The sequence below is a fragment of the Triticum aestivum genome, chromosome 1D, assembly GCF_018294505.1.
Source record: "Triticum aestivum cultivar Chinese Spring chromosome 1D, IWGSC CS RefSeq v2.1, whole genome shotgun sequence".
Classification (NCBI taxonomy): Eukaryota; Viridiplantae; Streptophyta; class Magnoliopsida; order Poales; family Poaceae; genus Triticum; species Triticum aestivum.
In genome coordinates this window covers 464937611-465009699 of record NC_057796.1, presented here as the reverse complement: position 1 = coordinate 465009699, position 72089 = coordinate 464937611, and the positions used below count along the sequence as shown (strand labels likewise).

The following is a 72089-nucleotide window of genomic DNA, read 5'->3' as shown; positions in this document are numbered from 1 at the left end:
AAAAAAGAGATGCAACAAGTGTACAACCTCTTTGGCGAAGCCATGTCGATCTCAGCGTGATTGGGTTGGCCGGTGAGGATGCTCTGGCTGACTTGGCTGTCGGAGGAGGGGAAGAAGATCTTAGGCGTCTGGAGATGGAGCCCGAGGTACTGCTCCGCTGTGATGGAGGGTTTCGTCGTTGGAGCAGCTCCGGTGAGTTGTACGACGCCGAGGCTGAAGCAGGACAAGAGAGACAACGAACAATGTTAACCTGAGTGGAATTCTAATAGCATCTCCAATACATGACGTAAAATACATAACCACAAAGTGCTAGATGTAAAATACATCAGCCGCTCATCTCTGAACTTAACTGTCGAAACTGAATTTAACTGTCAAAACTGAACTTAACTGTCAAAATTGAACTTAACTGTCGAAACTGAATTTTGCTGTCGAAACTGAATTTTGCTGTCGAAACTGAATTTTGCTGTAAAAAATGAACGCACTAGCAAGGTGAGGCTACACGTCGGTCGATTGACTTTTTCATCTCTGGTCAGTCGATTTTGCAGCCGTTGGATATGAAATCAAGGGCCTGCGGTTCATCTTCAACCTCCACCCCCCTGAGCCGCCAGCCACCACCGGCCAAACAGCAGCCCCCCGCCGCCCCGCCCGCCCTGAATACACTCCCCACCGCCGGTCCGCCGCCGCCCCGGCCATCCCTCTAGGCCCCCCCGTGCCGAGCTTTTTCTCCGGCGATCCCCACGCCACCGCCCCCCCAACGCCGGCGACCACCGCCCCTATACTGAACCCTAAGATAGATAGTGGGGTACCTCTCCGGCGAGGCCCCCTCCCACTGCGGCTGGTTCTTCCTTCACCCCGGCGAGCCCCCCACCCCCTGAAAATCGACTGACCCAAAAGTTGACTCAGTCGACTGAAGTGTAGCTCAATCGGAGCAGCATCGCAAGAAAGAGCAAGAGCGAGAGCAGCAGCGCGAGCAAGAGCAATAGCAAGAGCAAACCAGGCAGGGGACCGAGAGCAAGAGCAGAGCAGCAGCGCGAGCGAGAGCTAAAGCAGCAGTAGCTCCTACTGATGTGGACGTCGCCGCCGAGGGAGCGACGCCGTGGAGGAAGTGGCCGGCGACGCCGCCGTGGATGGAGCCGTGCCGTGTCGGCTCGGGACCGAGCGCTGGCAGCACCATGAGATCGAATCAAGAAGAAAATGCGGCGATTAGTGTACAAGCTCTTTGGTGGCGCCGATTAGGCCACAGCTTCATCCGAGGAAACGGTGATGATGATGCTCTTCCGGTGGTGCAGGTGAAGACGGCGGTGTGGGAATGGAGGTGGAGCGAAAGACGAGGGAAACGTCGGGGCAGCTCCTTGGAGGTGGAGGACGGGGTGGCTGAACCGGCGGGATGATGAGATCGACGACGGATCCTCATCCGGTACAGTGGATGAGGGACGTCGAGGTGTTGCTGTGGACGACGTCGTCGGGGAAGAGCCTCCGGCTGGGTGGCGGACGGAGCAGGGTGTGGGGTTTCATAGCGGGTTTTTGCGGCCTCGGTGTACGAATGGGTGGGCGGATGGGATGGCAGTGGGGAACCATGGCTTAGAGACGCGCTTGTCCGAAATGTGGGGTAAGTTATGAAAGTACCCCCACCAATTTGAGGCGGTTCTTTCGGTTCAGGGGTACCACGGGCATTTCGCGTGTCGGGATTTCACAGGAGGTGGGAGTTTTCGCGCGCGTTGTAATTTCGGAATAGCAAGGCGCGGGTTGAGATGGAGGGAGTTGTCGGAGCACAACGAGACAAAGATATATATTAAATATTTCGGGCTAACAAGGCGCGGGTTGAAGAGGCGGGAGTTTCGCAGCACGATAGAAAAAGACGCTAGCTTGAATTTTCGGCATAACAAGGCGCGGCTTGGTATTTCGAAAGAACAAGCTTAACGTGTACCAAAAAAGACAATTTGCACCTCAACACGCACAACACACACACACAAACACCATTTAGACTAGAGTAAGGTACACGTGCTGCGAAACCAGTCTCAAATTCAAATCAGTCTGACCTTGTTCAATGTGTATACATTACAACATGCTCGTTTCCAAACCACACCGCGCAGATCTCCGTTATATTCATGCATGCATGGGTTTCAAACATCAGGATCTCTTATTCAAATATTTGAATTCAACTTTACATTGATTATGACCTCACCTATTCTTTTACACCCACACAATAGTCTTCTCTTTATAATTGTACCACTAACTTTCTCTCGTGCATGCATGCAGACACACTACCAGTCGGCATTATCCATCGCACGCATGCAATCTTTTTCTTCAGATCGGTCTCCCATGAAGGCACACACCCACACACATCCCCCTCTCCATCATATCGGGCATTCTTTATCTCTCACGCGTGCATGTGCAACGATCGATGTTCCTCTATGTATGTGTGTATATAGCTAGGTCTTTCATAGTTTTCCACACAAACCGATCAATCGATATATCTAGTGAGGTCTCACCCTCTTTCCCACGTCCACATCGATCAATCTATACCTCTCTATATAGGATTAACATATATAGCTAATACACCCACATTAATTATATATCCAACGTCCCCCTCTCATCATCCATGCCTTCCGCTTCATCTCTCAAACGCGTGCACAATGGCGAAGACAGGGAGCAGTAAGGGCCCTGCCCCCTCCCCCCTAACATCACTATATATCGAGGCTAATATGAATGTGATCATTAGAAAATTGCTGCTAGAAATGGTTTAAGTTCATGAATTGACCCTCCTCGTAAAGGATTAGCAAAGCTTGGCCCCCTAGCTCATTTATTTTTCATGGCTCCGCCACTGCGCGCAACAGCGCACGTGTTCGCCCCCTCTCTCTAAATATCGATCTCGCACTTGTGCATTCCTTCATAGTCTCCCTCCACTCGGCCCCTCGCACCATCTTCTAGCCCCCCACCGGATTTTGCCACATGTACAATCTAGCAGACTCCATGGTTGAACTTAAGCATAATGCACAAACCTCAAAACAACAGTGGTTCTCTTTTGTTCTAGAATCTTCCGTATCATAACTGCCCAAACTTTTTTTCTAGTTGAATTGCCATTATTTGTTTTTACTTTATGCTTTACAACACACAATTCCATGAATCATAAAATAGATTAAGGGCTTCTTTGATTCAAAGGATTCTCAAATGAATTTTGGAAGATTCTAATCATTAGGAATTTTTCTTATCTTGGTTGTTTGATTCGTAGGATTGTAGACCATAGGAATTTTTCCATATGATTCATTTGCACTAGATTTCATAGGAAACATCGCATCCACTCAAACCTCTTTGAAAGAACTCTGCGTTTTTTCTATGCACAATCAAACACTCGTACAATCCTGTAGGATTCAAGACGACATTCCACTATAATCCCATGTTTTTCCTATTCCCGCGTTCTTAGCTTTTTTATAAAAACTAATTGATTTTGAATGAGATGAACTATAAGAATTAAACGAAGGGCTACATCAGGCATATATGACTCAGAGCTTACATGCTATAGTGTGGTATTTATTCATAATTTGGTTGCAAAATCTGATGCGTGCAATGCACGTGTACCTTACTAGTACTTCGAGTATGTGCAAAACATGTAAATTAGAATACCAATGGCACGCTACACAGTGTCTCTCTTACAGTTCACGAAGCCACGTGGCACATGTGGAGGTGTTGTCGCGACCTCCTTGCGTGGATTGATCACAGTGACGTGCTGCTGGTTCCAGAAGAATGTACTCGTCCTCCCTGAGCCATACTGGCGGTACATGCACGAAGCGAAGATGTGCACACACGCCACGCACGCACTCATTCCCTCGCACGCACACGCGGGTACACGGGCGAACGCAATTTTGTACCAAGATCCACCCCATATGATAATTTGACGCGTGTAAAGTCGTTCACTTCATTGATGGTCAATTAATACAGTGCAAATTGAGTGGACGTGAGGGCGGAAGAAAGACATTATTACTCCACTGCGCGCATCCGAGTAGTTAAATCGTGGGTTGCTAGTAGTACTTCCATTGGTCTCCTTCGTATTTTGTGCCAATTTTTGACAGTAACATAATATTTACGCATTTGAGCAGTGTAGTACTTGAAACTCATCGGGAGCCGTTTCGGGCCTCGAAACCAAAACCATCAAATAATCTTTACCTTGTTCCCATCACATTCGAAAGCCTGCTCACACCTACTAGTACGTACCAAACCTGAACGTGTTCCCGCTATGCAGGTATCAGTACTAGTGCTAGTACTTAGGTTATAAAAAGGGGAACTACCTAACCAAAAATTACTCTACCTTTCCTCCTCATAAGTGCTTCTTCTTCGTCCGTCGTTGCCATGGCCGGTGAGCAGAGCTCTAGGTCGAGAACTACTCGTAACAAGGGAGCGGCAGCCCAGGCTGCGGAAAAAAAAGAGAGGGCTCGCCGCCACGCAGAGACCTCGAAAGATCTCTCACGGGCAGGAGATGGCTCCCAGGAGCGCCCTAGCCGCAGAGGCGAACATGCCGAGCCAGTGGAGCTGGAGTCGTTATCCCTCGACGGCATGCCCGATCAGCTCAATAAGCAGAAAGAGTTCATCCAAGGCTCGATGGAGTTGCTGAAGGAGAGCCTCGACGACATGCCCGCTGAGCTCAATCAGCAGGGGGAGTTGACCGCCGGCCTGGTGATGCTGCTGAAGAAGAGCATTGCCTCAGAGAGGAAGGCGACCGGCGAAATCCTGCGACTTCAGGAGGACAAAGGGAAGCTCTGCCACGAGATCAACTTGTTGAAGGAGAAGAACGCCGGATGGAAGAAGCTGCATGAGAATAGTAGTTCCTCGATGAAGATGCTGCAGGCCCTCGTCATGGAACAGAAGGAGGAGTTGGCGAAGCTCCGCATCGAGCACCCGGCTGCTGTCAAGGTACGTAATGCGGCCGTGGAACAGATGATGAAGGCTCGCGTCGAGAAATCCCGCGTCATGGACAGAATGAAGAATATGGCGGAGGAGACGCACAAGGAGATGGAGGTCGTGGAGGCGATGAAGAAGCAGTTACGACTCCGCGGCGAATTAGATCATTTGGGGTGATAATCTTCCTTCTTCTTTTGCTCCTGTGTTTCATCTTTTGCTTCGGGTGTTTCGCCGCACGTGTCACGTTCTCTGCGAGGCATGAATAGAACAATGTTTTTTTTGAGGGAATGAATAGAACAATGCTAACAATGAGATGACTAGCAAATTAGATCATTTTTATCGCCATATGGCACTGGGCTGCCGTGTTTCATGCTCCTCCATCGCAGTACTACTCCAGTGGAAAACTTGAGTATACCGCACGGTTCTTTGCTCCTCCTCGATCAGGTCATCGGCGCATTTATACGAGCAGTCAAATCACAAGGCCCCGCCTTCTAGCAGTAATGAGCCGTCAAATCACAAAGGCCCTCGCCTGTCATGAAACCGACCAAGCTAGACTGCCCCGCCCTCTAGCCTTTTAAAAAAATGTATACTTTTGTACAGCAGTAGTATCGATGGATTGCGCCATGGAGCAAAACTTGAAATTAAAAAAAGGTGGTACATATAGAGAGCGCTCGTCGCCAAATTATGCATATAGTACTATTAAAAAGGCTAGTCACAATAATGGTGTCCAGCACAACCCACCCCTCAAATAAAACTAAGAGGGTGCTTGGATACATTTTAGTTCCATGACTAAAAGTAGTGGGACTAAAACATGCTAGCCTCACCCATGCTTGGATCCAAATACTAAAAAGGCTAAAATCAAGTTAATGAGCATTTATTATCCTCCAAACCCTCCAATCCAGAACTCGCCTGTGTTAAAGGAGAGGAGTTAAATGCGTAGAGAGAGGACTAATCGTTCTTATATTATGGGACACAGGGAGTACTAGTATTTATTGCATTTGCCAAGGAGTGACCTCTTCCAATGAAATGGTGTTGCTAAGTTTGCTTCATTTAATTAGCTATAGACTCAAAATTGTCTTTTCACCTAGGTACACGCGCTTAGCACCGTTTCTTCCTTGGGTCACCAAACTAGTCTCTCTCTTCTTGATTAACTTGCCACATCAGACTTTATGCCTATGTGGCAAGCTTAAGCACCTGTAGGAGCAAGTAAAAGTAAGTACAATAGTGCGCTTTCCATGGCATTTTTGCATATGTGGAGGAAAGAGAGGCAAGGAAAAAGTGGAGAAGTGGGCTCTCATGCAAGAGCCAGCCTCTACTACATGGTGGAGCATTGGGAGAGGCACCTGTATGGAGGTGGTCAGGAATCGGGAGACTCACGCCGGTCGTAGCGCCGCAGTTAAAATGATAATGGCAAGTCAAATCACGGGGCCCCACCTGTCCAGCAGTAACTCGCTATCAAATCACACAGCCCTACGTTTGCAGCAGCCTACTCCCTCGTCTTCTCGCGTCTCTGTTGAACCGACTAGGCGGAACTGCCCCGCCGCCTACCGCGCAGGAAAAGCCCCGCCCTCGACTTTTAAATAGTATACAGTATACTAATTTTGTATCCATGGATTGCGCCCGCGCCATGGAGCAAAGCGTCTAGAAAACGGCGGTACACATGTACGGAGTATACAGCACGCCCGTCGCGTTCGCGTCGCACCCCAGACGGTCGGTCGGTCGGTCGGTCTGGCACGCTGCTCTCTGAATGGAACGCGCGTCATATTGCGTTTGCACACACATGTGGGACGGCAATTGAGAACCGACCATAGGCACACTCCCCGGCCCCGCAAGTCGGGTGACTTAATAGAAGAGGGAGACGAGCGATAGTACTAGAGAAGTGTTGTACTACGTTGGTGCCTGGACGATCCCTGCAAGACACGGAAGATCAGTTCGTCCATGCATGTGACCAGACTCCAGCAGACATGCCTGGATTGGCTATCGTGTACATATCGTGCAGGCTATGTTGTACATGGCTGTAGTTGTGGTGAGAAATCTAAAAAAAGGTTTCTTGTCATCTCGCAAAATTAGGTGTCATGTGCTTCGGATCACTACGAGGGTTAAACAGCGACAACTGAGTTGGGCTAGTCATTGGGGGCACATGCACGAACAGTGACTACTCGGCTGCCATCTAGGTCAAGCCGGCTATGTTAATTAGGACATCTATCGTCGGACCCCTTTTCTACGAGTTTATCTTTAATTTGAGCTTTGTTCCTCGTCTAGTTTGTCCGTCGGGATTCATGTTGTCTACTTTGGGCAGTGAGGTTATGATTTCTTGTCATGTGGCATTTTTTCGTGTTATATGTTATAATCCGGCGCTTCAGATCAAAATGACGACAACTGCGCCTCCGGGCCACATGCATGAAGACTTCTTGACAGTCATTGACGAGGTCAAGCCGGCTCCGGTAGACAAAAGAAAACTAGTACTACTCCACTATATAGGCAGGAGCCTCCGCGCTTGCTTGCTAGTGTTGCTCTCTTCACAATGTCTCGGCCTCTCCAGATCTAAACACGACAGCGGTGGCCACACTCTCTCTCTCTCTTTCTGCTCGCTGGTCACAGATCCAGTCGGATCTCTCTGCCGGGGAAGGTGAGAAGGTGCAACGTTCACGCGGTCGTCCTTCGCGACGGCTCTTACCCACTGCTGGGCACGTCCAGATCAGCCTGCCTTGCCGTTCTCTCCCAAGCACCGCTGGCGAGGGAGGGCCTCCAACCCCTTCTTCCTCGCTGCCATAGTGTGGGCAGATCCGGCCTCCCGCCGCCCACCTAGCGACATCCCAGCGACCATCAGGTATAACTTCCTTCGAAACCGGCCTTGCTCTACTTCCCGAGCTCCTGGCGTCGCTGCATTTGTATCTTTTACTATTTCTCAGGGCCCCTCGTAGATAGGATCGATCGGCTGTTCGAAAACCACCTAATTTTTTTACATTTAAGAGGTAAAACTAGTTCATGCACTCGAATCTAGTACTACTTGGTTCAAACAAGGAAGAAAGGGGGTGGGGGTGGGGGAGGATTTGTTACCTGAATCTAGGACTTGGTCGAAAGAGGAAATAATGGGGGCGAAAAGTAGCAGAGACTGGCTATCCAACTGGTCTCTAGGTCTAATAGGGAAATAAAGGGAAACGCAGTACAAACTCAATATAAACCCGATCTATTGGTTGAAAAAGGAAAGAAAGTGGGGACTGGGGGACAAGTCAACAGAGTAAGTCCAGCACTAGATTTGCTAGCCTCACACAGTATAAGGTGGCTATACCGAACAAAAATGGGACCAACCCAGATATCCTGTTCTGATGTTTGTTGCCCCGAGCCACTCTTATGTAATGCCACTGGTAAAATGTAGTAGTCGCACTGTTAAAAGTAAGGACACGTTAAACCAATGTTGTTTTCAATGTAATGCCTCCAGTAATATGAATCAATGGCACTTCTTTACATGTCCTGCTAAAATTTCCCATTAAGATAAGTTGGTTCTTTTCGTTAGAAATGCAACTGTCCTGGTCCGCCTACTCTCCCGTGCCCAATGTAATGTCGTATTTAACGGTTGTCATAGTTAATCCTAATGCCCACACTAATATCTAGCAATGCCAGTGCTTCAGAAATTGCTACTGTCCTTGTAGGATTGCCATTCAGATAAGGAACATACTTCTTTTCATTTGATGCATGTTTCATCACTTGTTAGTCACCCTCCTTTCCACCATTTTTGTGCAAACAGATATATACATTTCACGCTCGATCTTAGTTGAACTGCACAAATGATATCCAAATTATAGTTGAGCATTCCAGGAGCTTCACAACCAACCTTGATGTTGCTCAATTTTATTGCAACTAAGAAGAAGCTCTGTGGGTTTCGTTTTTTGATGGAAATGGAACCGGGGCTGGAGCCCTTTTCTTAAAAAAAATTGAAGAAGAAGCTGCTAGCTCACGGGACATTGCTTCATTTTAGGTGAACTGCACCAAAAGGTCCCATGAATTGAATCATCCATGTTGGTGACTGAAAGAGCCAGCTTTAGCATCCCAGTCTAAGCACCCCCGGCCTCCATCCTTGCGACGCATGGTACACCTCGTTTTCCACCTGCTCGATCCTAGTGTCACTGATAAAATGAAGTAATAATACAGTTAAAATAGAGCGAGTGTCATCTCTATCATTTCATTTCCAATGTAGATAAAGAAAGTGCTTCTCTTTGTTAATGTATGTTTCATCAACTAGTCCCATTGTTAATGTTTAAGCGTTTTTGCAAACTGGGGTGCTTAATTTTAGTTGATATGTACAAAAATAGAGATTTGAATGTCTCAAGGTGCCTCCTTGTACTACCGCTGTACACTGATGTTCATCACTGGCAGAAGGTGTATCTGGGAGACTTGGGACGATGTCCAGTATGAGGCGTACTGTATGACGCGTCGCAGGGCCCATCTCGCCCTCGCAGCATGGCATACTATGATACTATCGCAATATTTTCTTCTATTTATTTTGTGTGTTTTAACAACTAGTGCCACTATAATGTAATCACGCTTTTTCATTATCTGTGCAAACAGGGTTATTCAGCTGCATTTTGGTGGAACTGCACAAATGTGCGTATGGAACCGGCATATATGCAGAGTGCGAGGTGTGCCAAGTAAAAATTACCGACACCAACCATGCTGCATGCACGCATTGGCATCCACCACCACCAGTGAGATGTGTGGCGCTCTCTGTGGACGGATCTTTCTCGGCAGCAGATCATCTAACCAAATACTAGTAGCTTATATTGGCAGTTTTCTAGGGAGTACTCTTTTCTGAAAGAAGCACCAATCTATTTTTCTTTATTTGTACATTGTGTCACAACTTTGACCCAAAGGTCCAGAGCTATTTTAGGGTGATTGGCGTAGTACTCGGAGACTGATTGTAAGCATGATTTTCATTAGCTATCACACTGATTGTAAGCATGAGCAGGTGGAAGATTAGGTTAGTGCGAAGCTTACCTTAAACCCTACCGCCGCTGTTGAAACAAGGCGAGCGTCGAGGGAACCGTGGAGAACGGCGGGGAAGTGACGTCGCGCCATCCGGCCTCCTCTTGCGGTGGGAAAACGAATACTCCTGTGGCTCCGGCTGGCTCTGCACCCTCACAAACGACACACCATACTCGATCGATTCGTTATCCTCTGGGTGCTCGACCTTCGACCTGTACGCCCACCACCTCCGCCTGACTGTCGCCTCGGGCGAATCTGTCTGCTCCATCGCCCAGAGGAGATACTCGATGAACTCGGAGGACTGCGGCGTGACTGCCGCCGAGGAGTACATGTACATCGCCGCCGTCTCGCTCTTTCGCATACATTGCCACATGGCCCGCACCGTCCTCGAAATCTCCCACTCATTGTCAAACCAACTAAGGATCTCCTTCAACCTGGCTAACTTTGCCTGGTCGCCGCCGGCGATCTGCCTGATTCGCTGCTGCATCCTCTCCATAGATGTCCTTCTGAGTGGTCCGGTGCTAGCTTTGGAAGATGGGAGGAGAGACGGTGGTCTTGCAATAGAGAAGAGGGAGAGGCGAGACAGTGGTTTTGGAATGGAGATGATGGAGAGGAGAGGAGGTGGTTTTGCAATGGAGAAGATCAGAAGAGGGAGAGGCGAGACGGTGGTTTTGGAATGGAGATGATGGAGAGGAGAGGAGGTGGTTTTGCAATGGAGAAGATCAGAAGAGGGAGAGGCGAGACAGTGGTTTTGGAATGGAGATGATGGAGAGGAGAGGAGGTGGTTTTGCAATGGAGAAGAGGGAGAGGAGCGTGCGGCGCGCTGTGACTGGATCATAATCAAAATCAATTTACCCTTATATTAAGAAAGCGACCCCACATTAACTAGTCTCCCTTTTATTCTGGGTCATAATTGACCATGATTTTCACACATAAAATATATGTTATACGTTGCAAAAATAATATAATTTGAAAGTACATTCAGATACGAACCAAACAATACAATTTTTGGTGACATGCATTCACATTTTGCTTGTCAAATACAGTACGTGGTCAAACTTTGACCCAAAATACGCAAAACAACAACAAAATACTTCCAAGACCAGCGCCGCTCTTCCGCTCTTCTCCTCTTAAACCACCGCCGCTCCTCTCCTGTTCCAATCTAAATGCAGCGCCGCTCCTCTCCTCTTCCATTTCAAAACCACCGCCCCTCCTCTCCTGTTCCAGTCCAAAACCAGCGTCGCTCCTCTCCCGTTCTAATCCAAAACCATCGCTGCTCCTCTCCTCTTCCATTCAAAAACCACCGCCGGCGAGTGAAGGTGCTGTGGAGAAGTAGATCGATGGAGGAGTACAACCGATACGTGAGGATCGCAGACGGCGACCCTGTGAAGCTAGCTAGGATGTTGGAGATACAGTCTTGGTTTGACAACAAGGACCAACTAGCGGCGACGGCGACATCCATGGCCAAATATCTGCAACAAAGCGAAAAGGCGGCGTTACTCCCAAAGGGAGTCGCGCCGGAGTACACAGAACTGCTCCTCTGGGCCATGGAGCAAACAGATTCACCGAATCCAATCGTGAGGGAGCGGTGGTGGGACTATCGATCCCAGATGGAGCATCCACCAGAGATTGAAGGATCGAGCATCTACAGGGTGCCGTTTGTGAGGGTGTCCTGCCAGAGCGAGCCGGTGGAGTCTTCGTCGACCGAACCCAACTGCAAGAGGAGAAAAGCAGTTGGCCCGACGACGCTTCCCCGCCATCGTCTCCCTCGTCGTTCACATCGTCTCACGGGGCGGCTGTCTGCCGTCGAGGAATAGGAGGGGGCTCCCCCCAGCCCAATAGTCGGGCAGGTTGTGAATTGTCAGGAGGAGCTTAGGGTTGTCAGTATTTGTAGGTTGTGAATTGTGTTTTGTGTTGTGTATTTTGAGAGTACTTTCAGATATGAATGTCTTTTGAATTTCAGATTTGCAGTATTGAGCATATGAAGTATTTTATGAATTCTAGAGATCTATTTTTAGCACTTAAAAAATGTAGTTTCTTAGGAGTATAAAAGTGCAGACAATGTGATTCTCAGAGAAGAAACTGCAAGTTTCAGTTTCAGATAAGAAACTGCAAGTTCAGTTTCAGATAAGAAACTGCAACTTTCAGAGGCAGAGCATTTATATTAACATGGCCTTTTCAAACAGGGTTAACATCATGTTGGAAGTTTTATTCATGGTCGAAAATGGAACTACCAGCCAGTTAACATCATGCTGATCAACATTCATGCATAGCACATCTTCATATGATGCACAGTCAAAATGCCCACACAATGTCGAGTGTGCGAAACACAGAGAAAACGAGGGACGAAGTTTTGGCAAGTGTTGGACGTGGTTTTGGGCTGCCCCGTCTAGGCTTTCATTTTTAACATGCGCAGCCCACGACCTCGGATGGGAGGTCCATAGGCCTGTTTGTATTTTCTTAGGGCCGTCATGTATCGACCGGCCTATGGACCTCCCATCCAAGGTTTTATTTTTGGCAGCCCAATTTATGTATTTTTTTGAAGAAAACGCAGAGGTCTGTTCTATTTTTCTATATAAGAATAGGAACGCCAGGTCCAACTTATGTTTCCCTTCTAACTATATTATATATATTTAAATTATTTTATATGTTATTATATATTATTTTTATTGTCATCATATATTTAACAGATACTTACATATGTAAGAAAACAATATCCCACATCTTATTAACTTATAAAAATAATTTCTTAACAAATAAAATCCTGGATTGTTTTGGCACGAAAATCCTAGTGATTGTGTACAAAAGCTTGGTAAGATTTAAGGACGAATGTAATAATATCACTTATTATTTAAATATATTTATAACAAAATGCTCAGCCCCTTTTTATTTTTTGATAACATTGCTGGCCCAACCCAACATTATAATTAGAATCAGCCCAGCAAAATCGTGTATTTCGAGAAAGTGCAAATGGCCTGTAATTTTTTAGGAAATAAAATAAATGGGCCGCATGGACGCTACATTATTTGTTCACCGAGCCCAGCTAATGGCTGTAATTCAAAAAAAAGATCAAATTGACTGTAAATTCTACCGCGCAAAAAAAGACTGTAAATTCTGAAAAAATGGGTTGAATACGTGCCACATTTTTGGAGGCTGAAATGTGGGCCAATAGGTCGAAGCCAACGCAAGTCGTTGTCAATTTAGTCAACAAATGATTCTGACATGTTAGCCGTTGGATTTACATCCAACGACCGGCATCCATCTTCAATCTCTCGTCTTCTTCCTCCAGCGCCGCCGGGACCACCTCCCGCCTCCTGCTGCTAGCAGCTCTGCTTAGCACGCTTCGCTATGAAGCGCTACTCCACCATTGGCCAGGCCATCCCTCCACCCCTCCACACCTCCTGTTCTTCTCCACCGACTGCCGAACCACACCGCACTAGAACCAGTTAACCCTCGTACACCTCTTCGTCTGCGACTCTACTCCCGCGTCTTCCCATCTCCGGCTCGTTGCTGTCCGGGGCCTCGCCGTCGTCCACCACCTTGGATGCGCTCGGCGCGGCGTGGTCAACGTGGTCAACGAACGACACCATCGGAAGTAGACTGTGCGTGGAGAGGCTGACAGCTGGGTCCACGGCCGCACACAAGGAAATGCCTCCTTATTACGCGCAAAATAATGATTCCTCCACCTGACATCTGGGACCCACCGGAGGGGCCTCTGTATTTCGCGAAAATAGCGTGCCCCCCGCTGACATGTCGGACCCACCAGCTATCTTCGCACGCAAGGAAGTGCCTCCTTATTACGCACAAAAAAAATGAATACTCCCCCTGCCAGCTGGAACCCAGCATAGTGGGAGGCTGACTTGTGGGCCTACCAAGTTGACGGGGACGGAGGGCTTTGTCAACTTAGTCAATATGAACGATTCTAGCTCCTGTTACCGTACGATGTTCATCCAACGGCCGTAGTGCTTCTTCAACCTCTGGTCTTCTTGCTCCAGCCGCCCAAACCAGCGCCGGTCGTGCCGCGTGCTCCTGCCTCCCGTGGCCGGCTGTGATGCCGCGGAGGCCTCGCTGCCCCCTACTACTCCCATCGCTGGCCAGGCCATCCCTCTACTCACCCACACCCCCTGTTATTCTGCGGCGACAGCAGCCTCACACCGCGGCCGAACCAGTGGACCCTCGTACTCCTCTTCGCGTGGGGATCCACTGCTGCGTCTTCCCCGGCTCCGAGTCGTCCCCTTCCTAGTCCTCGCCGTGGTCAAGGAACGACTTCCATCGGACGTGGACTGTACATGGAGAGGCTGACAGCTGGGTCCACGGCCGCAGCAAGAAAGTGCCTCCTTATTACGCGCAAAATAATGATTCCTCCACCTGACAGCGGGGACCCACCGGACGGGCCACCGTATTTCGCGAAAAAACGTTTCCCCCTGACTGCTGGGACCCACCAGCTACATCTTCGCACGCAAGGAAGTGCGTCCGGGCAAAAAAAAAACGATTCGCCCCCTGACTGCTGGGACCCACCAGCTACATCTTCGCACGCAAGGAAGTGCGCCCGAAAAAAAAAACGATTCGCCCCCCTGACTGCTGGGACCCACCTGCTACATCTTCGCACGCAAGGAAGTGCCTGACAGTCGGGACCAACCTGGTCGAAGCGTACGTAGCGTTGTCATTCTGGTCGCGAACGTGTACGTACATATATACTGGTGGATGTAGAGGCGCGCACATGTCGTAGTAGAGGCGCGTACGTGTCGTAGTAGAGGCGCGCACATAGCATGTACACGTACGTACAGCAGCCAGGGTGCAAGAAAGAAAATACGGCCACGCATGTGTACATACGGGCGGGGTCTCGAACGCCTACTCGCGCATACGTACGGCCAGGGCTCGTGTACATGGCTGGGTCGGAACGGAGAAACAACGTCGTTGTCGTGTTCATGGGGAGGCAACGGAATGCGTCGTGTTCATGGGGAGGCAACGGAATGCGTCGTGTTCATGGGGAGGCAACGGAATGCTCGTGTTCATCGGGAGGCAACGGAACGCGTGGGAGCCAACCGGCTGGGTCGGAACGGAATGCGTGGTCGTGTTCATCGGGAGGGCTTGGACGGAACAGGCGATGGAAACGAGGCCTGGCGTACCGCAAAACGGAGTAAACGGACCTCCTACGTTCGGAACGGGGTCCTGTTGATCGGGAGGGGTGTGGCGTACCGCAAAACTGAGGAAACGGACCTCCTATGGTCGAAACGGGGGTCCTGTTGATCGGGAGGGGTGTGGCGTACCGCAAAACGGACGAAACGGACCTCCTACGGTCGAAACGGGGGTCCTGTTGATCGGGAGGGGTGTGGCGTACCACAAAACGGACGAAACGGACCTCCTACGGTCGAAACGGGGGTCCTGTTCATCGGGAGGGGTGTGGCGTACCGCAAAACGGGACTCCACGGGATACTGTTCATCTCCAGCGTCGACCTCCTCCAGCCTCCACGGGCTACCGTCGACCTCCTCCAGCCTCCACGGGCTACCGTCGACCTCCTCCAGCCTCCACGGGCTCCTGTTCATCCAGCCTCCACCGCGCGCTACTCCACCGGCTACTGTTCAACCACCCCTCCACCATCTACTGTTCATCCAGCCCTCCACACCACGGGGTCCTGTTCAACCACCCCTCCACGGGCACCCCTCCACCGTCTACTGTTCATCCAGCCCTCCACCACACCACGGGGTCCTATTCATCCAGAGGCAACGCCACCGCTCACTGTTCATCCAACCCCCCCCCCCCCCCCCGCAACGCTCACTGTTCATCCAATCGATCGGCTTCAGTTAGCAGCAGTAGCGAAGGAATCGCTCGATCGGGTTCAGTTAACAGCCATCGATCGATCGCTCGGGTTCAGTAACGCGTAGCCTGCAGTGCAATCGCTCGGGTTCAGTTAGAGCCCAATGCCTCGCTCGGGTTCAGTTAGAGCCAACGCCTCGCACACACGCGCGTACGTCTACGAGAGAAACGCGCATCGCTCGGCCCCCGACCTCCCACCGTAACCGGGAACTCCCCGAAATTTTCCTCCCCCTCGCTTCTACCACGGTTTTTTCCGTCATGGACGGCCCAAAGAATGTCATGCAGCTGCGTCTCCGGCCCGCCCAGGACGAAAAGCCCATTTTATGTCATGATTTTTTGTCATAGGAAGTAGGAGCCCACCACATCTATGATGATACCGGGTTTTGTCACAATTATCGTCATAGAAGTGTCATATGTATGACAGAAAAAATTTCTTTTGGCCAAAAATGTCACAGATGTGTCTTTTTTTTGTAGTGTTTGGCGAGGCGCCGGATGTCCGGGGCTGGCGCCGGATGTCCGGCCGCTGATGCTGTTGGCCGTCTGTTGGTGCAGCTCCTTGGCAGGTGCACAGGCACCGGATGTCCGGCCTCTGGCCCGGATGTCCGGCCGCTGTAGCTTCAGCAGCTCCGTCTTCTTCCGTCGTCGCTTCCAGGCTTCCCTCGCGGATGGTGTAGTTGTTCCTTGGCGCTTGCACTCCTCCTCAACATCCGTGAAGTTCCGACAATACCTATGCATGCACACGGGAAAAGTGTCAAGTAGTATACCATCCTCGAAGGGGTCAAGTGAGCACGTGTAAAGGAGATGATTCACCTTTGTGTATGTGAAGTAGATGTCGCACGTGTCACTCGCCAAACGGACTCTTGACATGGTGATGTCCATAGGATGCTCCGCATCAATATACAATAATGTCAGATAGACAAAAGGTATGTGCTTGCATCTTATGTCCTTGTTCCTATATGGTTGTTTTGTGCTAGATAGTAGCTTAGCTAGTTTAATTGTGTGTCCCAGGGCCTACTAAATGCAGTGAATGCTGTCTTTCCTAAGTGCAACCAAAGGTTCTGCCTTAGGCATATCTATGCAAACTTCCAAAATGCTGGGTTTAGGGGGGAAGATCTGAAGAAGTGTATGGATAATGCTGCCTATGCATATAGTGAACACAAATTTAACATTGCAATGAATGACCTTAGAGCTGAATGTGAGGAAGCTTGGGAGTGGCTTTGTCAAATACCCAAGAAAACATGGGCAAGGCATGCATTTGACACAAACTGCAAGACTGACCTTGTAGTTAACAATTTGTCTGAGGTGTTCAACAAGTATGTCATAGATGTTAGGAAGAAACCAATTAGGACAATGTGTGATGGAATAAAGGATAAGCAGATGATGAGGTGGCATAGGAATAGGGAGAGTGGAAAGAAAGCTAGATGGGACATAACACCCCATTATAGTGAGAAGCTAGAGGTTGAGAAGGAGAGGGCCAAATATTGCAAACCAATTCAAGCTGGTGTGGACTTGTGGCAAGTTACAAGTGGGCAGCAAACCCATGCTGTTAACTTGCAAGTGCACACATGTGGGTGCAGAGAATGGGGCCTCAGTGGCATCCCATGTAACCATGCCATCTCAGCAATAAACAAGGGCAAAAGAAAACCAGAGGATTATGTCAGCAAGTTCTTCAAGAAAGAATTTTATGTGGCAGCTTATGAACCAATGATCTATCCAGTTCCTGGTGAGCATGAATGGACAAGGACCCCTGGTCCAGACATTGACCCACCTGCATTTAAAGTGAAGAGAGTAAGAAAGAAAGAGAAGATGATCAAGGGGATATTTGAAGTTCCAAAGCCTAAGGACACATCAAGAATGGGGACTATAACATGTGGCAATTGTGGACTGCAAGGACATAGGTACACAAGCTGCATGAAGCAGTTGAAGCCTGAGCTGGCTTTGAGGAAGAACAAACATGTGGTAATCCTCTTATAAGTAGTAACATGTTTTCCTTCTTGTACATTCCATTTTTTTAAGTACTAACTCATTTTCCTTCTTGTTTATGCAAGCCTCTTGCAAGGAATTCCAATGCTGGTGCTGCTGCTACACCAGTGTGCAAGAACTTCTCAACCAGTTCCTACAACAACACCAACAGCTGGAACAGGAGGTGCTGGGAGAGGTGCTACAGCTGCAGGTGCTGGGAGAGGAGCTGGGAGAGGTGCTGCAGCTGCAGCTGCTGGGAGAGGTGCTAGGAGAGGTGCTGGTAGAGGTGCTGCACCAGGTGCTGGGAGAGGTGCTGGGAGAGGGAGAGGTACATTCTCTGCCCCAAGGCAATCTGGTACATTATCTGCATTGGTGCTGATACGTGACAACAGACTGCAGATAACTGAAATCCACAACCCTATCCTGCTGAAAGTCCACAAGTTGATGCACATCTTTCACTAACTTGTCATAGTCTGCATCCAGCTTGTTCTTTTCTTCTGTCAAATGATGAATAGTTAAAGCACTTTGAAGATTATCATTCACCCTAGCAGACTTGCTCTCTTCAACCGTTGACCAAAAGCTTCAGCAATGCATTCTCCATTGTTGGGGGCCACTGCTCATCAACCCACTGAAAAAACCCACAATTCTGACCTTCCTGGAAAAATTAGAAGGGCAAAATTTAGTACAATACAACTACTAAGAGTACTAAGCAACAGTTAGTTCATGGCAGTACCTAATGTTGGCACTGACATTAACTGAATTTGCACAGCCATTTGCTAAGCAACAGGAGCACATTGTAAAATAAATTAATGTAATCCTACAATGGATTATCAGTATATTTACCAGGCAGCAGAGTAACACTCCATTCAATTTAGAAGTTGCTAAGCAGCCATGTGCTAAGCAACAAACTAGCTAATGAGACTACCTACTGTCAGCAGTAAGCAATAGTTACTAACTGGCTCCACTGAACTTAATATTGAGCAACACTGCATTTGGAAAGAAGTGTAAATAAATAGCATGTGCACACAACAGGAGCATATATTTTAGCAGAAATGCATTCCACTAAACTCGATCGATCTAACCCCGCTTGGGATTTCGTGTCGATTTGCCGAAGCAATTCAACACCCAAAGCAGTGGATGTTACAGATCAATTAGGGCGAAAGCGGTGGGGAAAAAATCAGCCGGAATCGAGATGGCTCTGATAACCAGTCGTGACGACCCGATGAAGATCAGATCGCACGGGAGGGGAAAGGGGATGAGATGCAGGAAGAAGGAGGGCAGCTTTACTTGCAGGAGAGGAAAGTTTCAGAGTACACGTGAGAGAGCAGAGTGATCACACATAACACGCATGCCTCACGCGCCCACGCAGGGGCTGGCATATAACCACTCGACGGCTAGGCCCACTGATGATCTGGCCTAGCGATGACTTGTCCCTCCTTTCCCTATTGGCTATTCAGGTCCACCGTGGCACTCGCAGGTGCAGGTGTGACAGCTAGAGTTCAATCTCTGAAATTTCACATATGCAATTTTTTTAAGATGAGTCAGTACCTTTTTCTTTCAGATTAACTGACCGGAAAGAGGCAAGGGGTAAGACTACTTTTTTTGCATGCTATTCAAGAGTATCTTGGAATTCGACATGGACTTTCCACAAGTTGTGGCAACTTAGATTGCAAACCACTTTTATTCTATAGCAAACTGACCCCCCACCCCCCTACATGCTATTGAACAACATACTCCGTAGAAAATGAATCCCACCCCCCCCCTTGCAAGTTCTTCAAGAGACTATTTGTCATTCGATGATAGAAGCACAACCGAACATTATCCCCTTCCGGGTAAAAAATGATTATGCCCCTCAAGTTTTACTTCACTAGGTTAATGTTTCATGTAATCCATCACTTGGGGTTTCTATCTTTGGATCTGTCAGTATGCTATCATATTATGACAAGAGGTTATGTAATTATGCCCTTCAAGTGTTACTTCACGAGGTTAATGTTCATGTAATCCACCACTTGGGGTTTATATCTATGAATTTGTTAGTATTCTACCATATTATGACAAGAGGTCATACAACCCTCAAAACTAAGTACTCATGGATTATGTAGATATGTATCTGCTATCATGCTTAAACTTTTTTCTTCCGTTTGCTGATCCAGAAAAATAAAGTGATTTCGTCTGCTCCCTCATTGTTCTCTTGCTGCTCTCATTCGCCTCATAGATTCATAGCTCTGTTGCTAATTGCGTAGGTATGCAAGCTCCCCTCTCTTATTATTTTGCATATGCACCTTCTTACATATCATGCATGACATCACCAAGCACGCATGCAGGCAGCAACGAACTATACTTCTATCTAAATTTGTTATATTGTGGCTTAAATTGTAACCCGGTCAAACTCTTATTAGTACTACTTCAGGTTGACTGTTTACATGTATATGGATTGAGCTTATGCAACCATATATGGGCTGAACTGCATTGCCTTCTATCTAGATTATTTTTATTGTGTCTTAAACTGTAACCCAGTCGAACTTCCATTAGTAATTACATGATGATCCTATGCATATACAGTGAGATATGGATTCACTTTATGGAACTATGAAAATATATATGGGCTTCTATCAATTTTATTGGTATGATTATGTAGATTTTGTTATAATTTTTGTCAATATATACTATTTTCCTATTACATGTGCAGATGGTACAAAAATAAAGATAGGCCATGTCAAAATTTCCAGTGAGGTTGCTTCCAAAATATTGATTACAGCCATATCAACGAAAGTTGTCAAAATGTGACAACAAGCCTGAAGGCCAGACAACATGTACATAGCAAGCATGGAGCACGCAAGTATAGTTTGCTTTCCTGATTTCAACATTTATCATTGCACCAGCTCTCATCTACAAAATCCCGCAGCAACACGCGGGGTACCACCTAGTCGTATTTAGCGACCGAACGCGCCTGCCGCTCGGGGCGATCGATTTCGGGCAGTGGGTTGCCCTTCTAGCTGAACAGGCCGAAATTTGATCAATTGCAACTTTCTTTACTGAACTCGGAGCTTACAAATTCCAACTGAACGATAAAATTTCTATTTTCGGGCTCGGTAAATTTTAATGTGACACCATGCATTGAAGTTTTTTTTAAAGAAACTCAGATTCTATTACAAAAGTTCACTAGAAGCACGACGCATTTCAACTACCTGGACCATCGAACGACCACTACCACTGCCTGAATGAGTCGTCGACGCCCTATTGTCGTCGATCCCATACTTGAACCGGCATGACCTTGTTGATGACAAACCGGGAAGTCTTTGTGCATGGCTTACAACCTTCTATCATGTTCTACTACCAAACATACAAAATGAAGCTTTCAACTTACTGACTTGCAATGTTTCTACTTATCAAATATAAACTTAGCTACCCGGGGAAGTAAAAGCTTTGTACTGGAAACTATTAGCTTCTAATTAGCTTGCATTATCTAAGTATAAATTAAAATTTTATTTACTTCTAACAAAAACGATTCCCATAGAAATATGTATTATTTTATTTCTTAACTATGGCAGTAACATAAACAAGAAAAAAATACACTTGGCATGCACTTAGATGGAGAGAGGGTGACTGCATTGAGATTAGTTAATTGTTAGGGTTAGTATGATGAACCAATGTTGTGTTTTGGTTGAACGAATGAGAATGGGATGTGGTTGAACGAATGAGATTAGTATGGACCATGATTAATTAACAAAATATACCTTTTAACTTCACTGGCAAGGAAACATTAACATTTACTTCTTCCGGTCCAAAATAGATGACCCAACTTTGTACTAAAGTAAGTATAAAATTGAGTCATCTATTTTGGAACGGAGGGAGTAACAAAGTGACAGTTTCCATGAAAATGACTCCATCAACATAAATATGTCAATTACCCTAGACATTTGCTTTTTTATAGGGATATGTCCATATGTTTGCTAAATATCACAATTACAGAACGGTGGTGGCCGGGTCTAACAAAAAACTAACTCACACTATCCAGAATACTGGAGATTTTTTTTTTTAAGATTTGGCTCACCAATTTTGAACCATCTCTATGAGGCTATGACCAAATAGAGGAATGTGTCAATAGTGCTGACCGCTCCAATTGCCAGCCCTCGTCTGCTGCCTGATAAATCAGAGGCATACGACGTCTTAACAGCCTAAGCGTGAAGGCCTGTATGCTCTTTCGAGCCTATTTGGAGAAATATTTCTCAATAGTTATTGAAAATATCTACGCCATCTCTCTTAGTAGTCTAACTAAATAGAGAGACGAGCTAAGAAAAATATTGAATTGTCCTAACTCATCTAGCATTGTCGTTGAAAGCAAACACACTGAGGCATATGAGGTCTTGATCACCTAGTTTACATGAGTTGCACAAATATATCATGATCATCCTATTGAGTATACTTAAGAAAATGCTTCTCGCTGACCATAAATATGTCCTACTTCTAGTAGGGTCATCTAAGAAAGCTAAGTGTGAAGGGAAAATGACGAAACAATTGTTGACATCGTTTCGGAGACAATGAGCACCATGATATCTCGAACAAAAGAGAAAGCGGCATGATTGAGACCAGCAGAAAAATATGGGAAAGCACTTAGCACAAGAGCATCTTATACCCCAATATTAAGTGTTGGACTTCATTTATTGGACACACAACTACACAAAATAACTTTATATAGCCACTACGGAAGACTACACACTTGTCCTTTATTTTTTGAGGAAATGGGCAGCATCACTCATTCATATTCCTAATTATTCAGTACACACAATGGCCCTGATAATTTCAGGAGCCTCGCTATGCCAACAGAACCCAACATCATGTTCTACTAATTTCGCCAGAACATGTGCTGCCACATTACAGAATCGATGTGCATGAGTAAACTTACAACATGAGAAGTTTGAGACCCTATTTTTTATATCAAACACAACGGCACATTATGAGATCTATCAACCATGTTGCTGTTTACTTTGGTAACCAAGGTCAAATAATCAGATGCCACCACATTCTTTTGGAACCCAGCTTCCTCCGCAAATAACAGCGCAGGACGCATTGCAATAGCTTCCCCCAGTTCTGGATTTTCAACTAGGTCCAAGTATCTTCTGCAAGCAACTAGTACCAGATCCATGTGATTCTGAATCAAAACACCAATGCCAATGCGTTTTGATTCAGAGAAGATTGCAACATCTACATTGTTCAGAACCGACTCTTCCGGCGGGGGAGAGCATTTTGGGATTGATGCCAGGTTCTCACGCCTGTTGGGACAGCCAATCTAAAATTATTCGTCAATATGAAGTCAATGTATGCTTTAATTTTCCCCACCATTTGAACAAGATGAGGAATGTTCTCTCCATTTCTTACATTGTTCCTGTCCTCCCGAGTACTCCCTCCTTCCGGAATTACTTGTCGTAGAAATGAATAAAAGTGGATGTATTTAGAACTAAAATGCGTCTAGATACATCCATTTGTATGACAAGTATTTCTGGACGGAGGGAGTATATATCATACTGCTTAATGTAGATGAAGCATAAAAAATCCATCCATTAGCCATTGCTTAATGTAGATGAAATTCTTAAGTTTTAATGTGATGTCACACTTGTTCTTTTTCTTGTTACACTGGTTTGTCTACCCAACCCAGTGGTCGGCACAGTAAGCAATAACCCCCTGTCTATATAACCTTCGTGGATAATTGCAGCACAAAGGTTTCGTGGTGTAGTTGATTATCACGTCAGTCTAACACACTGAGGCGCCGCTTGGTATGGGTGTAAATTTATACACCCGGAATTAATCTACAGATGTATATTACCGGCCGTCCTTGATTTTCGGCTGGAAAATGAAACGACGCCCTGAGGTCCGTATCTTTTACCGGTGTATTTAGTAGCGAACCGACAATCCAAGCGGGGCCTGAAGGTCTCCGGTTCGAACCCGGGCGAAGCCAATGTATTTTTTCTCTTTTTTTTATGCAATTTCAAGAGCGAGAAAAAAAAAGAAATGGCCCATGCAGGTCTCGAACCTGCGACCTTCGCGTTATTAGCACGACGCTCTAACCAGCTGAGCTAATAGGCCTGTTTGAATTGTGACTGAATCGTTTTCTCTTCATAGTTTAACATTGCCTGCATGACTGAAGAACAGGCTGGTTTCGTATTTTCGATTGGCAGGACCGTACGTGGAGCCAGGAAAAATGAGAGCACACACGGAACTACTTCTATTAGTATTGTCACATAAAAGGAAATTACTGAGTTTTTTTTCCGGCGATCTAGGAAATTAGTGAGTTGCATGCATATAAGTTTCTTTTTGAGTGGTTGCATGTATAGATCAGGTTTGTTTGATCCGTCCATCTAGCTACTCCCTCTGTACAAAAAAAACAGCCTGTAACACGCCTCAGATGTCCTCTGAAAATTGCAATACAAAGGTTTCGGTGTAACACACTGAATGTCTCCCTTTAGTGATCTAAACACTTTTATATTTCTTTACGGAGTGAGTACATTATAAAAAAAAACGATGTCTGTAACGCGCCTCAGATTTCCTTGTTTAAACGTCGAGCGGCAAAGGCGTCTGCAGCCGACGCTGGTGCGATCGGCTGGCGGAGGAGGCGGTTACGGTGGTGCGATGGTCGCGGGCCGCAGGGCAGGGGTCGGCCGGACCTAAGAGGGCATGGAGGAGGAAAAGATGAGGTGAAAGTTCAGGTGGTTGGCTCCCGCGAACATGGATGAAAATATAGGATGGGTTCCATCGAGTGCGGCATTGTAAAATAAATCCATAAATACATATGTATGTTCTTCAAGTATGGTGTATGTATAAAGTTTCACCAAGTAATTTGATTATTTGTATGCCACAAAAAGAGCCAAATATCTGCCCTAAATACAACAAAGAAAAAGCCCAATTTAATCTATGTATTTGTCTTTTTATGTACATCATGTATGAACATATGTGTTCATGAAATTTTATACGTGTATACTTTTTTTCTCAAATAGTTTGGATCTCTCACCACATGTGTCACATGGTTTTGTACAGTCTATACTACAAGCATATGTCTATGTTTATATATATTTTTAAGCTGTGGAAATAGTACTTCCGCTGAAAAAAATAAAGAGCTCGCCCGCTGTGAATTGCGGTGTTTTTTGTGATCACAAAAAATAGTTAGAGAAATGGAGTCTGATAGAGCACGTTTTTTAGGCAACTGAGTTCATCTGAGTTGAACTTGACGTGCGTCATCACAGTTGAACAAGACACACAGCAGATAGATTCAGCGTTGACAGTTTCAGTTTGTCGATGCTTTCGCAATTCATCGTGTACGACTGTCGGTCGAACCCTAATCACGTGTATGTTGGGGGCGCTCCCTTGTTGGTTTTATCACCCGGGTTTGCCTCAAGAATTTCTCTCATTGTGCTCCTCTGTCTGTTGTTCATTGTAGAAGCCAGTTCTGAAGAAGAAGCTACAATCTTGGTTGCAGCCGGTGAGAAATGGGACTGCTGCACAATCTTCATCCACTTTTCTTGACTTGGTTGCAGCCCGCAGAAGGAGTACTTTTACATCCTTTTTTTTACAATCTGCTGCAGTTTCTTTTTGGTAAAGCATTAATTGCGGCATCTTGATTTGAACTCTCTGCATTGCTAGCACAGCAGATATACTCTGCTCATTAGTTTAGTGGTTAGTTTTTGGCCCTAGACCTCATATATTCATCACCTGCTCGTCTTCATCTGCGAGAGTGCAACTTAAGTACATCTATGGCCCCTCAAACGTCTTATTCTCAGATTTGGCCCCTATGGTCTTTTAGCTGAAGTTTTCACTCTCAATCAATCCAAGCCACTGCTAAATATCGCCGGTATGTCTGATTTCGCTTCAAACAGGAGCAAGGCTCTCTTCAAACAGGCTAAACCTTGAACCAGGGATCAAACGCGTAAGCCGGGTGTGTGTCTCGATGACCGAAAGAATGGCCTCCAGAACTTGACACCTAGGATCATAGGTGTAAACCTTCTTCTGAAACTTCTCATCAACCCAACACTCGCTAGTAGCAATGACAATCTTCTTCCCCAAAGTGCCATTGCCGACAGAACCAATAACCCTCACAACCTTTGGCTCACCTAATTCTCTTCCGACTTGCGCAAACAAATCAATTCGATGTTTCAGGGACCAATCACCAGAGCCATAATCCAGCAGTCCCCAAATCTCCAAGGTGCTACCATCAGGGGTTCTGTTGCGAAGGTCCCGGACAATGCACAGCTGGTCATCCATCACAACCAGGTGCTCTCGTTCTGACTGGGACCAGGAGCGCAGGTTCTCTCCAGGTCCCCAGAACGGCGGTGATCGGACACATCCGAAGGTTTCCTCTGCAACAGAAAAGGATATGATAGCAGCTCTTGGCCTTCTGATGATAAGAGAAGGATTGATCAACCAGTGCAAATATCCATTCTCAAACACAGGCGGTATTTTGTTCACCATTGCATGAGCAACTGCAGAATTTGCAAACAAGGACCACTTGAAGGGTACTCCTCCAGCCGCAGGCCTCCAGCGATCAGCTCCAGGCGTGTACACATCACACCTGATCGTCTACTTCTCATCAGATAACCCGTGATCTTTGCAGCCTCGCCACAGGATGGCATGCCACTCTTTCTCTTGCTGCTACCCATCATCTCACCACCAATGTCTGCTGCTCCAATCGATATTACTAATTCAGCAAGATGTTCTGCAGTGAAACACACACATGGGAATAATTTGCGTGTCAGTGCAGTGAACGTCGATGCATAACTTCTTTGGAAAGGTAAATTTTGTTCAAATAATAAACCGGCTGCTATTGGCACTATATTGGCCGAGGGCAATAGACACACACCGCACTGCAGGACTAGCCTGCATCTTGGACAGAACATATCTGTATTGTCTTGAAACGAACAGGCAAGATCAACCAAAATTATTATTTTTACATTGAGAAAATAAAACGATTACTCTTTTTCTTTTGTTTAACAGGAATGAATGCTCTTATATATAGTAATACATCCAAACACCATGTAAAATACTCCCTCCGTTCCTAAATACTTACAAGTCTTTCTAGAGATTTCAATATGGACTACATATAAGGATGTACATAGACGTAGTTTAGAGTGCAAATTCACTCATTTTGCTCTGTGTGTGGTCTATATTTAGGAACCGAGGGAGTACAACACTACAACAACAAAGGGAAGACGAGAGAGAGCAGAAGGAGATCCGTTACCATGAATTAAAGCATCGAACAGATCCGAGCGAGGTAGGGGGGTTCCTTACCAAGCGAATCCACTGGAGGGCGCCCGCGCCGAATCGGCGAATCTTGGAGGATCGGGGTTACGGCGGCTCGGCGGAAGGAAGAATCGATTTTTCTACCGGGAGAGACGGAGAGATATCGAGGGGAAGGGGATTATTTATTGGGTCTGGCTAGGAATCAGTCGACTGAGACTTCGGCTGACGTCAGCGTACATTTTTTATGGCGCAGCACTTGTTTTCAGCCAGGTTTTGTTACTTTTCCTAGAGGAACTAAGCCAGATTTTGCTCTACGCATCACTGCTTGTTTCTCCACTCGCGATCGTTGCATGGGCCTGCAGATCGGCCCATTTTTCTTCTTTCGCATTGCACGTCACGTGCTCGTGCTATGTTCCTTCTCTTTTTTTTTTAGATCAGTGTTCCTTCTCTTCTTTTTTAAAGATCTATGTTCCCTCTCTTCTCTGTGTACTTCTCGCATATTTTTTCTCATCATTTTTGAAAATGGGTTTGAGTTGTATAAAAATATATTTTATGACAAAGAAGTAAAATATCAAAAATGGAAAAAATAACACAAAATATAATTCCTACTCTCCATATCATCTTGCTCGCTCTTTGTTTTTCCTATCATTCTTCAAAAAACAATTTGTATTGTAAAAAAGATCTTTCATGTTAAAAAAATTAAAAACAAAATTAAAAATCTCAGTTGCATGTAGGGTTTGTCTAGGTCTCCATTGACTGAGACTTCGTGAAGACTCAGTCGACTGATGACATCAGCACAGGTACAAACCAGACCTGCTTCGTTTATGTGACTGTTTGTGTGTTTTTGCTGTTATGGGCTGGCTTTGTACTTCTACTGGGCCTTTATCTCATCTTTTTCTTTTCCCTGCGATCTGTTGCTTTTTGCCGGATTTTTTCCTCTTCTTGTACTTGGGCTGTACGAGTGCAAATATAATATGTGTTTTGCTATCCAGCTACAACCTCAGCGTTTCTCAAAAAAGCTACAACCTCAACGAGTGAGGTAACTTTTTTTGTTCAAATCATAGCATTTTTTTCTGGAAAAATTCTTGTATATGCAATACAGTGCATGCTTGTAGTGTTTTTTTAGATGGGCATATAACTTATTGTCATTTTTCGTTCATAAAAAAATACAAAGGATTTGAACACAAAGAAACGATATTGAAGAAACAATAATAATTTTGTGCTTCCTATTGCTTGCTGACGAGCTATGAAGTTGCTGCCCGCGGTTCTTAAAGTACGTAAGGACAAAGGACAACACACACATGTATATATAGTGTATACATCATTTTTGTTACATGAACAATTTCAAAAAATTACATGAACATTTTTTAAGAACCGTGAACAGTTTTAAATTTTATGGATAGTTTACAATAAATATGAATTATGTTTTCAAACACATATATAGTTTTTTAAAATACATGAACATTTACTAAGAATTGCATGAATAATTCTAGAAAATGTTTCATCGCGTATTGAAAAAATGTTCACCGCATATCGGAAAAGTGCTCAATAATTATTTTTAGAAAAAACTTGAACATGTATTTTTAAAATATTCATATACACACAAGGAAATATATTTCTACTAATGGGAAATGAAAATCATATTAAAGGGGGAAAAGAGCAAATTAACCAGATAAACAAGCGGAAAAAAATAAAAAAAATAAAATAGAGAAAGGAAAATAAAAAATAAAAAACAAAGGATAAAAACAGAAAAAGGGGAAAAGGAAAAGGGGAATGAGAAGAAAAACTGAAGTTAAAAAATTAGGAAACAAATTCACAGTTGCAGTCTTGTTGTATCGCTCGCATTTGCGGGATGATTGTGACACATGCAGTTGAAGATTTAGCGGTATACATGCAAGTGGCCAATATCCCTTGGCGCAAGTTGCAGTCGAGCACAACACTTGCAGTTGCGTGCCTAGTGACAGACATGCAACTGCCGCCCTACCCCCGATAAACACCACAGAGTTGCAGTCGGGGTGATACTTGCAGTTGCATGCCTAGTGGTAGACATGCATCTGCCACCAACCATTGACAAAAATACCACAAACCGCATAGTTGTAGTCGTGTTGCACACATGCACTTGTACTCAGGGACGACACTGGCAGTTGCGTGCCAAGTGGCAGACATACAACTGTCCCTCCCCACTGGCAAACACCATAGAGTTGCAGTCGTGGGCGACACTTGTAGTTGCATGTCTAATGACAGACATGCAACGGTCCCTTCCCTGACAAAACACCACAAGTTTGTAGTAGCGTCGAAGACATGCAGTAGCACTCCGGGGAAAACTTCCGATTGCGTACATTTTAAGACGACATGCAACTGCCCCCTCCCCACCAACAAACGACACAGAGTTGTAGTCGGGGGATGAACTTGCGATTGCATGCCTAGTGACAAACATGAAACTGCCCTCTTCCAGCAAAACACCACAGAGTTACAGTCGCATTGAAGACATGCAGTTGCACTCGAGAATGACACTTACAGTTGCATGCCTAGTGATATACATGCAATGCCCCTCCCCCGACAAAACACCATAAAGTTGCAGTTGCATTGAAGACGGGCATTTGCACTTGGGGGCGACACTTGGAGTTGCGTGTCTAATAGTAGACATGCAATTGCCCCTCCCACCGACAAACACCACAGAGTCGAGGGCGACATTTGCAGTTGCATGCCTACTGTCAGACATGCAACTACCCACCCCCCTCCTGTCATGCTCCAACAAGGTCAATTGCAGTTGTTTGGGTAGAGTACATGCAGTTGCATTCTGGGGCAACACTTGCAGTTGCATGCCTAGTGTCCGACATGCAACTACCTTACTGCGCCCACACACACTCTCCCGCCGCCCTCCAGCAAAACAAGGGTCGATTGCAGTTGAGGGTGACACTTGCATTTGCATGCCTAGCGTCAGACATGCAATTGCCCCCCCCCCCCGACCTCTCCCGCCGCCCACTGACAAAACAAAGGCCAGTTGCATTTGGATGTGTCGGCATGCAGTTTCACTCGAGGGTGACACTTGCAATTGCATGCCTAGTGTCAGACGTGCAACTTCCCCCTCTCCCGCCACACTCCGACGAAACAAAGGTCAGTTGTAGTTGGATGGGTAGACATGCAATTGCAGTCGGGGCGACACTTGCAGTTGTGTGCCTACAGTCAGACATGCAACTACGCCCCCCTCCCGATGTCCTCCGACATAACAAAAAGACTAGTTGCAATCGGGTGGGTAGGCATGCAGTTGCAGTCAAGGATGACACTTGCAGTTGCATGCCTAGTCTGCAACTACCCCCTCTCCTGCCGCCCATCGACAGAACAAAAGTCAATTGCATTCGCTTGTAGACATGCAGTTGTAGTCAAGGGCGACATTTGCAATTGCATGCCTTGTGAAAAACATGCAACTACCCCTCCCCTCTTCCACTGTTCTCCGATAGAACAAAGGTCAGTTGTAGTCGAGGCCGACACTTGCAGTTGCATGCCTAGTGTTATGTATGCAACTTTACGGTGCGCTCGTGAAAAAAAACATAGCGCATAAACACAATAAAAAATTATTTTTGGGTAATACACAAAGAAACAAAGTAAAAAAATATAGACAAGATACAAATAAGCAAATAAAACAAAAGTCCATGTAGAAAAGGCAACGACAACTCAGAATAAAAAAATTAACACAACAACATGTGAGAATAAAAATTGTTCATGTGTGTCAAATTGTAGTTCTTAAAAAATTGAATGTTCCATATTTCCTAAACAAGAAAGATAATAAATAATAAATGGAAATACAAGTAAAGAAATAAAAGGAAAATCTACTAAAAATAAATGAAAAAAGAAAGTTAAAAAGCTAGACAAGTACACGTGTATACTGTATACATACACATAGAGTCAGCTGCCCCCATTAACTTTCTTTTTCTGTACATACACGGTGCACACAACCCAGCAAAAAAGAAGAAGAAAACATACAAAGATTTACATGGACAGCTATGACAATATAAAAACAGAAAAGCACAAGAGAACGAGCTGCAAGCCACAATCCACAACCCACGTAGCGGAAGGCATACTATGCTGCTGCCAGCCTCTCAGATAGGAAAAGCCTAGTGTGTTTTGAAAAAGAAAACACATCAGCGACTGAATACAGTTCGATGAAACTTGGCGGCTAATCTCGTCGACTGAGACTTTGTAAAGTCTCAGTTGACTGATTTTTAGCGTTCCCCTTGCATGTAAGAGATGCAACCGGCCACCGCCGAGGGGAGTTGCATGTCAAGGGTTAACATGAAACTGAATAAAAAGGGCATACAACACCCCCACCTCATTTACCCCCCCCCCACCCCCACACACAAAGTTGCAGTTGTGCTGAAGACATGCAGTTGGAGTTCGTGTCGACATATGCAGTTGTCTGTCTAGTGGAGGACATGCAACTCTCCCCCATCACCGACGAACCACTACTAAGGTGAAAATCGTGTTGGAAAATGTGCGGTTGTAGTCAGTAGTTGTGTGCCTAGTGGCAAATATGCAACTACCCCCTCCCTCGGACAAAAATACCACATAGTTACAGTGGGAGGCAACACTTGTAGTTGCACGCCTAGTGGCAGACATGCAACTGACCCTCCCGACAAAATACCACACAGAGTTGCAGTCAGGTGAGGCACTTGAAGTTGCGTGCCTAGTGGCAAAAAACTGTCCACTCACCCCGAGAAAAAACATCACATATGGTTGCAGTCGGAGGCAAGACTTGCAGTTGCATGCCTACTGGCAGACATGCAAGTACCGCTTCCCGAAAAAACACCACAGAGTTGCAGTCACGTTGAAGACATGAAGTCACTTGCATGCCTAGGGATGAACATGCAACTACCACTCCTAGAAAACAACTTAGAGTTGCAGTCAGGGGCGACACTTGCAGTTGCGCGCCTAGTGGCAGACATGCAACTGCCCTCTCCCCCCAACAAATAACATCACATAGTTGCAGACGTGGGCAACACTTATAGTTGCATGCCTAGTAACAGACATGCAACTGCCCCTTCCCAACAAAACAACATAGAGTTGCAGTCACATTAAAGACATGCAATTGCAGTCAGGAGCAATACTTGCAATTGCATGCCTAGTGATTGACATGCAACTTCGATTCCTAGAAAATACCTCAGAGTTGCAGTCAGGGGTGACACTTGCAGTTGCGTGCCTAGTGACACATATGCGACCACCTCACTTTCCCGACAAAAACACCACAGAGTTGCAGTCGGTGGCAACACTTAAAATTGCATGCCTAGTGGTAGACATGCAACAATCCCTCCCGACAAAACACCACAGAATTGTAGTTGCATTATAGAGAAGCAATTGTAGTCAGGGTAACACTTTAGTTGCATGCGTCCCTAGTGTCAGACATGGAACTTTCCTTCCTCCACAAAAAACACGACATATTTTCTTTTGGGGGCAACACTTGCAGTTACATGCCTAGAGGCAGACATGAAACTATTCCCCCCCCCCCCCGATAAAAACACCACAGAGTTGCATTTGTGTTGACTACATGTAGTCGCAGTCAGGACTGACACTTGCAGTTGTGTGGCTAGCGGCGCACACATGCTACTGCCCCATCCACAGACAAAACACCACTGAGTTGCAATCACATTGAAGACATGTTGTTGCAACTGGAGCGACACTTGTAGTTGCATGCCTAGTGGTAGATATGCGATTGCCCCCTTCCCCGACAAACACCATTGAATTTTTGTAGCGTTGAAGACATAAAGTTGCAGCCCGAGGTGACACTTTGCAGTTGCGCAGGTAGTAGCATATATGCAACTACCCCTACCTCCAGTAAAAAACCAGTGAGTTGTAGTCACGTTGAAGACATGAACTTGCACTTGAGGTGACATGTGAAGTTGCATGCTTAGCAACAAACCTGCAACTTTCGCGTCCCTCAATAAAATACCATAGACTTGCGGGCATGCTTAAGACATGCATTTGCAGTCGCAGGGGTGGAGGACACTTGCAGTTGCATATATAGAGCTAGACATGCAACTACAGAAAAGAGACATTTTCTCCTCGGGACAGAAAAAATGCATTTATTCCCTGTGGAATGAATCATATTTGTGTGTTTTTTTTCAGGCGATGGGACAATAACAAAAAAAATGCAACCATTAGTGCTGCCAGGTTTGTGGACACGAGCTATTACACGTACATTTATCAGAGCATCCACCCCTAAAAAACCTAGAAAAGACGATATTATCGCACACATACATCCGAAACATGTAATTTGCATAGACGTCAAAAAGCCTACGGCAAAAAAAAAACCAAAAAAGGAATGATTCGGAAACCCCACAGACCGACACCGCATGCACGCGAAAACGAGAACAAAGCAAACGTGCCACACAGAAAACCATAATGCCCACTCGGAGAAAGCACAAGACTTATTACATTTCATTTGACGTGTGAAGGACTTAGATACGCGTTAGACAATAGTCATCCAGAAATAGCATAATGCACGATTTTAAGCCGTGCTCCAAAAAAGTATCAATAAAATAAGAAAAATAAAAATAAAATAAAAGAAGAAAAATATAGAAGTGACATAAGAAAAAAAAGAAAATAGAAACAGATTTTTTAAACAAAAACAGCAGAACAAAAAATCTATATAACGGTTTGCGAGTTGACAAAGATTTAGCAAAGCCAACACAAAATGAATGGGTTGATAAATAAAATAAAAAACAAAATGACTAAATTTAAACAAAAACAAATGGAAAATAAAAAATAACTAAAGCTAATAAATACTAGGTATGTGAAGTTTATGCCACTACTCAAACCTACACGTTGCAAAAGTCGTTGATAATACAAAAAAAAGGCCAAAAGGGGTCACACGACCCTCTCGATCAAAAAGGAGAAACAGAAAAAAGCAATGGCATCACTGCTCACGGGACAAAAAATAATCACACAGAAGCCCAAGTACATGAATGAAACGACGACCCAGGAAGAAACGAAAAGCCTAGAAGGAAAGATACGAACAAACAATCGATGGTGTAGTTAGGGCCAAGATAGCCAACAAATCCCACGTAACTCGGTCGACTGAGACTTCAGTAATTCTCAGTCGACTGAGAATTAGCACAACCGTTATTTATTTGGGTTGGAATTGGATACGAACTGGTGAGAGTGGCGAGGGAGGGACTAGTACTACCTGGCCTGTCGGGGCGTCCGATCCCTGTAGTCTGTCGGGCATCCGTCCGTCCCTTGCAAGCGTCCGATCTGACATCAACGGTTGGCATCGTTTATACTCTCCCCGTTGTATTCGATCACGTTAGCAGGGGATTTGTTCAAATTATACTATCTTTATCCGGGAAATACCCAGGAACCCTGGGTGTATATACACTTCATATGGGAAATATATTTTGATAATAATTTAAAAAAAGTCAAAATAGTTTGGAAGTTTCTTTACAATAAACTTGACTTTCTTTTGCACTAGTATATAAATTTTCACGAATAGAAAACCAGCGTCGACTTCAGGGCAAAAAAAAATCTATTTACTATTATAGGTCACTATTCACACTATTTTGATCAAAATATTTGTTTTTAAAAAAAGAAGTCAACGAGATTTTTTCTTTCTGTGGATTTTTTTCCCAGAACAATGGAAGGTCAAAGTTTATTTCAAAAATATTTTCAGAATTTGTTGACTTTCCGCTGGGTGAAGCTTATTTGGGAAGTGCACTACTCCTCTCTCGCACTAGACAAAAAGATTGGCTCATTTTGGTGGAAAACACATCTCAGCTTGCTCCAAACCTTCAAACAAGCCTGCAAATGTGTGGTTGATTCTGGTAGTACCATCCAGTTCTAGACTGATAATTGTACTGATGAGCCACTGCAACAAAAGCTCCCTGAACTTCACTCCTTTTCCAAATATGAGGTTATTTCACTTAAGGACTTTGCTGGACACTAGGACTGGGTTGAGCAGTTCCATCTAGCTCTTTCAAACCAAGCACATGAGCAATTCCTTCAACTCCATGACATTGTTCCTGTTTTGACACCTTCAGAGAAAGACAAGTGGCAGTGCCTTGGACAACATTAGAAGTACTCTTCAATGAAAATGTACAAGCATTTGTTGGGGTACCAAGAGGGGCACACTTTCTTCAATCACATCTGAGCACTTCTAGCAGACTAAAGCACAATTTTTTTTTCTGGTTAGTGGCCCATGACATAGTTAACACAAGATCCTTGATTCGAAGAGGGATGCAGCTGCATGACCCCTTCTGTCCAAATTGTGACCAAGAGACTGAAGAAACACTCATGCACCTGCTCTGGGATTGCAACTTTGCAAATAAATGTTGGGCCTCTTTGATCCCTGCAAAAAAGAGAGGCACCTCTCTTTTTGAAGATACCTTGTTTTCGAAGGCTGAGCTGCCGCCTCATTTTGGCATGGAGATAACCATGTTGGGATGCAGGAGTATTTGGATTCAGAGGAATGGTCAAAAGTATTTAGAAACATTCAACCAATACGTATCTAATATGTATTTCCGGATTCATTCTTGGTATTTCGTTGCACTGGTAGACTGGCCTTCCTTTCTTCTATGTGAACTTCAATACGTATCTAATATCACAGAGAGTTGTTAATGTGCCGGTCTGCAGTGAAATCAAGAGATTCAGGCAAACTAGGGCGGCAGAGAAGAGGATGGCAACACATGGCATGGTTAGCGACGTGGGCGAATATTGGCATTGATATCCCTCGTGCAAGAGCACACTTTTGGATTCCACAAGTGTGTAAAAATAGAGCATTCCGTGCACAAGTTAGGACCATATAACAAACTACATGTGCACAATTTCATCTCATTTTATACAGTTTTCAGGAGGTCATGTTTCTGCATCTTTTTTACAAGCGCACATGGTACGGAAATGATGTAATCTATACCTATAAATCTTTACATGCTTTCTAGGGACTTGGAAGTGTATTTGCAGGCACGACTAGTTGAAGATTTTAGTTTCCTGGTAGCACAGCATCTTCACAGGGGCCTTTTCTCCGCGCCTCATCGTGACAATCCATGCGAATCACGTCTTCCCCTGGTAATACTTGTTCACCAGTCTCTCTGAGTACTCTCCAAACGTAAGCGCTCCGTTTGGTGGAATCAACTGACATGTTTACAGAAAACAGACATTAGTAGAACAAAAAAGGAGCGGACCAGCACCAAATGCAGGTTTATGTTCATTGCGAAAAAGATGAAATGAAGTGAGGCAAGATTTTGTGATGGATAAATGACAAACCTCTTGGTGGTAAGGAATTTCACTTGGAAAGTTAAGCGTCTCATTCCTGCAAAAATAATTATAAAAGAATGATTATTCTTTTAGTACATGTAAGCAGATGTTTAACAAACCCATAATAATCACCCAGATCTTCCGGATTAATTAATACCGTACAAAATCCGATTCTGCTGGGTTTAGCTTAACTGGTCCAACGTGAAAACAGAAGTGCATTCACTATGGAGTGTAGATTCTAGTGTTTGCGCAGCACAGCGTACTGACTATTACTTTTAACCAGAGGAACAAACACAGATAACATAGTCGATCAAATGGAAGCAAAACTACACCGTCCTCACAATTTTGAGTAGAAAGTTTGCACGTACCAATCTGGTTGCATGAACATTGCAAAAGTAGAGCGCTCAACATTTGAAGCATTCACACCGCTGGGTGCCTGGAAGTAGCAGCATCAGTATGAGAAGTTACAACTGTGGGAAATTTGGGACACTAATTACCTTGTACACTACAAAACTAGGTCAACTGTTAAGCTCTTTGACATAATACCTGTACACAGTGTGGAGTTGCACATAGACGACCTCTTGATAGTATTTCAGTAGTTTCCCCAATTTGGTAAGCTAATTCATCCTCCCCAAATGTAACCTACAATATATCCAACCAAAAGGCAAATAAACGCAGAGCTGTGAGGACAATTTTAACGTAGTTATTTAGCCAACAGGTGTCAACACAGATTCTATGCAAAAATCTAACCAGCGAGGAACACAGCCGGTCTTAGTGTCTATTTCCCTGTGCAGGAAGCACAGGTATACCTTTTTTCTATAGATGTAATAATGTAAAGATGACTCTGCATAATTTACATTACATAGCTTATTATCTATATTTGACGAGAAAGCTACTGGAATTTGCAGGAACTTACCTTAACAACTCGGTCATCACGAGTCCGGATGTACAGCCCAGCTGCACTATCAGGACAGGGGACCTCCACTGAATTTTTCATAAACAGGCCACATGTAAGACCTGCATGAACAGACGAACTATTAGCTACAAAAAAAACTTCTTCAAGACAAAACCATAGCAAATGTTACAGCAACATGTACATGAAAAGAAATCCAGATAAGATGCGCATTACCTGTTAAAGACCCATGGTCAGTATGCCATCCACACCACGATGAAACAGAATCACCATCTTCTTTTTGTGTGCTGTCATATGAAGTAAGTTAATATCAATTGTTACAACTAAAAACTGGAAAGGTTGGTTGAATGATCAAGAAAGAATTTAAGATTTGATCCAATTGTAATATGCCTTTGCACAAGTGATAGTATAGTTTGCTAATGCTATTATTCTTGATGGGCTGTTTAGAGGAAGTGCAGAACCACCAAACCACAATAAACCATTCTAAATACTCTAAAAACTCCAACATAACTGAAGGTTACAAGGGTATTCACTATCTAGAGCAAATTAATTCTTTATATATGTATCTTTCATGAGTCATGTCATATGCTGGATGTACCTGAATTGTCTGGGGAAATAATACAGGAGACGCCCCTTGTGACACCTTGAACGGGAAATTGTCTGCTCAAGACTTTCACCATCATATGGTCCCACTCCGTGCTGCATTACTGCAAAACAGACAGATGTTGATCCATTTGACTAACTGGTAAACCAAACTTCAAAAGAAAGCACAATTAGAAGGCCGAGAATTAATATGGAGGACACTATTTCCAAAAGACACTTACGGGTACCATATCCATGATTCATATTTCTTATACCAATATTTTTCCTTTTGTATATTATAGTACAATGTGGTAGTTCATTAGATGCTCAAATTATTGCTCCGGTGTTGAAATAGTAGAACAATCAAGTTATCTCGGAAAAAATAACAGTTTAGCCAATAAACTAGTGGAGATCTTACAAAGACAAATGGATGTCGTTTGTCCATTAAAAGCTTAAGAAAGTTACAAGTATCCCTAGAGTTATGTAGACACATTATTGCGTTGAAAAAATTTCATCACTGGCAATTCATAACAGAGTTTGCAACTGCTATTCAAATTCATAATACATTCTAAAAAGTTGGGTATTCAACTGGCCATTTCCTCCACAATTGTACACTGTTCATAGAATATTCTAGAACCAATATATGCATCACGAGAAACAAATTTACTGTGTGGCAAATCTCCAGAGAACCATACTGAGTTACAGTACTATTTACACAGTACATACCATAGAGATCACAATGACGAGCCAACATCAAGCCAACTTCCAACATTAGCTTTCCAAGAGCTTTAAATGCTGTAAATGAAAGAATGCGAGGGCAACTTTTAATGCACTGTGAATAAATAGTCATGAACTATTGCAGGAAGCTTTTCAACACCAGGACAGTCAGTCAAGTCGTACCTATTTCAAGCTCAGGCAGATGATCAGCGGGCCAGATATTTGGTCGGCAGTACGATGGATACCTGCAGATTAAAGAAACATTAGATATCATGAAAAGGTAAACATAAGGCATAATATTGCAGCTCAAGAAGCATCTAGCAATATTAATATAAAAAATATAGAAGGGATTTATTTTTCTTTTCCTTGAGGAATTATTCAGAATAAGTAGCTAACACATCACACAATATTGAGTGATAGAAGACAATAACCGGCATTCAGATTTAATATGGACAGAGATCTCATCAAACATATTAGACTTGGGGCAATCTCATAGAACTAAATATTATCAGTAAACCAAGATGATATATTTTTATGTTAGAAGTATTATACCTAGTTACAAAGACATCGACTGGGGGCAATCTCATAGACTAAATATTATCAGAACTGAGATGATATGTTTTTATGTTAGAAATATCATACCTACTTACAAGGACATCATCAGCAGTAGGGACATCCAAAATTGGGTTGGCATAGTAGGAGCCTTTGAATGTGTCTGCATAGATGATGACAAATTACCTATGAGTTAAAATTATGCCAAGATATACAAGTTCTTAAAAAAATTAAAAATAAAACCAAAAAACTACTCTTTTGCGTTCACTATAATAGTGTTGCAATCGATTTAGGCCCCGCTCGGCTTCACTCCACTCCACGGCTTCGCTCCGGGAGCGGACGGAGCAGTAGTGCAAAATCTTGGAGCCAGCAAACAGCCGCTCCACAGATCGTAGGAGCGGTGGATTCCCGAATGGGGCCTTAATTTCATAAATGCAATAGCTAAGTTCATTTTGCTGACATTACACTAAGAATGCAAAGCGCAACTGCACAATCTTGGAGGTGCAGAGTGAACTTGGGAATGAAGTTCAACAATATCCAAGGTCTTGATTCACCTTGCAATTATCATTCAGAAACTGACAGGAGAATGCATAATTACTTAATTAGTACAAGGGTGAATGTTTACCGAGTTTCCCAGATTCAAGTTTCTCTTTCCCATGGCTCCAGCCGAAATTATACCTGTGCAGTAGCCACAACAGTTCACAAATCATTTTAAGCTAGTGATCTATGCACAAGCATCAATACTCACAGTGTGCTCACTGCTCACTGAGAACTATCCAACTTGACATGAACAGAAGCACATATTGTATATCAACCAAAACTAGGATCTCTTAAGTCTGAAGTGCAGCAGGCATAACCGAATTCTTGATGGAAAAACCACATAACCATGTAACCGGTTACTAATACTACCTGCTGTCCGGGTCCTCAAGTTCTTTCTTCACATCTTCAGGGAGGTTTGCAACTCTGACAGGCAGCAAATAAGGGACAGATGTCAGATACATTCCGCATTTGGGCACTGAACTGAATCCTGCACTGAAATTAGGGGCCAGAGACACGTATACATACTTCGGCGCCAAGTGCAGGAGCGTTCTCCTCAGAGCTGGGAAATCGGGCACCTGAACGCGCAGAAAGCAAAAAAGGCACGCTTAAAATTCAGTTTGGCTGAAGGAATGAACCCCATGGCTTGGCTCTGCCCGGATCGCCGTACGCAATCGCAAGGGACGGATACTCACGCCGGAAATGGAGATGATGCCGAGCCCGTCGGGGCCGAGCCCCTCCTCGATCTTGCCGCTCAGGTCCCTGCCCCGCTCCTGCGCGTCAGTCAGTCTGTCAGAACCAGAGGAAGCGCGAAACCAGCCGCCGCGCGAGGCGAGGCGGGGAGAAGCGAAGGGGGGACGCGCACCTTGAGGTCGGCGAAGGGGATGGAGACCGTGCGGACGGACGGCGGCATGACGGCGGCGCGGCAGCGGACACGGCGGGGCAAGGCGCGGTCTTGGCCCCGGTCTCCGTTCCGGACGGCTGGTGCCCAAGTGGATCGCGCCCCCACGACACTGCCCACCTCCATCTATATCCCCCTCGCTGGCGCACGCGCCGGTCGCTGTCCCCCCGACCCGACTGACGGAGGGTGGCGTGCGGTTGCGCGGTGGTTTGGTCGTTGGCGCTGCGGCGCGGCGAGAAGGAATTGAGTAATTGGGGGCAGTGGCACGGTGCCCGGCCCCGGCACGCCACCGCAGCGTTTGTGCCGTGTGCGCCGCCTCCGCCCGCCGGCCGCCGCCGCCTTTGTTATCTGCAGTTGCCACCTAATTTGACCTCACCACCGTGAAACTGAATCTTGTTTTTCCTTTTGGGAAAAGGCCAAATAGTAAAACATTAAAGTCAAAGCCAGTCTTACCAAGATTATCCTTACAGAAACAGAAAACTGAATATAGGTCCTTGAGAAAAATGACGTCGTCCACTTCCTAAACTCGATCCCGCATCTCGACCTGTGTTGAGCAGAGCCACGAGACGTCGGTGACAACGATACCGCCAAAATAAGAATGTGGCGAAGAGGGCTGGACGACCACCCCGGGTCCGACCAGACAGATCAGGGAAGGCCTAACCTCGTTAGCTTCCCGGTGAAGACAAAGCTGACCGAACTTCACAAGCGAGTTGCAGGTGAGAGAAATAACTAGAGGACCAAGACACAAAGTGTTGTCCACTCGTACAGTGGTTTTGAAAGTTACCTGCAAAACACAAAGACGGATCCAGGTATGCCGCTTCAGACGAGTAGCGACCAAACAACCCCACCCTTACCTTCGTCACAATCAAAATTGACCAGGAGCAGGAGAAACATTATTCATAAAGCGCACATCGCCATCATCACCACCACAACACCGCCATCGAGAAGCAGATCCGAACCTTAAAAGCCTAATTACATCACCATAACATAGATCGACCCCCCGCCCACCACCACCACCACCAGAGTGGCTGACGGGGGAGGAGGGGCCTGGACGACAAGGAATGGTAGGAATGGCTTGCCCCTTTTTCCGCGGGAGAGAAAAGGAGTTTCGGGACACAACACATCTGGTTAGTACTTGACTATCAGTACATTATTGTTTTTTAGAACTACACAATTAGTACATGAACATCAAGACATATTGTTGGTTTACTCCTATCAAGCCATTCATCCTTGTAGTAATGTGTGTAGTACGGAGTACTTAGAATTATCCTCGGGTGTTTGCAAGATGTTGGTCACATACTCCTCTCTTTTGGTTTGTTAGGCATGCGGGTTATTGCTTTATCGTAAATGGGAGAAACTAGGTATTACTTATTTCTTCTGTAAAGAAATATAGGAGCATTTAGATCACTACTTTGGTACTCTTATATTTCTTTACAGAAGGAGTACTTGCCATATGAAGTATATAATTAGAACTTCTTTTGAATGTGAATTTAATAGTATATATTTTATTGACCAAATTGATGAAGTATAAAATATAGGTGTGCCTTGTAAATTAAAAGGGATGTAGTAGTGACTTGGTGTGTGTATTATCATACATCTACCTCTTCTCCACTGCTGAAACCTACCGGTAGGACTTGCACATTGGCACATCGCGACATTTGTTAAAGTGTTATTCTAATTCGGCAATGGGCTAATTTTGTTTTCACACATGTGACGAGAGGAACCAACATTTGTTGATATTCTTTTTGGATTTTTTTTTCTAGAGATCCTTTCTAAGTGTAGTTCATTGATTTACTTAAGAGGTTTTCTTTTTTGATTTTGGTTTACTTAGAGTTCAAACTCAAGACTTGAGGGCCAAGTGAATGACACACAATCTATCTCCCTTAGTGGTCGTTGTCTTCCCATACGGAATGACGAACGATGGGGGAATTGTGGTGGCGTGTGGTTGCAGTGGTTTGCTCATTGTCACCATCGATGAAGGTTTGTGAGGGGCTAAGAAAGTGTGTGTGTGTGTGGGGGGGGGGGTATCTCTATGTCTCACAATCCTCCTCTTCCTTATCAATTGTTACCTAATTTGAGCTCGCTATTGTGAAATTGAAATTCTTATGTGCCATTATACCTCGCCATCTGCCGGGCTGGGCCAGGCTTCGGGCCGGGCGTACCAAAACCCGAGGCAGAAAATCTAGGCCCGAACCTGACTCGGCCCGGCTGTCGGGCCTCGTTTTTAGGCCCATGCCCGGCCCGACAGTGATAAATCCTGCCGGGCCTCGGGTCGGGCCCCTTCCCTAAAACACAAAAATGCCAAGCCCAGGCCCGGCCTGACGTGTGCTTCAGGCTCAAAACTCAGGCCTAAGGCCTGGCCCATGGGCAAGACCGGGCCGGGTCGGGTCGGGCCGGTCGGGCCGAGTATCCCATGGCCAGGTATATGTGCCATGCAATACATGAATGTTGAGATGTACAGATTACTGGTCTACTCCACTCCATATCAAGTGATTAATTCTTATCGTAAGGTCAATATGTACTGTTATCCTCAAATAATTGCAAAATGGTAGTTATATAGTTAGTTGATACGTCTCCAATGTATCTATAATTTATGAAGTATTCATGCTATTATATTATCAATCTTGGATGTTTTATATGCATTTATATGCTATTTTATATGGTCTTTGGGACTAACCTATTAACCTAGGGCCCAGTGCCAGTTTCTGTTTTTTCCTTGTTTTAGAATATCGCAGAAAAGGAAAACCAAACGGAGTCCAATTGACCTGAAACTTGACGGAGCTTATTTTTGGACTAGAAGAAGGCCACGGAGTCAAAGAGTTGGGCCAGAAGAGTCCCGGGCTGCCCACGAGGGTGGGGGGCGCGCCCACCCCCCTGGGCGCGCCTCCCTGCCTCGTGGACAGCCCGGAGACCCCCTGACTTGTTCTCGACGCCAATACCTCTCATATATACCCAAACTTCCAGAAAGAAACCTAGATCGGAAGTTCCGCCGCCGCAAGCCTCTGTAGCCACGAGAAATCAAACTAGGCCCTCTCCGGCACCCTGCCGGAGGGGGCCATCATCACCGGTGGCCATGGAGGAGTATCCCGGAGAGGCCATCATCGCCATGAAGGCCAAGGACCAGAGGGAGAACCTTTCCCCATCCAGGGGGAGGCCATGGAGGAGGAAGCACAAGGGGGAGAACCTCTCCTCCTCTCTCTTGGTGGCACCAGAGTGCCATCGAGAGGGGAATCATCGCCGCGGTGATCGTCTTCATCAACATCACCATCCTCATCTCTTTTACACGGTCCACTCTCCCGCACCCTGCTGTAATCCCTACTTGAACATGGTGCTTTATGCCACATATTATGATCCAATGATGTGTTGCCATCCTATGATGTTTTGAGTAGATATCCTTTGTCTTTGGGTTGATTGATGATCTAGATTGGTACGAGTTGTATGTTTTATTTTGGTGCTGTCCTATGGTGCCCTCCGTGCCGCGCAAGCGTGAGGGATTCCCGCTGTAGGGTGTTGCAATACGTTCATGATTCGCTTATAGTGGGTTGGTGAGTGACTGAAATACAAACCCGAGTAAGGGGGTTGTTGCGTATGGGAATAAAGAGGACTTGATGCTTTAATGCTATGGTTGGGTTTTACCCTTAATGATCTTTAGTAGTTGCGGATGCTTGCTAGAGTTCCAATCATAAGTGCATATGATCCAAGTAGAGAAAGTATGTTAGCTTATGCCTCTCCCTCATATGAAATTGCAATGACGACTACCGGTCTTGTTAATAATTGCCTAGGACAATTCCGCACACCGATCCATCATTATTCCACACTCGCTATTTATAATATTTAGTAATATATTCTAACTTTATGATAACGGCACCTACTTTTATGTTTTATCTCTCCGATATCATACAAAGTTATCCTCTTCATACCCACAACGTAGTTTTATTTCTCGTTGCTAGTTGGAAGCAAACGTTCGGTGTACGTAGAGTCGTATCAGTGGCAGATAGGGCTTGAGAGAATATTGATCTTACCTTTAGCTCCTTGTGGGTTCGACACTCCATACTTATCATTTCCACCTTTGGAAATTGCTACGATGATTCCCTGCACTTGGGGATTATCATTAGTGACTTTAGGGGAAGAATTCCAACTCCCCCAAAATCCAATGGTCTTGGTAATCAAAGAGACCCTAGTGTGTGCATTATTGTGTCTATTGAAACCTATTAGTAGGCCTTGACACTTAGTTGCTATGTACCTTCAACTTCTTGTAAGCTAGCACCCTCAAAGAAGTACTTGGAAGGAATGTCGAAGTATAACTCGACAATTGTCAATAAAGAGCCGCCTTGCAAGCACCCATCCAAATGATATTGCATAGACATTCTCCAACCTCCATGGGTATCAAGTGAAGTTTAAACCCGAAGTGTGCCTTTGGAGTTCATGGAGGAATTTTACATCCTTGATGTCAAAGAGGAATCAAAGTAAGTCCAACGGAAATCAATGACATACTGGACATGTAGGTGCAAAGATCCTTCAAGAATGGTGCAACGCCTTGCTACCTCTTGAGCACTGTGTTGGTGTTCCCTTGAAGAGGAAAGGGTGATGCAGCAAAGTAGCGTAAGTATTTCCCTCAGTTTTTGAGAACCAAGGTATCAATCCAGTAGGAGGCTACGCGCGAGTCCCTCGCACCTACACAAACAAATAAATCCTCGCAACCAACGCGATAAGGGGTTGTCAATCCCTACACGGTCACTTACGAGAGTAAGATATGATAGGATAATATTTTGGTATTTTTGTGATAAAGATGCAAAGTAAAATAAAAGCAAAGTAAAAAGCAACGGAAATAACTAAGTGTTGGAAGATTAATATGATGAAGATAGACCCCGGGGCCATAGGTTTCACTAGTGGATTCTCTCAAGAGCATAAGTATTTTACGGTGGTGAACAAATTACTGTTGAGCAATTGACAGAATTGAGCATAGTTATGAGAATATCTAGGTATGATCATGTATATAGGCATCACGTCCGAGACAAGTAGACCGACTCCTGCCTGCATCTACTACTATTACTCCACACATCGACCGCTATCCAGCATGCATCTAGAGTATTAAGTTCATAAGAACAGAGTAACGCCTTAAGCAAGATGACATGATGTAGGGGGATAAATTCATGCAATATGATAAAAAACCCATCTTGTTATCCTCGATGGCAACAATACAATACGTGCCTTGCTGCCCCTACTGTCACTGGGAAAGGACACCGCAAGATTGAACCCAAAGCTAAGCACTTCTCCCATTGCAAGAAAGATCAATCTAGTAGGCCAAACCAAACTGATAATTCGAAGAGACTTGCAAAGATAACCAATCATACATAAAAGAATTCAGAAGATTCAAATATTGTTCATAGATAAACTTGATCATAAACCCACAATTCATCGGTCTCAACAAACACACCGCAAAAGAAGATTACATCGAATAGATCTCCACGAGAGAGGGGGAGAACATTGTATTGAGATCCAAAAAGAGAGAGGAAGCCATCTAGCTAATAACTATGGACCCGAAGGTCTGAGGTAAACTACTCACACTTCATCGGAGAGGCTATGGTGTTGATGTAGAAGCCCTCCGTGATGGGTGCCCCCTCCGGCGGAGCTCCGGAACAGGCCCCAAGGATGGGATCTCGTGGGTACAGAAGGTTGCGGCGGTGGAATTAGGTTTTTGGCTCCGTATCTGATCGTTTGGGGGTACGTAGGTATATATAGGAGGAAGGAGTACGTCGGTGGAGCAACGTGGGGCCCACGAGGGTGGAGGGCGCGCCCAGGGGGGTAGGCGCGCCCCCTACCTCATGGATTCCTGGAAGCTTCCTTGACGTAGGGTCCAAGTCTCCTGGATCATGTTCATTCCAAAAATCACGTTCCCGAAGGTTTCATTCCATTTGGACTCCGTTTGATATTCTTTTTCTGCGAAACTCTGAAATAGGCAAAAAACAGCAATTCTGGGCTGGGCCTCCGGTTAATAGGTTAGTCCCAAAAATAATTAAAAGTGAATAAGAAAGCCCAATAATGTCCAAAACAGAAGATAATATAGCATGGAGCAATAAAAAATTATAGATACGTTGGAGACGTATCAAGCATCCCCAAGCTTAATTCCTGCTCGTCCTCAAGTAGGTAAATGATAAAAACAGAATTTTTTATGTGGAATGCTACTAGGCATAATTTCAATGTAATTCTTCTTAATTGTGGTATGAATATTCAAATCCGAAAGATTCAAGATAAAAGTTCATATTGGCATAAAAATAATAATACTTCAAGCATACTAACTAAGCAATTATGTCCTCTCAAAATAACATGGCCAAAGAAAGTTCATCCCCACAAAATCATATAGTTTAGTCATGCTCCATTTTCGTCACACAAGAATGCTCTCATCATGCACAACCCCGATGACAAGCCAAGCAATTGTTTCATACTTTAGTAATTTCAAACTTTTTCAACCTTCACGCAATACATGAGCGTGAGCCATGGATATAGCACTATGGGTGGTATAGAATATGATGATGGGGGTTATGTGGAGAAGACAAAAAAGGAGAAAGTCTCGCATCAACGAGGCTAATCAATGAGCTATGGAGATGCCCATCGATTGATGTTAATGCAAGGAGTAGGGATTGCCATGCAACGGATGCACTAGAGCTATAAATATATGAAAGCTCAACAAAAGAAACTAAGTGGGTGTGCATCCAACTTGCTTGCTTACGAAGACCTAGGGCACTTGAGGAGGCCCATTGTTGGAATATACAAGCCAAGTTCTATAATGAAAATTTCCCACTAGTATATGAAAGTGACAAAACAAGAGACTCTCTATCATGAAGATTATGGTGCTACTTTGAAGCACAAGTGTGGTAAAGGATAGTAACATTGTCCCTTCTCTCTTTTTCTCTCATTTTTTGGGCCTTCTCTTTTTTATGGCCTTTCTCTCTTTTTTATTCCTCACTTGGGACAATGCTCTAGAAAATGATGATCATCACACTTCCATTTATTTACAACTCAATGATTACAACTCGATACTAGAACAAAGTATGACTCTATATGAATGCCTCCGGCAGTGTACTGGGATATGCAATGAACCAAGAGTGACATGTATGAAAGAATTATGAATGGTGGCTTTGCCACAAATACTATGTCAACTACATGATCATGCAAAGCAATATGACAATGATGAACGTGTCATGATAAACGGAATGGTGGAAAGTTGCATGGCAATATATCTCGGAATGGCTATGGAAATGCCATAATAGGTAGGTATGGTGGCTGTTTTGAGGAAGATATAAGGAGGTTTATGTGTGAAAGAGCGTATCATATCACGGGGTTTGGATGCACTCGCGAAGTTTGCACCAACTCTCAATGTGAGAAAGGGCAATGCACGGTACCGAAGAGGCTAGCAATGGTGGAAAGGTGAGAGTGCGTATAATCCATGGACTCAACATTAGTCATAAAGAACTCACATACTTATTGAAAAAATCTAGAAGTCATCAAAAACCAAGCACTACGCGCATGCTCCTAGGGGGATAGATTGGTAGGAAAAGACCATCGCTCGTCCCCGACCGCCACTCATAAGGAGGACAATCAAAGAACACGTCATGTTTCAAATTTGTTACATAACGTTTACCATACGTGCATGCTACGGGACTTGCAAACTTCAACACAAGTATTTCTCAAATTCACAACTACTCAACTAGCACAACTTTAATATCACTACCTCCATGTCTCAAAACAATCATCAAGCATCAAACTTCTCTTAGTATTCAAAAACACTAATAAGAAAGTTTTTACTAATCTTGAATACCTAGCATATTAGGATTTTTAAGCAAATTACCATGCTATTTAAGACTCTCAAAATAATCTAAGTGAAGCATGAGAGATCAATAGTTTCTATAAAACAAATCCACCACCGTGCTCTAAAAGATATAAGTGAAGTACTAGAGCAAAAACTATATAACTCAAAAGATATAAGTGAAGCACATAGAGTATTCTAATAATTTCCAGAATCATGTGTGTCTCTCTCACAAGGGGTGTACAGCAAGGATGATTGTGGTAAACTAAAAATCAAAGACTCAAATCATACAAGACGCTCCAAGCAAAACACATATCATGTGGTGAATAAAAATATAGCTCCAAGTAAAGTTACCGATGGAAGTAGACGAAAGAGGGGATGCCTTCCGGGGCATCCCCAAGCTTTGGCTTTTTGGTGTCCTTAGATTATCTTGGGGGTGCCATGGGCATCCCCAAGCTTAGGCTCTTGCCACTCCTTGTTCCATAATCCATCAAATCTTTCACCCAACACTTGAAAACTTCACAACACAAAACTTAACAGAAAATCTCGTGAGCTCCGTTAGCGAAAGAAAACAAAAGACCACTTCAAGGTACTGTAATGAACTCATTCTTTATTTATATCGGTGTTAAACCTACTGTATTCCAACTTCTCTATGGTTTATAAACTCTTTTACTAGCCATAGATTCATCAAAATAAGCAAACAACACACGAAAAACAGAATCTGTCAAAAACAGAACAGTCTGTAGTAATCTGTAACTAACGCAAACTTCTGGAACTCCAAAAAATCAGCCAAAATAGGACGACCTAGAAAATTTGTTTGATGATCAGAAGCAATTGGAATCAATATTTTATCACGTTCTGGTGATTTGTAACAATTGTTTTTGTGAACAGAAAGTTTCTGGAATTTTCTGCAAGATCAAATAACTACCATCCAAGAAGATCCTATAGGTTTAACTTGGCACAAACACTAATTAAAACAGAAAAACACATCTAACCAGAGGCTAGAACAAATATTTATTCCTAAACAGAAGCAAAAAGCAAAAAAACCTAAAAATAAAATTGGGTTGCCTCCCAACAAGCGCTATCGTTTAACGCCCCTAGCTAGGCATAATAGCAAGGATAGATCTAGGTATTGCCATCTTTGGTAGGCAATCCATAAGTGGCTCTCATAATAGATTCATATGGTAGTTTTATTTTCTTCCTAGGGAAGTGTTCCATGCCTTTCTTTAATGGAAATTGGAATCTAATATTCCCTTCTTCATATCAATAATTGCACCAATCGTTCTAAGGAAAGGTCTACCAAGAATAATAGGACATGAAGGATTGCAATCTATATCAAGAACAATAAAATCTACGGGCACATAGTTCCTATTTGCAACAATAAGAACATCATTAATTCTTCCCATAGGTTTCTTAATAGTGGAATCCGCAAGGTGCAAGTTTAAAGAGCAATCATCAAAATCACGGAAACCTAGCAAATCGCACAAAGTTTTTGGAATCGTGGAAACACTAGCACCCAAATCACACAAAGCATAGCATTCATGATCTTTAATCTTAATTTTAATAGTAGGTTCCCAACTCATCATAAAGTTTTCTAGGGATAGAAACTTCCAACTCAAGCTTTTCTTCATAAGATTGCATCAAGGCATCAACGATATGTTTGGTAAAAGCTTTATTTTGACTATAAGCATGAGGAGAATTTAGCACGGATTGCAACAAGGAAATACAATCTATCAAAGAGCAATTATCATAATTAAATTCCTTGAAATCCAAAATAGTGGGTTTATTAATATCTAGGGTTTTGTTCTCTTCAATCCCACTTTTATCAATTTTAGCATCAAAATCTAAAAACTCCGAATTTTTGGAACGCCTTCTAGGTAAAAGTGGATCATATTCAGTCCCATCATTATCAAGATTCATATTGCAAAACAAGGATTTAATAGGGGACACATCAATAACTTTTAGATCTTCATCTTTATTTTCATAGAAATCCGGTTTAGCGGCCATCTTATTAACTAAGGTAGCCTGCTTATCCGATATTTCAGCTATCAACTTTTCAAGACGGGCAATTTGGGATCTCAACCCAGCAAATTCTTTAAACATATCATCGAGCTCTTTATTCATATAACTCATAAAGCTTTTTTGTTCCTTAAGCTCGTTTCTGAAGAAATTATTATGCTCAAATTGCAAAACCATAAAACTCTTGACGTTGCTTTCGATCTCTTCTAACCTTTTAAGGTGAAGATCACCAAATCTAGGTAGAGCCATCGTGACAAACAAGAAATCCAACACACGAGCAAACAAGAAGCAAGCGAAAAAGAGGCGAACTGAAAAGAGAGGGCAAATAAAACGGCAAGGGTGAAGTGGGGGAGAGGAAAACGAGAGGCAAATGGCAAATAATGTAATGCGGGAGATAAGGGTTTGTGATGGGTACTTGGTATGTTGACTTTTGCGTAGACCTCCCCGGCAACGGCGCCAGAAATCCTTCTTGCTACCTCTTGAGCACTGCGTTGGTTTTCCCTTGAAGAGGAAAGGGTGATGCAGCAAAGTAGCGTAAGTATTTCCCTCAGTTTTTGAGAACCAAGGTATCAACCCAGTAGGAGGCTACGCGCGAGTCCCTCGCACCTACACAAACAAATAAATCCTCGCAACCAATGCGATAAGGGGTTGTCAATCCCTACACGGTCACTTACGAGAGTAAGATATGATAGATATGATAGGATAATATTTTTGGTATTTTTGTGATAAAGATGCAAAGTAAAATAAAAGCAAAGTAAAAAGCAACGGAAATAACTAAGTGTTGGAAGATTAATATGATGAAGATAGACCCGGGGGCCATAGGTTTCACTAGTGGATTCTCTCAAGAGCATAAGTATTTTACGGTGGGTGAACAAATTACTGTTGAGCAATTGACAGAATTGAACATAGTTATGAGCATATCTAGGTATGATCATGTATATAGGCATCACGTCCGAGACAAGTAGAACGACTCCTGCCTGCATCTACTACTATTACTCCACACATCGACCGCTATCCAGCATGCATCTAGAGTATTAAGTTCATAAGAACAGAGTAACGCCTTAAGCAAGATGACATGATGTAGAGGGATAAATTCATGCAATATGATAAAAACCCCATCTTGTTATCCTCGATGGCAACAATACAATACGTGCCTTGCTGCCCCTACTGTCACTGGGAAAGGACACCGCAAGATTGAACCCAAAGCTAAGCACTTCTCCCATTGCAAGAAAGATCAATCTAGTAGGCCAAACCAAACTGATAATTCGAAGAGACTTGCAAAGATAACCAATCATACATAAAAGAATTCAGAAGATTCAAATATTGTTCATAGATAAACTTGATCATAAACCCACAATTCATCGGTCTCAACAAACACACCGCAAAAGAAGATTACATCGAATAGATCTCCACGAGAGAGGGGGAGAACATTGTATTGAGATCCAAAAAGAGAGAGGAAGCCATCTAGCTAATAACTATGGAACCCGAAGGTCTGAGGTAAACTACTCACACTTCATCGGAGAGGCTATGGTGTTGATGTAGAAGCCCTCCGTGATGGGTGCCCCCTCCGGCGGAGCTTCGGAACAGGCCCCAAGATGGGATCTCGTGGGTACAGAAGGTTGCGGCGGTGGAATTAGGTTTTTGGCTCCGTATCTGATCGTTTGGGGGTACGTAGGTATATATAGGAGGAAGGAGTACGTCGGTGGAGCAACGTGGGGCCCACGAGGGTGGAGGGCGCGCCCCCCTACCTCGTGGCTTCCTCGAAGCTTCCTTTACGTAGGTTCCAAGTCTCCTGGATCATGTTCGTTCCAAAAATCACGTTCCCGAAGGTTTCATTCCGTTTGGACTCCGTTTGATATTCTTTTTCTGCGAAACTCTGAAATAGGCAAAAAACAGCAATTCTGGGCTGGGCATCCGGTTAATCGGTTAGTCCCAAAAATAATAAAAAGTGAATAATAAAGCCTAATAATGTCCAAAACAGAAGATAATATAGCATGGAGCAATCAAAAATTATAGATACGTTGGAGACGTATCACGCCTCACGAGAACAATGGCTACATTCTAAAGTTAGCTTTTGAAGAACTCAGAACATACGTAAGCACTAGCAGACTAAGTGTCCTTTATGCCCGAGCCTTTGTCCGGAGACTAAGAACATCTCTAGCAGACCCCGTATCATGCTGCGACCCGCAAAATAATCGTCAAAATACGGGTCCGCGCGGAAAATCCTGCCCGACCAGACCCCGCAAACGCGTCCGACCCGTAATTTTTTTGTGGGGAGCGGCATAATTCCCCTCCCAACCCGCGAAAACGTGGGTTCCCCCTCGCCCCATCGACGCCCTGTATATAGCGGTAGCGGTTGGCGGGGGGGGGGGGGGTGACATTTCAGCCCGCGCTTTTCCCTACCCACTGCCGCCCCTCTCCCCCTGCCCCGCGCTTTCCCCACCTAGCCGCCGGGATCACGCCGGAGGGCTGCCACACGCCCGAGCTTGCCCTCCGCCACTTCCTCCTGCGTCGTCGGGCCGGAAAGTTGCAGATCGGCGGCTGTTCGACGCGGCGGCCGGATTTGGCGTTTCCGGCCACCGGTGGCGGCGCCAAGCCATGGATTGGTCAGGGAGCACCCCGTGCAGCCTCGACAAAGCCCCAGCGCTGCATGCAGGTACTGGTTCGTCCTGTAGCTGCCGTCGTCTGTTTGCCGCCAAGGATTCGGTCGCTTGTCCGCCGGGCTCGGCGCTCGCGCAGCGGCTCGCCAGCTCGCCGATGCCGCTCATACAATGTGACAACTGCACGCGGACAATGCTGCAGCTAACTTCTGGCACGTCGAAGCACCCCAGATGGGGTATTCTTCACATGCGAAAACGATGGGGTATGTGTTGTTTTCATTCGGCTTTGTCACCCTATTCTTCGGTTCAATTTCGATAGCTTATGGACATCGTCATGTGTGTAGGAAGAGGGATGCTTATTTTGGTTTTGGGAAGAAGAATACATTGATTTATTGATAGAAAGAAACTTAATAGATGTTCGTGCACTCCATAGTAGAATTGAGGTTAATGATGTGGGAGCATATGCAATTAGAGAAGAAACTAGAGGGGAAGCAATGTCTACTTCTTTAGAACCAAAAAAGAAGAATGAAGAATGCAAGATCAAGAATCCGCAGAGCAACAACGAATGCATGGAGAAGATATTGGTCCAACTAGTGGGAGCAGTTATGAAAGTTGGATATCTTCTAAAATGCATAATTGTAGTTCTTGTTTTCTTTGGTCTTACTATTCTAGCAAATGTTTGGTGAATTACTATGAATCCAATGCCGTTGAAGAAAATAAAAAAGTACAGAAATGTGTTTTCATGTCTGAAATTGAAATGCAAATTCGGATTTGCGGGCTGGCGCGGGTGGCGGCCGAGCAGACCCCGCAAGGCCGACCCGTAAAAGAGCATATTCTGCGAATATTCTTTTTTACGGGTCCATTTTGAGGGGTCTAAATCTGCCGCCGCCCGCGCCGGCCCGCAAAGCCGTTTTTTCGTGAACTGTATACGCGTTTTGCGGGTCGGCAATATACGGATCTTCTAGTGATGCTCTAATCTGCGTACAAGGTAGTGCGGGGCGACCAAACATGCACACCCTCTCCGCGCTCGCTTTGGGCAGTCCAAGTGCGGCACAGAGTGCATGTATTTTTTTCTTTTCTTTATTTTTTAATTTTTCTTTTTAATGAAATTCATAAAATGTTAATTTTTTTAAAAAATTGGTCACAATTTTTTTTTGTAAATTTTTAAAACGTTTGAGGATATTTTTTTTTACAAATTCAGAACATGTTCAATATTTAGAAATGTTCCAGTTAAAAATAAATAAATAATACGTACAAAATTGAAAAAAATGTTCACAAATTTTGTTCAAATTTTTTAATGCATCTAGATTTTAAAAGGTTCAAAAAATTTAAAATAAAAATAAAAAGCCGAAAGTAACCAGGCAAAAAGAAACACAAGTAAAAAAGTCGCAAATGGGCCGACCCATATAGCCATGGGAGGGCGGGAGGGGTGCGCAATTGCTGGTCCTCGTTGCGTTACGCTAGGAATAAGGTTTGGGCTTCATAGAGAGCACTAATTAAGGAGTCCTCCTTCAGGAGCCCCGCAACTTTCACTTGGTGTGGGCTGGAAGTGAGGCGTTCTCAATCGCCGCTATATGTTGTGGCGCTCCCTCAAGATTATCCTTACAGAAACAGAAAACTGAATATAGGTCCTTGAGAAAAATGACGTCGTCCACTTCCTAAACTCGATCCCGCATCTCGACCTGTGTTGAGCAGAGCCACGAGACGTCGGTGACAACGATACCGCCAAAATAAGAATGTGGCGAAGAGGGCTGGACGACCACCCCGGGTCCGACCAGACAGATCAGGGAAGGCCTAACCTCGTTAGCTTCCCGGTGAAGACAAAGCTGACCGAACTTCACAAGCGAGTTGCAGGTGAGAGAAATAACTAGAGGACCAAGACACAAAGTGTTGTCCACTCGGACAGTGGTTTTGAAAGTTACCTGCAAAACACAAAGACGGATCCAGGTATGCCGCTTCAGACGAGTAGCGACCAAACAACCCCACCCTTACCTTCGTCACAATCAAAATTGACCAGGAGCAGGAGAAACATTATTCATAAAGCGCACATCGCCATCATCACCACCACAACACCGCCATCGAGAAGCAGATCCGAACCTTAAAAGCCTAATTACATCACCATAACATAGATCGACCCCCCGCCCACCACCACCACCACCAGAGTGGCTGACGGGGGAGGAGGGGCCTGGACGACAAGGAATGGTAGGAATGGCTTGCCCCTTTTTCCGCGGGAGAGAAAAGGAGTTTCGGGACACAACACATCTGGTTAGTACTTGACTATCAGTACATTATTGTTTTTTAGAACTACACAATTAGTACATGAACATCAAGACATATTGTTGGTTTACTCCTATCAAGCCATTCATCCTTGTAGTAATGTGTGTAGTACGGAGTACTTAGAATTATCCTCGGGTGTTTGCAAGATGTTGGTCACATACTCCTCTCTTTTGGTTTGTTAGGCATGCGGGTTATTGCTTTATCGTAAATGGGAGAAACTAGGTATTACTTATTTCTTCTGTAAAGAAATATAGGAGCATTTAGATCACTACTTTGGTACTCTTATATTTCTTTACAGAAGGAGTACTTGCCATATGAAGTATATAATTAGAACTTCTTTTGAATGTGAATTTAATAGTATATATTTTATTGACCAAATTGATGAAGTATAAAATATAGGTGTGCCTTGTAAATTAAAAGGGATGTAGTAGTGACTTGGTGTGTGTATTATCATACATCTACCTCTTCTCCACTGCTGAAACCTACCGGTAGGACTTGCACATTGGCACATCGCGACATTTGTTAAAGTGTTATTCTAATTCGGCAATGGGCTAATTTTGTTTTCACACATGTGACGAGAGGAACCAACATTTGTTGATATTCTTTTTGGATTTTTTTTCTAGAGATCCTTTCTAAGTGTAGTTCATTGATTTACTTAAGAGGTTTTCTTTTTTGATTTTGGTTTACTTAGAGTTCAAACTCAAGACTTGAGGGCCAAGTGAATGACACACAATCTATCTCCCTTAGTGGTCGTTGTCTTCCCATACGGAATGACGAACGATGGGGGAATTGTGGTGGCGTGTGGTTGCAGTGGTTTGCTCATTGTCACCATCGATGAAGGTTTGTGAGGGGCTAAGAAAGTGTGTGTGTGTGGGGGGGGGGGGGGTATCTCTATGTCTCACAATCCTCCTCTTCCTTATCAATTGTTACCTAATTTGAGCTCGCTATTGTGAAATTGAAATTCTTATGTGCCATTATACCTCGCCATCTGCCGGGCTGGGCCAGGCTTCGGGCCGGGCGTACCAAAACCCGAGGCAGAAAATCTAGGCCCGAACCTGACTCGGCCCGGCTGTCGGGCCTCGTTTTTAGGCCCATGCCCGGCCCGACAGTGATAAATCCTGCCGGGCCTCGGGTCGGGCCCCTTCCCTAAAACACAAAAATGCCAAGCCCAGGCCCGGCCTGACGTGTGCTTCAGGCTCAAAACTCAGGCCTAAGGCCTGGCCCATGGGCAAGACCGGGCCGGGTCGGGTCGGGCCGGTCGGGCCGAGTATCCCATGGCCAGGTATATGTGCCATGCAATACATGAATGTTGAGATGTACAGATTACTGGTCTACTCCACTCCATATCAAGTGATTAATTCTTATCGTAAGGTCAATATGTACTGTTATCCTCAAATAATTGCAAAATGGTAGTTATATAGTTAGTTGATACGTCTCCAATGTATCTATAATTTATGAAGTATTCATGCTATTATATTATCAATCTTGGATGTTTTATATGCATTTATATGCTATTTTATATGGTCTTTGGGACTAACCTATTAACCTAGGGCCCAGTGCCAGTTTTTGTTTTTTCCTTGTTTTAGAATATCGCAGAAAAGGAAAACCAAACGGAGTCCAATTGACCTGAAACTTGACGGAGCTTATTTTTGGACTAGAAGAAGGCCACGGAGTCAAAGAGTTGGGCCAGAAGAGTCCCGGGCTGCCCACGAGGGTGGGGGGCGCGCCCACCCCCCTGGGCGCGCCTCCCTGCCTCGTGGACAGCCCGGAGACCCCCTGACTTGTTCTCGACGCCAATACCTCTCATATATACCCAAACTTCCAGAAAGAAACCTAGATCGGAAGTTCCGCCGCCGCAAGCCTCTGTAGCCACGAGAAATCAAACTAGGCCCTCTCCGGCACCCTGCCGGAGGGGGCCATCATCACCGGTGGCCATGGAGGAGTATCCCGGAGAGGCCATCATCGCCATGAAGGCCAAGGACCAGAGGGAGAACCTTTCCCCATCCAGGGGGAGGCCATGGAGGAGGAAGCACAAGGGGGAGAACCTCTCCTCCTCTCTCTTGGTGGCACCAGAGTGCCATCGAGAGGGGAATCATCGCCGCGGTGATCGTCTTCATCAACATCACCATCCTCATCTCTTTTACACGGTCCACTCTCCCGCACCCTGCTGTAATCCCTACTTGAACATGGTGCTTTATGCCACATATTATGATCCAATGATGTGTTGCCATCCTATGATGTTTTGAGTAGATATCCTTTGTCTTTGGGTTGATTGATGATCTAGATTGGTACGAGTTGTATGTTTTATTTTGGTGCTGTCCTATGGTGCCCTCCGTGCCGCGCAAGCGTGAGGGATTCCCGCTGTAGGGTGTTGCAATACGTTCATGATTCGCTTATAGTGGGTTGGTGAGTGACTGAAATACAAACCCGAGTAAGGGGGTTGTTGCGTATGGGAATAAAGAGGACTTGATGCTTTAATGCTATGGTTGGGTTTTACCCTTAATGATCTTTAGTAGTTGCGGATGCTTGCTAGAGTTCCAATCATAAGTGCATATGATCCAAGTAGAGAAAGTATGTTAGCTTATGCCTCTCCCTCATATGAAATTGCAATGACGACTACCGGTCTTGTTAATAATTGCCTAGGACAATTCCGCACACCGATCCATCATTATTCCACACTCGCTATTTATAATATTTAGTAATATATTCTAACTTTATGATAACGGCACCTACTTTTATGTTTTATCTCTCCGATATCATACAAAGTTATCCTCTTCATACCCACAACGTAGTTTTATTTCTCGTTGCTAGTTGGAAGCAAACGTTCGGTGTACGTAGAGTCGTATCAGTGGCAGATAGGGCTTGAGAGAATATTGATCTTACCTTTAGCTCCTTGTGGGTTCGACACTCCATACTTATCATTTCCACCTTTGGAAATTGCTACGATGATTCCCTGCACTTGGGGATTATCATTAGTGACTTTAGGGGAAGAATTCCAACTCCCCAAAAATCCAATGGTCTTGGTAATCAAAGAGACCCTAGTGTGTGCATTATTGTGTCTATTGAAACCTATTAGTAGGCCTTGACACTTAGTTGCTATGTACCTTCAACTTCTTGTAAGCTAGCACCCTCAAAGAAGTACTTGGAAGGAATGTCGAAGTATAACTCGACAATTGTCAATAAAGAGCCGCCTTGCAAGCACCCATCCAAATGATATTGCATAGACATTCTCCAACCTCCATGGGTATCAAGTGAAGTTTAAACCCGAAGTGTGCCTTTGGAGTTCATGGAGGAATTTTACATCCTTGATGTCAAAGAGGAATCAAAGTAAGTCCAACGGAAATCAATGACATACTGGACATGTAGGTGCAAAGATCCTTCAAGAATGGTGCAACGCCTTGCTACCTCTTGAGCACTGTGTTGGTGTTCCCTTGAAGAGGAAAGGGTGATGCAGCAAAGTAGCGTAAGTATTTCCCTCAGTTTTTGAGAACCAAGGTATCAATCCAGTAGGAGGCTACGCGCGAGTCCCTCGCACCTACACAAACAAATAAATCCTCGCAACCAACGCGATAAGGGGTTGTCAATCCCTACACGGTCACTTACGAGAGTAAGATATGATAGGATAATATTTTGGTATTTTTGTGATAAAGATGCAAAGTAAAATAAAAGCAAAGTAAAAAGCAACGGAAATAACTAAGTGTTGGAAGATTAATATGATGAAGATAGACCCCGGGGCCATAGGTTTCACTAGTGGATTCTCTCAAGAGCATAAGTATTTTACGGTGGTGAACAAATTACTGTTGAGCAATTGACAGAATTGAGCATAGTTATGAGAATATCTAGGTATGATCATGTATATAGGCATCACGTCCGAGACAAGTAGACCGACTCCTGCCTGCATCTACTACTATTACTCCACACATCGACCGCTATCCAGCATGCATCTAGAGTATTAAGTTCATAAGAACAGAGTAACGCCTTAAGCAAGATGATATGATGTAGCGGGATAAATTCATGCAATATGATAAAAACCCCATCTTGTTATCCTTGATGGCAACAATACAATACGTGCCTTGCTGCCCCTACTGTCACTGGGAAAGGACACCGCAAGATTGAACCCAAAGCTAAGCACTTCTCCCATTGCAAGAAAGATCAATCTAGTAGGCCAAACCAAACTGATAATTCGAAGAGACTTGCAAAGATAACCAATCATACATAAAAGAATTCAGAAGATTCAAATATTGTTCATAGATAAACTTGATCATAAACCCACAATTCATCGGTCTCAACAAACACACCGCAAGAGAAGATTACATCGAATAGATCTCCACGAGAGAGGGGGAGAACATTGTATTGAGATCCAAAAAGAGAGAGGAAGCCATCTAGCTAATAACTATGAACCCGAAGGTCTGAGGTAAACTACTCACACTTCATCGGAGAGGCTATGGTGTTGATGTAGAAGCCCTCCGTGATGGGTGCCCCCTCCGGCGGAGCTTCGGAACAGGCCCCAAGATGGGATCTCGTGGGTACAGAAGGTTGCGGCGGTGGAATTAGGTTTTTGGCTCCGTATCTGATCGTTTGGGGGTACGTAGGTATATATAGGAGGAAGGAGTACGTCGGTGGAGCAACGTGGGGCCCACGAGGGTGGAGGGCGCGCCCCCTACCTCGTGGCTTCCTGGAAGCTTCCTTGACGTAGGGTCCAAGTCTCCTGGATCATGTTCGTTCCAAAAATCACGTTCCCGAAGGTTTCATTCCGTTTGGACTCCGTTTGATATTCTTTTTCTGCGAAACTCTGAAATAGGCAAAAAACAGCAATTCTGGGCTGGGCATCCGGTTAATCGGTTAGTCCCAAAAATAATAAAAATGAATAATAAAGCCTAATAATGTCCAAAACAGAAGATAATATAGCATGGAGCAATCAAAAATTATAGATACGTTGGAGACGTATCACGCCTCACGAGAACAATGGCTACATTCTAAAGTTAGCTTTTGAAGAACTCAGAACATACGTAAGCACTAGCAGACTAAGTGTCCTTTATGCCCGAGCCTTTGTCCGGAGACTAAGAACATCTCTAGCAGACCCCGTATCATGCTGCGACCCGCAAAATAATCGTCAAAATACGGGTCCGCGCGGAAAATCCTGCCCGACCAGACCCCGCAAACGCGTCCGACCCGTAATTTTTTTGTGGGGAGCGGCATAATTCCCCTCCCAACCCGCGAAAACGTGGGTTCCCCCTCGCCCCATCGACGCCCTGTATATAGCGGTAGCGGTTGGCGGGGGGGGGGGGGTGACATTTCAGCCCGCGCTTTTCCCTACCCACTGCCGCCCCTCTCCCCCTGCCCCGCGCTTTCCCCACCTAGCCGCCGGGATCACGCCGGAGGGCTGCCACACGCCCGAGCTTGCCCTCCGCCACTTCCTCCTGCGTCGTCGGGCCGGAAAGTTGCAGATCGGCGGCTGTTCGACGCGGCGGCCGGATTTGGCGTTTCCGGCCACCGGTGGCGGCGCCAAGCCATGGATTGGTCAGGGAGCACCCCGCGCAGCCTCGACAAAGCCCCAGCGCTGCATGCAGGTACTGGTTCGTCCTGTAGCTGCCGTCGTCTGTTTGCCGCCAAGGATTCGGTCGCTTGTCCGCCGGGCTCGGCGCTCGCGCAGCGGCTCGCCAGCTCGCCGATGCCGCTCATACAATGTGACAACTGCACGCGGACAATGCTGCAGCTAACTTCTGGCACGTCGAAGCACCCCAGATGGGGTATTCTTCACATGCGAAAACGATGGGGTATGTGTTGTTTTCATTCGGCTTTGTCACCCTATTCTTCGGTTCAATTTCGATAGCTTATGGACATCGTCATGTGTGTAGGAAGAGGGATGCTTATTTTGGTTTTGGGAAGAAGAATACATTGATTTATTGATAGAAAGAAACTTAATAGATGTTCGTGCACTCCATAGTAGAATTGAGGTTAATGATGTGGGAGCATATGCAATTAGAGAAGAAACTAGAGGGGAAGCAATGTCTACTTCTTTAGAACCAAAAAAGAAGAATGAAGAATGCAAGATCAAGAATCCGCAGAGCAACAACGAATGCATGGAGAAGATATTGGTCCAACTAGTGGGAGCAGTTATGAAAGTTGGATATCTTCTAAAATGCATAATTGTAGTTCTTGTTTTCTTTGGTCTTACTATTCTAGCAAATGTTTGGTGAATTACTATGAATCCAATGCCGTTGAAGAAAATAAAAAAGTACAGAAATGTGTTTTCATGTCTGAAATTGAAATGCAAATTCGGATTTGCGGGCTGGCGCGGGTGGCGGCCGAGCAGACCCCGCAAGGCCGACCCGTAAAAGAGCATATTCTGCGAATATTCTTTTTTACGGGTCCATTTTGAGGGGTCTAAATCTGCCGCCGCCCGCGCCGGCCCGCAAAGCCGTTTTTTCGTGAACTGTATACGCGTTTTGCGGGTCGGCAATATACGGATCTTCTAGTGATGCTCTAATCTGCGTACAAGGTAGTGCGGGGCGACCAAACATGCACACCCTCTCCGCGCTCGCTTTGGGCAGTCCAAGTGCGGCACAGAGTGCATGTATTTTTTTCTTTTCTTTATTTTTTAATTTTTCTTTTTAATGAAATTCATAAAATGTTAATTTTTTTAAAAAATTGGTCACAATTTTTTTTTGTAAATTTTTAAAACGTTTGAGGATATTTTTTTTACAAATTCAGAACATGTTCAATATTTAGAAATGTTCCAGTTAAAAATAAATAAATAATACGTACAAAATTGAAAAAAATGTTCACAAATTTTGTTCAAATTTTTTAATGCATCTAGATTTTAAAAGGTTCAAAAAATTTAAAATAAAAATAAAAAGCCGAAAGTAACCAGGCAAAAAGAAACACAAGTAAAAAAGTCGCAAATGGGCCGACCCATATAGCCATGGGAGGGCGGGAGGGGTGCGCAATTGCTGGTCCTCGTTGCGTTACGCTAGGAATAAGGTTTGGGCTTCATAGAGAGCACTAATTAAGGAGTCCTCCTTCAGGAGCCCCGCAACTTTCACTTGGTGTGGGCTGGAAGTGAGGCGTTCTCAATCGCCGCTATATGTTGTGGCGCTCCCTCCAGATTTATTTTTATTTTCTTGTATGCGTTTTTGGCTTTTAGATGAATGTTTTTGGTTTTTTACCTTTTTTTCCCGGTTTTTCTTAGCATTTGGACCAAAATAATAAAAAAAAACAACATTTTTGCACGAAAAACGCGTTTGATTTTTTTTGCGAGAGGCATATATTTGCTTTCACGATTGTGCCTCTCAGACAGCGAAAAAAAATGTATTTTCTATTTTTTTTCGCGAGAGACACATATTTACTTCTCGTGGAGACGCAGATTTACTTTTGCGAGAGGCACGGTCTTGCCTCTCGGAAAGGGGAAAAGGCGTGTTTTTCTATTTTTTTCTTCTTCCGTGAGAGACACATATTTACTTTTCATGGGGGCATGGATATGCTTCCACGAAAGGTACGGTCGTGACTCTTGAAAATGGGAAAAACACATTTTTTTCCACGGGGAGACACATATTTACTTCTCGTGGAGGCACGGAGTTGCTTCTGCGAGAGGCTCTGTCGTGCCTCTCGGGAAGGGGAAAAACATGTTTTCTGTTCTTTTTTCTTTTTCGAGAGGCACGGTCGTGCCTCTCGAAAAGGGAAAACACGTTTTTTTTCTTCCGTGAGAGGCATAAATTTACTTCTCGTGGAAGCACGGATTTGCTTACGCGAGAGGCACGGTCTTGCCTCTCAAAAAGGAAAAAAAACACTTTTTCTTTTTTTTTTCTTGAGACACATTTTTACTTCTCGTGAAGGTACGGGTTTCCTTCTGTGAGAGGGATGGTCATGCCTCTTGGAAAAGGGAAAAACCTCATTTTTGTCCTTCCGTGAGAGGCACAGATTTAATACTTCTGGAGGCACAGATTTAATACTTCTGGAGGCGCAGATTTGCTTACGCGAGAGGTACAGGTGTGCCTCTCAGAAAGGGAAAAAACTCCCAGTTCAATTTTTCGTCCTTTTTTGCGTGGAAAAAAGTCCGTCGAAACCTATCAATATGGGATCTAAGTTTTGAAGCTCTCAACGCGAAGAATTCAATGATGAAAACGGTTCGAGATTTGGACGCACGGTTTGAAAGATAAAACGTTTTGAATAAATGAATCTATGAAAAAAATGAGAAAACTTTCAGGTTGCGAAAAGTCACATGCAGTGTGACACTTGTTGTAATCTGAGAAGGTGTAAATGACCTTTGGAAAGAACACTCCTTAATTAGTAATTTTGCACTTCTAGTTACAACCCCCATGCCATTCCTTGGGCAAAGATATTGGGGCACGTCTATGTATCGTTTCATATGAGACAGTAGACCGCGTCGCCTGAAGGAACCGGCATTAGGCCGACCGACTAACCACGAGTTCTTGTTATGCGGAAGTCGCATGCGTTTTTTATTTAAAATAATAATAAATTCTTATATTATAAAATGTTGTTTTTTAAAAAGATGTACATTGCACAATAAAAAAATGTAAATGCAGTGTAAGAAACTGTTCACTCAACTATTAGAAAAATGTTTATACCATTCAAAAAATGTATGTGAGATTTAAAAAAATAGATCATGCTTTGAAAGATTTTCGAAATGTCATACAATGTAAAATATGTTCGTCTAATTCTCAAAAAAAAATTTGTTTCATACCATTAGAGAAATGCATGTTACATTTAGAAAAATGTTCATGCGTTTCAAAGAAAATGTTTGCGAAATCTTTAACACAAATTGAATAAAAAGATCATTTAAAACAATGTTAATCACGTATTTTAAAATGTTGAAGGTGTGTATAAAATATTTTAGGAGTATAAAAACAATGTACAATGTGTATGAAAAAAGTAGACATCAAAGAATATATTTTCAATTTGTTGCATGTACAAAACAAATATTTCTGATGTATACGAAAAATGTGCAATGCACATTAAAATGTAGACATGTGTTGAAAAAAAAGAAAGAAACCAAAGAAAAATTGGTGAAAATCAAAGAAAGAAACAAAATACGGAGAAAGAAACAAAGAAAAATGAGGAAAAATGAAAAGGAAATGGAAGAAAAAGGAAGAGAACAGAAGGTAAACAAAAAAAATGCAAAGAAACCAAAGAAAACCATGCATAGCAGTTATTGAAATAACATAATGTGTCGGAACTCTGCCTCGCAACAGGCCATATATAGCTCTGGCGAAGATATTGAAGTGTCGACACAACTTTTATTGACTGGTTTGCTAGTATAGTTCATGTTTTAGTTTATATATTCTCAATACAAAGTTTCTGAGCTTTTTGAACAAATGGATTTGTCTCAAATTTCTGAATTTTACATTTGATTACAAAAAATATATGTCACTAGAGGTATCAAGAGCACAGTCAGTGTGACATTTCCAATCTCAGTCTTTTTCTGGAATACGCAATCTTAGTCTTCACTCAATAAACGTTTCTCTCTCTATTTTTAATCTCAAACAACACCACATATAAACTTGAAACTTAGTAGATCAACAACAAATTAGCACTCCCTCCGTTCAAAAATAAGTGTCGTGTGAACTAAAACCATGACACTTATTTTAAAACGGAGTAAGTAATATAATGTGTATATTTTGTTTCTGTATTCGTTGGAGACTTGGAGCGTCACAAATCTACTATATTTAAATAGCTAGCCCTCATTTTTAGGAATTCTCTGCCTTCTCATGGAGCCACATCATCCAAATTAATTTTGCCATTGGATATACTTAATTTGTCTATAATAGCCATCCGATCTACACGTTGAGAGCAGCTGCACCAAGCCCATGTGGTAACTGACGCGTGCATGCAAATATGCATGCAGTAACTGATGCTTAAAGTACTAAAAGTCTCTTGACACATGCATGTAGCTCACACTACGGTGCTCCATGAAAAAAAAATTGATGCACGTATATTTTGTTTCATTTTTCTCCATTTTAGACTTATACAAAGACACATTTATTTATTTTTTAAAATATTGGTAAACAAATTATCTTGCTAAAGGAGAAATCATAAAGATACTAGCTAGGTTGAGTTTTTATTTTATATAAATTTCTGCAGCAACGCGCGGGGAATTCATCTAATACTTAAAATGACGACAAACTTACTCAAAACCCACCATTTTTTAGATATTTATATTACCCTAAAAATCCACGATATAAATGTAAACATTTTAGATATTTATATTGCAATAACTATCTTATTCTCGCTAGATCATTTTTAATAAGAACAAGAGTACACCGCCGCCTCATCAGAAAAAAGGCTAGGGTTCCTGCCTCTCGCCGGCGCCGCTGCAGGTCCGCCTCATCTCCGGTGGCCCTAGGGCCATGGGGGTGTGGTGGATCCTAGCAAGGGCTGGCGGGAGGGCTTCGATTTTTGTCGTTTCTTTTCATTTTGTTAGGGTTTGTGTCCTGTTTAGGAAGACGAGACGAGGGCGGCTCCCTCAAGATGGAATAAAGCTCTTCCCGCATAGTCCCCATTCCGGCGGTGCGTCTAGCATCGTCGGTGGGCGTGTGGAGGTGTGTCTCCAGCGGATCTATCTTTGGTGGATTTGCTCGGATCTCGTCGTTGTTCGTCTACGTTCATGTGTCTTTAGATTATTGACTCTAGTGCAAGTGGGAGACTGAAGGAAATATGCCCTAGAGGCAATAATAAAGTTATTATTTATTTCCTTATTTCATGATAAATGTTTATTATTCATGCTAGAATTGTATCAACCGGAAACTTAGTACATGTGTGAATACATAGACAAAACATAAGTGTCCCTAGTATGCCTCTACTTGACTAGCTTGTTTATCAAAGATGGTTATGTTTCCTAACCATAGACATGTGTTGTCATTTGATGAATGGGATCACATCATTAGGAGAATGATGTGATGGACAAGACTCATTCGTTAGCTTAGCATTATGATCGTTACAGTTTCATTGCTACTGCTTTCTTTATGACTTATACATGTTCCTCAGACTATGAGATTATGCAACTCCCGAATACCGGAGGAACACCTTGTATGCTATCAAACGTCACAACGTAACTGGGTGATTATAAAGATGCTCTATAGGTGTCTCCGAAGGTGTTTGTTGAGTTGGCATAGATCAAGATTAGGATTTGTCACTCCGTGTATCGGAGAGGTATCTCTGTGCCCTCTCGGTAATGCACATCACTATAAGCCTTGCAAGCAATGTACTAACGAGTTAGTTGCGGGATGATGCATTACAGAACGAGTAAAGAGACTTGTCGATAACGATATTGAACTAGGTATGATGATACCGACAATCGAATCTCGAGCAAGTAACATACTGATGACAATGGGAACAACGTATGTTGTTATGCGGTTTGACCGATAAAGATCTTCGTAGAATATGTAGGAACCAATATGAGCATCCAGGTTCCTCTATTGGTTATTGACCAGAGATGAGTCTCGGTCATGTCTACATAGTTCTCGAACTCGTAGGGTCCGCACGCTTAACGTTCGATGACGATTTGTATTATGAGTTATGTGATTTGATGACCGAAGTTTGTTCGGAGTCTCGGATGAGATCACGGACATGACGAGGAGTCTCGAAATGGTCGAGAGGTAAAGATCGATATATTGGAAGGCTATATTCGGACATCGGAAAGGTTCCGAGTGATTCGGGTATTTTTCGGAGTACCGGAGAGTTACGGGAATTCGCTAGGGGAAGTAGTGGGCCTTAATGGGCCATACGGGAAAGGAGAAAAGGGCCTCAAGGGGTGGCCGCGCCCCTCCCATGGCAAGTCCGAATTGGACTAGGGAGGGGGCGGCGCCCCCCTCTCTTTCCTTCTCCCTCTCCTACTCCTTCCCTCTCTCCCCTCTTGGAAAAGGAAGGGGACTCCAACTAGGATTGGGAATTCTAGTTGGACTCCCCCTATAGGCGCGCCCCTCCTAGGCCGGCCTCCTCCTCCTCCCTCCTTTATATATGTGGCCAAGGGGGCACCCCAAAGCACAACAGACAATCTCTTAGCCGTGTGCGGTGCCCCCCTCCACAGTTACACACCTCGGTCATATCGTCGTAGTGCTTAGGCGAAGCCCCGCGCAGGTAACTTCATCATCACCGTCGCCACGCCGTCGTGCTGACGAAACTCTCCCTCGGCCTCAACTGGATCAAGAGTACGAGGGACGTCATCGAGCTGAACGTGTGCTGAACACGGAGGTGCCGTACGCTAGGTGCTAGGATCGGTCAGATCGTGAAGACGTACGACTACATCAATCGCGTTGATAAAACGCTTCCACTTTCAGTCTATGAGGGTACGTGGACACACTCTCCCCACTCGTTGCTATGCATCTCCTAGATAGATCTTACGTGATCGTAGGGAATTTTTTGAATTACTGCGTTCCCCAACATTTAGACCATCGAGAGGACTACGTCAGGGAGATCTGATATCTCCCTACTTATTTTTGCTTGCAGCAGAAGGGCTATCTTGTTTGCTCAAAGCGCAGGACAGTGGAGTGGGAGGCCTTTCCGTTGCTCCCATGGCACCCTCTGTCAACCACTTTCTGTTCGCTGATGATAGTCTCTTGTTTTTTTATGCCACAAGTGTTACTGCAGGCAGGGTAAGGGACATCCTGAACATTTATTGCGATGCCTCTGGACAAAGCATAAACACCGACAGGTCTTCCATCTATTTCAGTAAGGGGGTGCCAGAGCAAGATAGAGGTGAACTCAAAAACTTACTTGATGTGCACAATGAGGCTTTGTCGGAAAAATATTTGGGTCTACCCACTGATGTTGGGAAAGAAAAAGAGGGCTGCTTTCGATATCTTAAGGACAGAATTTGGAAACATATCCAAGGTTGGATGGAAAAATGCCTGTCGGCCGGAGGGAAAGAGGTACTGATAAAGTCTGTTGCTCAGTCTATTCCAACTTATTCCATGGCATGTTTCAAATTGCCTCATGGATTGTGTGAACACATCAACTGGCTACTCCGGAAATTTTGGTGGGGCAGCAAGGGAGGCCAGAGGAAGCCGGCATGGGTTTCGTGGAGAACTATGTGCAAGCCAAAGCATATGGGAGGCATGGGTTTCCGGGACATTGAACTTTTCAATCTTACTTTGTTGGCAAGGCAAGTATGGAGATTACTCCAGGAGCCGGATACTCTCAGTGCGAGGGTTTTGAAGGCTAGATATTACCCCTATACAGATATTCTGGAAGCAACTTTAGGGTTTCATCCATCCCAAGTTTGGCGGTCTCTATTAGAAGGGAGAGATATTCTGGAGCTGTGAATTATAAGAAGAATCAGGACAGGCGCAGAAACTCATATTTGGCACGACAATTGGCTACCACAGGACTATAAGCTGAGACCGATCTGCCCTATCACACCAAACCCGCCACAATTGGTCTCGGAGCTGATTGATCCAGTTACGCGTTCGTGGAACAGGCAAGTGATTAATGAGCATTTTATTGCACCTGATGTGGATGTAATCCTAAACACTCCATTGAGCACAAGGGTGCAGCCAGACTTCTGGGCATGGCACTACGAGAGGAAAGGCTCTTTCTCCGTTCGATCGGCCTATAGGATGATAAGTGGCATCAAGCACCAAAGGGAAGATTGGTTGGAGCACAGGGCGGGACACTCGAATTTAACACAGGAGAAGAAGTCTTGGTCGCTCTTATGGAAGACTAAGGTCCCGTCCAAGGTACGAGTTTTCGTTTGGAGACTATCACATATGTCTCTACCTACAAGCTCAACGCGGCATCAACGAAAGATGGCAACTACTCCGGCGTGCTCCATATGTGGTGCGGAAAATGACTCCTGGAGGCACTCCCTTTTTGAGTGTCGGATGGCACGATGCGTGTGGGCCTTGGGTGACGAGGAGATTGTCGAGATTTTACTATCCAATGGGACGGAAGATGCGAGGCTGTGGCTGTTCTGGCTGTTTGAAACGATGAACCAGCAGGATCTAGCAAAGGTGCTCATATCAATGTGGGCTATTTGGTGGGCAAGGAGAAGGGCCATACATGATGATGAATTTCAAACCCTCTGTCTACTATGTGCTTCATAAATTGTTATTTGGAGGACCTTGATATAGCTACTGTTTTGAAGCCAGCCACCAATACTATACCTCCCCAGAAGCGAGTTCACGGGTGGATTGCACCTGGTGAAGATGCAGTAAAGATTAATGTTGATGGGGCCATATGGCAAGGCGGGGGCGGCCACAGTGATCTGCATGGACAAGGATGGCAACTATTTGGGAGCGTCAGCAGTCACCATCGAGGGTCTGGTGGATGCAGCAAGTCTTGAAGCACATGCCTGCAACGAGGCTCTTGCTCTGGCAAGAGACCTCAACGTCACACATGCGATCATAGCTTCGGATTGCATGCAAGTAGTGGCAGACATTAATGGGAGAACGTTATCTTCATACGATTTGGTTATAGATGAAATAAAGGAGTCCATGAATGACTTTGTAAAGATTAGTTTTCGTTATGAGTGTAGGGAAGCAAATTTGGAAGCTCACACCATTGCTAAGGCGGCTTCAGCGTTTCCCTCTGGTCGCCGTTTGTAGCTAGGGATTTTGTCAGACATTGCTTGTATTGCTCCGGCTTTAAACTTTGAATAAATTCCCTAGTTCCCCTCAAAAAAAAAAAGCTGCTCGTCAAGGTCGCACGTCCGAGGCGACGCTAAAAATCAATCAGTTAGATCGCCCGCGATTAATTAGGGCCTATTCCTTCCCCGGTTCCTCCTCCTCCTTCCGATCTGACTAGCCAAGCCACGATGGCCGCCGCCGCAACAAGGTCGCTGCTCCATTCTTCCTCTTCTGTTCCTCGTGCTGCTACGGCGATCGAGAATACCCTATTTATCTTCCCTCGCGTGCGTCTTCCCATCCGTCGCGCTGACACGAACTTGCGGTCGATCGTCTTGTTGTTGTCATCTGCGGAGACAGGTTGACAATCAAGGAAAGCTTCTGGCACGAGTCGCTGCTGCCGCTGCGTGGTTCAAGTCCATGCTCGTGCTGGCTGCGCAGCTGATGGGAGGTAAGACTGCTTGCACTTTCTCTGAACCTTCATTTAATCATGGTTTACTCGTTTTTTGCATAAGAACATCCGACATGTCTTGGGTAACGTAGGTCCAAATGCTCATAATGATTTTTCTGCATCATTTGCCTCACTTTTCTTGTTTGAGCACTTCAATCATAGGTTTTTCCTTTGGCCTTGTTTCCACGGTTTGTTGTCATCATTTTTCAGACACGCTTTTAGTTTATTGTTACAATATGACCTCTTATAATCAAATGATTGTACATTACCTAGAGACAGACAGTACTAGAAAAATACTGATTTGTGAGTATGCCATAATAATCACTAAGACTATATATTCATCCGCAAAAAATAAAATAAAATAAATCAGGAAGACTATATTGAGTGGATCCTGTACATTGTGGCTTTGAACCTTTGCACTAGCTAGTATATCAATATATATACACACATACTAGTTATTTTTGTACTTATAAATTAAGGGTCCCAGGTTATAGTTTCGCCCCGGGCCCCCGAAATCTCTGGACCGGCCCTGCTGCAACCCCGCCGCGTATAGGCATCGCTGCCCTCGACGACGTGGTCGCGGCCACACCGGCGGCGCGCAAGAGTCAAAGAGCGCCGGCCACTCCCACTCCCACACGCAGCGGCCACTTCCACCGGCTCGAGGTGATTGGCGCAGGAACATTTGGCGTCGTCTACCGGGTCAGGGACCGCCGCACAGGAGAGATCGTGGCGATGAAGTGTCTTCGTGCGAGCGATGACGGCGACGCCGGCCGCTACCTCTCCGACTTCGCGGCCGAGGTCAGCGCCCTCGAGGCGTGCAGTGGCCACCCATCCATCGTGCAGCCGCGCGCCTCCGGCCACCTCGGCAGCAAGGCCTTCCTCGCCATGGAGTTTGTGGGGCCGACCCTTAGGTATGTCATGAAGCATGTCCGATACGGGAGGAGGCACACTGAGCTGGAGGTTCGCTTACTCATGAGGCAACTTTGCGCCGGCGTGAGGTGGATGAATCGCCTCGGCCTGATGCACCGTGACCTCAAGCCGGACAACGTGCTTGTCGACAACCACGGGAACCTCAAGATCTGCGACTTAGGACTGTCGTGCAGCATGGCCGATGGGCCGCCCTACTCCAACCCCGTCGGGACACGGGGATACTGCGCGCCAGAGCTCCTCCTCGGGTGCACCAATTACGACGAGCATGTCGACTCATGGGCTCTTGGCATCATGATGGCTGAGCTCCTTGCCGGCAAGCACCCTTTCCATGGGAGGTCAGATACGGAGGACCTCGGCAAGATCTTGGACCTTCTCGGCACAGCTGACATCAAAGAGTGGTCAGGCTACAATGGACGCCGTCTGCCCGGCGGATGCCAACTAGGAAGCTTTCTGCGGAATAAGTTCCCTTGTCAGGTTGAGGCCAGGATGAAAGGCCTGCCGACATTGTTAGAGGCTGGTTTCGAGGTCTTGAGCGGTCTTCTACGATGCAACCCGGAGAAGAGGCTCACGACGGAGCAAGCGCTCAAGCATCGGTGGTTCAAGGAGGCCAACCCTAGGGCTACAAGGAGTTGATTGATGAAAGTGCATGACCTACAACGCATCTGATTTGTGTAAATTACAAATGTAAACATCATATATGGCTTGAACGAATGTGCATGGGTGAAGTACTGAGGTATGAGATAAGTAAGCAGGAGCTGTTCATGTGGATCACCACCACACACATTGTAAGGCCGATTGGTCCATTTCTACTATGGTTTCTTGCTCTTTGATGTTCAAGGTACTTCGATGCTTCCTGTTAAAAAAAGGTACTGATGCTTGTCGTGTATTTTTTTTGTATCGAAAAGAAAGGCATGCTTGTCGTGTATGACAATGTAAATTATGCTACAAATTTATTGTTGATGTATAATTTAGTTGTTAATTACATTTTGTCCAATTTTACAGTAATCTGGAATCACATCATATACGGCACTACTACTAATTTACTATGCCCCGTCGCCATCGCGGACTCCAAACTATCAAAACCTAAACTACCA

The 72089-nt window shown here is 44.6% G+C and overlaps 2 protein-coding genes and 1 non-coding gene across 3 annotated transcripts; 1 reads left to right on the top strand and 2 right to left on the bottom strand.

The window, feature by feature from the left end:
* Positions 1-23669: 23669 nt before the first annotated feature.
* Positions 23670-23743, bottom strand: TRNAI-AAU (transfer RNA isoleucine (anticodon AAU)). Its single transcript has one exon. It is a non-coding gene; the product is annotated as a tRNA-Ile (tRNA).
* Positions 23744-35571: 11828 nt separating this feature from the next.
* On the bottom strand, positions 35572-40714 carry LOC123183004 (uncharacterized). The gene is made up of 15 exons (XM_044595724.1): positions 40297-40714; positions 40127-40204; positions 39960-40009; positions 39804-39857; positions 39520-39572; positions 38985-39057; positions 38526-38587; positions 38352-38420; positions 37642-37750; positions 37260-37330; positions 37047-37147; positions 36677-36772; positions 36499-36566; positions 36140-36185; positions 35572-36007 (listed from the first exon to the last, which is right to left on the bottom strand). Exons 1-15 carry the CDS (start codon positions 40456-40458, stop codon positions 35927-35929), a joined length of 1173 nt encoding a protein of 390 aa, XP_044451659.1. The 5' UTR covers positions 40459-40714; the 3' UTR covers positions 35572-35926.
* A 28504-nt stretch (positions 40715-69218) lies between these two features.
* Positions 69219-71782, top strand: LOC123160773 (putative cyclin-dependent kinase F-2). The gene is made up of 3 exons (XM_044578610.1): positions 69219-69416; positions 69975-70065; positions 70553-71782. Exons 1-3 carry the CDS (start codon positions 69219-69221, stop codon positions 71626-71628), a joined length of 1365 nt encoding a protein of 454 aa, XP_044434545.1. The 3' UTR covers positions 71629-71782.
* Positions 71783-72089: the final 307 nt, after the last annotated feature.

Coding starts and splice junctions, on each gene's coding strand:
- LOC123183004 (XM_044595724.1), bottom strand. CDS start 40,458: ATGGAGGTGGGCAGTGTCGTGGGGGCGCGATCCACTTGGGCACCAGCC. Junction 39,573..39,803: donor CTTGAGGACCCGGACAGCAG/GTAGTATTAGTA, acceptor GCTACTGCACAG/GTATAATTTCGGCTGGAGCC. Junction 37,751..38,351: donor TCGTCATTGTGATCTCTATG/GTATGTACTGTG, acceptor TCTGTTTTGCAG/TAATGCAGCACGGAGTGGGA.
- LOC123160773 (XM_044578610.1), top strand. CDS start 69,219: ATGGGGCCATATGGCAAGGCGGGGGCGGCCACAGTGATCTGCATGGAC. Junction 69,417..69,974: donor TAGCTTCGGATTGCATGCAA/GTAGTGGCAGAC, acceptor CTGCGGAGACAG/GTTGACAATCAAGGAAAGCT. Junction 70,066..70,552: donor GGCTGCGCAGCTGATGGGAG/GTAAGACTGCTT, acceptor TAAGGGTCCCAG/GTTATAGTTTCGCCCCGGGC.